Source organism: Dromaius novaehollandiae, chromosome 1 (genome assembly GCF_036370855.1).
Source record: "Dromaius novaehollandiae isolate bDroNov1 chromosome 1, bDroNov1.hap1, whole genome shotgun sequence".
Classification (NCBI taxonomy): Eukaryota; Metazoa; Chordata; class Aves; order Casuariiformes; family Dromaiidae; genus Dromaius; species Dromaius novaehollandiae.
The window spans coordinates 50313976-50381014 of NC_088098.1; the positions used below are offsets into that span (position 1 = coordinate 50313976).

General features: G+C 47.6%; 15 protein-coding genes and 1 long non-coding RNA gene across 16 annotated transcripts in view; 10 read left to right on the plus strand and 6 right to left on the minus strand.

The window, feature by feature from the left end:
- Positions 1–6599: 6599 nt before the first annotated feature.
- On the plus strand, positions 6600–8211 carry LOC135323541 (histone H1.01). The gene has a single exon (XM_064511050.1). It carries the CDS (start codon positions 6662–6664, stop codon positions 7319–7321), a length of 660 nt encoding a protein of 219 aa, XP_064367120.1. The 5' UTR covers positions 6600–6661; the 3' UTR covers positions 7322–8211.
- Positions 8149–8900, minus strand: LOC135328247 (histone H2A-like). Its single transcript, XM_064511025.1, has one exon. The coding sequence runs from the start codon at positions 8874–8876 to the stop codon at positions 8352–8354; it is 525 nt and encodes a 174-aa protein (XP_064367095.1). The 5' UTR covers positions 8877–8900; the 3' UTR covers positions 8149–8351.
- Positions 8901–9032: 132 nt separating this feature from the next.
- On the plus strand, positions 9033–14433 carry LOC135328250 (histone H2B 1/2/3/4/6-like). Its single transcript, XM_064511064.1, has one exon. It carries the CDS (start codon positions 9034–9036, stop codon positions 9505–9507), a length of 474 nt encoding a protein of 157 aa, XP_064367134.1. The 5' UTR covers position 9033; the 3' UTR covers positions 9508–14433.
- Positions 14434–17843: 3410 nt separating this feature from the next.
- On the plus strand, positions 17844–18575 carry LOC112996067 (histone H1.01-like). Its single transcript, XM_064499894.1, has one exon. The coding sequence runs from the start codon at positions 17844–17846 to the stop codon at positions 18573–18575; it is 732 nt and encodes a 243-aa protein (XP_064355964.1).
- Positions 18576–19214: 639 nt separating this feature from the next.
- Positions 19215–20127, minus strand: LOC112996069 (histone H2A-IV-like). Its single transcript, XM_026121373.2, has one exon. The coding sequence runs from the start codon at positions 20101–20103 to the stop codon at positions 19579–19581; it is 525 nt and encodes a 174-aa protein (XP_025977158.2). The 5' UTR covers positions 20104–20127; the 3' UTR covers positions 19215–19578.
- Positions 20128–20261: 134 nt separating this feature from the next.
- LOC112996070 (histone H2B 1/2/3/4/6) lies at positions 20262–20937 on the plus strand. The gene has a single exon (XM_026121375.2). It carries the CDS (start codon positions 20354–20356, stop codon positions 20732–20734), a length of 381 nt encoding a protein of 126 aa, XP_025977160.1. The 5' UTR covers positions 20262–20353; the 3' UTR covers positions 20735–20937.
- Positions 20938–21870: 933 nt separating this feature from the next.
- On the plus strand, positions 21871–24254 carry LOC135328277 (uncharacterized). Its single transcript, XR_010389088.1, has 2 exons — positions 21871–22109; positions 22390–24254. It is a non-coding gene; the product is annotated as an uncharacterized LOC135328277 (long non-coding RNA).
- Positions 24255–29728: 5474 nt separating this feature from the next.
- On the plus strand, positions 29729–30581 carry LOC112996068 (histone H1.01-like). The gene has a single exon (XM_026121372.2). It carries the CDS (start codon positions 29759–29761, stop codon positions 30434–30436), a length of 678 nt encoding a protein of 225 aa, XP_025977157.2. The 5' UTR covers positions 29729–29758; the 3' UTR covers positions 30437–30581.
- Positions 30582–31012: 431 nt separating this feature from the next.
- Positions 31013–31549, minus strand: LOC112996074 (histone H2A-IV). Its single transcript, XM_026121378.2, has one exon. The coding sequence runs from the start codon at positions 31521–31523 to the stop codon at positions 31134–31136; it is 390 nt and encodes a 129-aa protein (XP_025977163.2). The 5' UTR covers positions 31524–31549; the 3' UTR covers positions 31013–31133.
- Positions 31550–31744: 195 nt separating this feature from the next.
- Positions 31745–32330, plus strand: LOC112983611 (histone H2B 5). Its single transcript, XM_026100854.2, has one exon. It carries the CDS (start codon positions 31864–31866, stop codon positions 32242–32244), a length of 381 nt encoding a protein of 126 aa, XP_025956639.1. The 5' UTR covers positions 31745–31863; the 3' UTR covers positions 32245–32330.
- Positions 32331–33798: 1468 nt separating this feature from the next.
- Positions 33799–34458, plus strand: LOC135328256 (histone H3). The gene has a single exon (XM_064511101.1). It carries the CDS (start codon positions 33859–33861, stop codon positions 34267–34269), a length of 411 nt encoding a protein of 136 aa, XP_064367171.1. The 5' UTR covers positions 33799–33858; the 3' UTR covers positions 34270–34458.
- A 207-nt stretch (positions 34459–34665) lies between these two features.
- Positions 34666–35209, minus strand: LOC112984556 (histone H3). The gene has a single exon (XM_026102506.2). It carries the CDS (start codon positions 35147–35149, stop codon positions 34739–34741), a length of 411 nt encoding a protein of 136 aa, XP_025958291.2. The 5' UTR covers positions 35150–35209; the 3' UTR covers positions 34666–34738.
- A 1472-nt stretch (positions 35210–36681) lies between these two features.
- LOC135328267 (histone H2B 5) lies at positions 36682–37268 on the minus strand. Its single transcript, XM_064511170.1, has one exon. It carries the CDS (start codon positions 37143–37145, stop codon positions 36765–36767), a length of 381 nt encoding a protein of 126 aa, XP_064367240.1. The 5' UTR covers positions 37146–37268; the 3' UTR covers positions 36682–36764.
- Positions 37269–37416: 148 nt separating this feature from the next.
- On the plus strand, positions 37417–38045 carry LOC112983593 (histone H2A-IV). The gene has a single exon (XM_026100818.2). The coding sequence runs from the start codon at positions 37486–37488 to the stop codon at positions 37873–37875; it is 390 nt and encodes a 129-aa protein (XP_025956603.1). The 5' UTR covers positions 37417–37485; the 3' UTR covers positions 37876–38045.
- A 349-nt stretch (positions 38046–38394) lies between these two features.
- On the minus strand, positions 38395–39156 carry LOC112983568 (histone H1.01-like). The gene has a single exon (XM_026100768.2). The coding sequence runs from the start codon at positions 39126–39128 to the stop codon at positions 38460–38462; it is 669 nt and encodes a 222-aa protein (XP_025956553.2). The 5' UTR covers positions 39129–39156; the 3' UTR covers positions 38395–38459.
- Positions 39157–63977: 24821 nt separating this feature from the next.
- Positions 63978–67039, plus strand: part of APOLD1 (apolipoprotein L domain containing 1) — a 4997-nt gene continuing 1935 nt past the window's right edge. The window contains exons 1-2 of the mRNA XM_026100686.2: positions 63978–64164; positions 66341–67039. The exon at positions 66341–67039 is cut by the window's right edge and continues 1935 nt beyond it. Coding sequence (XP_025956471.1) covers positions 66346–67039 — 694 coding nt within the window. The 5' untranslated portion in view covers positions 63978–64164; positions 66341–66345. The remainder of the gene's footprint in view (positions 64165–66340) is intronic.

Consider the following 67039-nt stretch of genomic DNA (forward strand, 5'->3'; position numbering starts at 1 on the left):
ACTGAGGATGTTCTTACTGTGTTATGATCTTAAGTCTCTAAGAATCTGGTATAAGGGGCAGCACAATCTCAAGGTCTCCCCAGATCGTATTGGCCTTTCGCTTCTCCGCCCTCTGGATCTTTGCTGATGTCCCTGAATTCAGGACAGAGATGCCCTGACACCTCCCAGACTTGTGGTTTGTGTGTGCCTTCTTTCCCCTGGTATTAACCTAATCCAGCATGAGCAAGTGTCTCCTTCAACACTGAAAAGGATATAACCAGGTGGCAGAGGCAACCTAAGGAGAAGAAGGTGAAAAAACAAGAGTTAAGACCACTCTCAAGAATCACCAGATTAAGAAAATAATCACATTATAAAATGAAACAACCCCCCCCCAAACTAATTGTTTTAAAGTGTGAGAACCTACATTTTCCCCCTTACTATCAGGTGCAAGCAAATATTGCTGTCTTTATCCAGTGATGTAGTTGACAGAGGTAACCCCTGAAAGCCTTTCTTTGCATCCAACCATGCTAAGGACTCTTTTCTTCTAAGTAATTAATAAAGCAAGCAAAAGGAGATTACACCTTTAACCTCCAGTTAGGAGTTTTGGTACAACCTTTTATCAGAAGCCTTTTTTCTTTTTTTGTTCAAGGAAGATGTTTATTTAAATGAACATGCATTTAGATCTGGACAATTAATACCAGAATTGCTTAAAAGATTACCTTATTGATCAGCAGTCTCTTTCCTCAACAGCCTTTTTGCCCTTGGGCATTTCAGACTGGTAAAGTTTCCTTTCTCACAGGTGCCTCCTATTGCAGTTCAGATGAATTCAAAAGTCTAACTGGATTCTCTTTACTTTCCACCTTTGTACAGCTGGACACATTCTTATCCCCTCCACTAGCTATTCAATGTTGGCCTTGTGTTTTAATCTTACTAACCAAACAAGTAAATGTAAGAAGTTACAAACGACTGACCTCAAACAGCACACGCAAGTAAAGCTTGTTATTCTACTCCTTATTTCACATACCCATCAACAAAACTTCATTGCTTTTTCAGTGTCAAAACCAGAAACATTTATGTTAGGAAGACCAAGGTTTAGACTTCATATACTTACATGGAAGCCAATCCTTCTTTCTGGGACCAGCTCAGATGAGTCAGGTTGCAGGTAAAATGCATGAAATAATAAAAGGTCAGGCCTTCCTCCTGAATGTTCCCACACTCTATGGACATATCATCATCATGATGATATGAAGGCCTGTGAAGCCAAATTCCCGACTTTCTGCACTGTCTGGTCACAAGAGTTCTGGGTGACAGGCCTTATTTATATCTTATGGGGAAACTCAGGCACCCACCAGCCCTTCCAGCGTCCCTGGCAGGCTGGATTACCTCCTGACGAGGGGTGGTGCTGCCCCAGCACCAGCACATAGCTTGCACAGCTGTGAGGCAGAGCCTGAGCTATGAAAAACACAAACTATGGCTCAGCACCCTTACACACTGAATGCCTCTTCAAAAGCTTTTTGGTTTCTTCTATGGGAAGACAGGCAGGCAATAGTGCTGGTGTCTGTACTACCTTGTGATGCTCCTGCTCTGGAAGGGTGGTGCAAACAGCTTTATTTAGAGCTAGTGCCTGCTTCATCCCCACAGCAATGAGGAAAACAGGCAAGGAAGCATCATTCAGCAAGAACACCCTCACATGGTGCCTGACAGAACATTATGGCTCACAGAGATGGCAGATGTCCAGCCTTCATGGTGCTTAGCTGCCATCATCACTGGCTCCATGGCAAGAAGTGGGTCACTTGGCAACACAAATATACCTGGTGGTCAGTCACATCAGTGTCTGGGACCAGTCAGATAGTGGACCAGCTCTACATGCACCTATATGCCTGAGGCCACCTTGTGCCCCCACAGTGCCAAATGTTGCTCTGGCTGGGGGGCCCATGTAGGTCCATCAGGCTGCTATCTCCCAAGACCAGTGTTGCACTTGCCAGAGTTAACTGAGAGCACCAGCACACAACTGGGGAAGGGTGGAGGGCAGGAAGTATGCAGGAGTAACTGGACGCAGAGCGAGTTTCTCAGCATTGCTCTGTGTGGGCTGTTCACCTGTCTGAGCAGCCAGGCTTCAGTGCTGATGGTGAAGCTGTGGCAGTACCCTTCCTTGGTGATGTTTATTGTTATTAAATGTGAGTGGAACAGAGGCACTGGAGATTTGGGAAAAAATTATTTTGGGGGGAGAACTGCAGCTGAAGAAACTTCTATTAATGTTGCTTACCTTTAAGTGTACAGCTGTCTTAGAGCCCCAAGTCCTTGATGTCTGGTAGGTGACTACATTCAAGACATTCCAGGGTGGTCCAGAAGACTCTCTGTCAAGTGCCTTGGATAAATTTTAGAAGACCAAAGTACCTTAGGACATTAGTAATTCTGTTCTTTGATATCTGACTGACAGTAAGGACCTTTTCTTTGCCTGTGTGTGAAGAAAAGAAAAACATATTAGCCTAGCCCAAAATAGAGGTTCCTGTACTGTATACAAAAAGTGCATCTTTTTTCCTCATTAGCTGCTCTGGAAGGGTTTTTGTTCCTGCATTGCCTTTCCCCATGAAGGACATCCTTCACAATATCTCCTAAATATTGCCACATCCTGGTTTTGGACTATGAGTTTTCAGTTCCCAAATGACACACCACAGTAATGATGGAGGGAGGCTACGGTACATGCCCAAACCCTTAACCAAGAGTACAGGGAGGAGGGTGCAACATTCCAGGAGGCTGAGTCTACAGGGACAGTCATCCATTACCCTCTCCTATTTGTCCTGCACACTACAGATGTTTAGCCACACACGGGCTTAAATCGGCCTTGTGTGGCCTTGTTATGCTTAAGAGTCTTAACAAGAGTGTCAGGAGCAACACTGGTATTATATAGGCAGAGACTTGCTTGCTGAACTGCCATGAGTTTGTAGCTTGGTAGGTACCACTTTAAAATTGTGTAGCTAAGGGTTAAAAGCTGTTGAACTGTGCTGGCTGGTTTGATCACAAAGGTTATTACATTGTAACTTGGATAAAGGCTGAAGTCACTGAGGGCAAATGAGGTATGGGTGTAACATTGTAGTATGAGCGTAATCCCTGTTGCAGGGAGTATTTATACTTTAGTCCTGGGGGAGAGCATATAGGCAGGACAGCAACATTGTAAAAAGATTCACCAAAATCTCTCTGGAAATTGTACCAGGAGGAAAGAGAGGAGTTGTCCTGCACCCATACATCACCTCTACCTCCTCCATCGGTCTCAGAATGACCGACCATTGCACTCAGCTGCAGCAGACAGAGCAGCCCATTAACCATGTTAGTGTGGCTAGCTCTCATGCTAATGACTCCTAACAAAATTGCTTGAAAAGATCAACTGCAATGTTACCTCTCATTATTGCAAACATACCTAAATATAACGTGGAGCTTGTTTTCTGGGGAACAGGTACTGGTAGGTCCTAAGCTGGAGATGGGAATGTTTCATATCTTTCAGATGCAGAGCCAGCCGTTGGCTGTGGTTTGTACGTCTCCTTGCTTTTCCATGAGGTCTTAATGCATAACTGCAGAAGTTGGGTGTCCGGATGGAAGTGGCTTGCAGAGTTTGGATTATGATCTTGTGCAGGTTTGGACATAGTGTGGCCTGCTGGGGTGCCCACAAGGTGAGGAGGCTTGAAGTCATTCAGATATGGCCAATGTTACAATGATGCCTTCTTAAAAGCTCTCTGGAGATCCTAATGTCATTATCCTCCTCTAATGAATGATAAAGTCTGCTTCTCTCCAGCTGCCTTATCAGGAAGGTCAAGCTGCTTGCTACAGTCTATGTGGTCACCTTCTTGTTCAGGTCTTTCTACAATATCATGTACCTAAAACAGGATTGTTCACTTTCCACTTGCTCACCTGGAACTCAAACTGCCATTCTTGCTTTTTTTGTAATCCTCCATCACATTTTGCTCTTTGCCTGACTACATCCCTCATTGCCTTCTAATCCGTCTGCTCTGACTATGCAGTAATCTCTTGGCAAAAGTGCCAAGATGCACCTTAACTTTCCTAAATTTTGGTTCTGCATATATTTCTTCCATGGGGAGAAGAATACATAGGTTTCAAGCAGCAGTTCTGCACTGCCAAAGTTATTTTCTTTCTCTGTTGCAAAGCCATTAGAAAGGACAGAGCTGAGCTTCTGTCCGAGCCAGAGAGCTTTTGCAGTTACTTTAGTTTATTTTAGGATGGCAGGCCATAACTGTGATATAACCACAAGGTTGTGGATTCAAAGTGGCTACATATGCTAGTAGCTGTCCTTGTTGGGAAAGGGGAGAGTGTAGCAGCCTCTGGGAGAAAAGCAAGGCAAACAACTGTGATGGCGACCATTTTAGCCACCTTAATATCAGCCACCAGTAAACATTAATTGACACTTTGTGAAGCCACAACTGAGGGCTAGAGTATTTAAATCTCCCCCAATGAGGTTACTGAAGTAAATATTTTTAAGTTTGAAATAACAAGAGTAGGTAGGAATAATTTTCATGTTGCTGACATGTCACTAATGCTCTATGTCCCCCTTCAACTTGAGGTGCTATGAAGCCTTGGTAGCTGGGTAAATGTCATCTCTTAATGTTACTAGTTCATTTCACTATCTAATGAAATCCCTGGAAAGTTTCATTCATTGATCTGGGAATGAAAATAGCATTCAGGTTAAAAAATATATATTATTACTATTATTATTGTTATTATTTTACTTCCCAGTTTTGCTGACTCATGAAAGTATATCTTCAATCATACATCTAATCTAACTTATTCCAATCCTCTATTCTTATCTTGTGTTATACAATTTTTAAAAACAAGCCCCCAAATGTCCCAATTCAATTAGCTCTTCTCTCAGTCATCTTTCTGTATTGCAGAGCTCAGAAGCACCTTTTCTGCAACCTGCTGTATTACATTTTCCCCCCTAGGTGAAGGTTGCAATTTTTTACTTTATTATTTTCATTCAGCTTCATATCCACTGAAGCCCACTTGCACAGTAACTAAAAAAGATTTTCACATTATATACACATTTAGTACTGATAAAACTAATTTTAAATGAAACAGATAAAAATAAGATTACACTTTCCTAAAACTATGTATTCATACAATCTCAAATTACTATTGCTAATATCTATTTCAATACTGAGTTTGCATTATAATTTATGTATGGTGGTGACAAAGAAAATGGAAGGACAAGGCCAGAGTAGAATAATGTGTGATTCTCAAGTAACTATTAAAGACAATGGAGAATATACTTGGTGATAATTGGGTAAAGATTCATGAAATTTTTATTCCAGGGCTCCATTCTCTTCAGCATATTGCATCATCTTAAACCAGATGTCAATATTGATTGCATTCTTCCTGGTTCTTTAGGAACACACTGTGGCCTACCTAGTTAAACTCAGGTAATCACAAAGAGCTCCAGTTGCTGTCCTGAAAACAGTGCCTCATTTCTGTGATGAGCATAAAATGCTTAAGGAAAAGCTTTTCTTAGTTTTTGTTTGTTTGTTTGTTTGTTCATTTTAAGCAGGAGGATTCAGAATTGGCTTTAGAGAAATCATTGTGTAGATTTATTGTGAGGTGTTATTAAAAATAATGCAGTAATGTGGTTTTAAATTCTGTCACTACTAGAGAAAACATACAAGATAATATGCTCTGGGCAGCAAGAGCATAGCTACATAACTGGTACATTAGGTCCTGCACATCTTAAATTACTAGAAAGACAAAGATATAATTTCAGTAAATATCACCAGTAGTTTATGAGGTTAGTTTCTTTTACGAAGCTGCAGTATTGTAATGTAACTTATCAATTGACAGTTTACTTTAAATTAAAATCCAACGTGAAAAACAAATAGCTTGGTTTACCTAATAACTGGTAAAGAAATACACAGGAAAAACAAACAAAAGGAAAAAAGCACGTAAGGCAGTAAGATAAGCTTGCCTCCCTTCTTCTGAAATTCCAGGAAGACAAAATAAAACAATCACATCTTAATGAAATCCCAGACATTAACAAATTGTTTATGGCTCTATAGTAGGAGTAATAGGAGGCTGTATGAGACACTATTTCAATAGACTTTAGTGTTTTAGGAGGAAAAACACATGGTCAAAGGAACCGGTTCTTAATCCATATTCAGAGCCGAAAGAGGAGTTTGTGTTACTTCCTCCTCTTCAAAATCAATTTAAACTGTCAAAATAAGTTGAAATTACCAGATTTCAACTTTGATTCCAAGAAAACCCTCTAAAGAATGAGATTTAATCGCTGCTGCAACGTTTTAGTCTAAAGGAAATTTTTAATTTGCGAGGAAAAACAAAAGTTTCTCTCCTCAGAGCTCTCTCCAGCAGCAGCACACGGGATTTATCGCTTCTCCTTTAACCCAGCTCGCGTGTCTGCCGCTAGAAAGTCTACCGATCGCAAGTACCTGGTGTTCTCTTCCCTCACCGGGGAAACGGAGCGATTTGGTGGCAGGAATTATGAGGAAAATACACTTTTGTGAGTCCAAAGAAACACAAATCGAGCACACCGAAGGGCTCCCCGGCCGTGCCGCGGGGCGGGCTCTGCAACGCACCAATCACCGCGCGGCTCCTCGCTAAAAATACGAGCATCTGACCCGCGCCAGCCCAATTGTGTTCGCCTGCTCCGCAGAGGACGCCTGCCGCGATGTCCGAGACCGCTCCCGCCGCCGCGCCCGATGCGCCCGCGCCCGGCGCCAAGGCCGCCGCCAAGAAGCCGAAGAAGGCGGCGGGCGGCTCCAAAGCCCGCAAGCCCTCGGGCCCCAGCGTCACCGAGCTGATCACCAAGGCCGTGTCCGCCTCCAAGGAGCGCAAGGGGCTCTCCCTGGCTGCGCTCAAGAAGGCGCTGGCGGCCGGCGGCTACGACGTGGAGAAGAACAACAGCCGCATCAAGCTGGGGCTCAAGAGCCTCGTCAACAAGGGCACCCTGGTGCAGACCAAGGGCACCGGCGCCTCCGGCTCTTTTCGGCTGAACAAGAAGCCCGGAGAAACGAAGGAAAAAGCGCCGAAGAAGCGGGCAGTGGCGGCCAAGCCCAAGAAGCCGGCGGCCAAGAAGCCCGCGAGCGCCGCCAAGAAGCCCAAGAAGGCGGCGGCGGTGAAGAAGAGCCCCAAGAAGGCAAAGAAGCCGGCGGCCGCCGCGGCCAAGAAAGCGGCCAAGAGCCCCAAGAAGGCTGCCAAGGCTGGCCGCCCCAAAAAAGCGTCGAAGAGCCCGGCCAAGGCGAAAGCGGTGAAGCCCAAGCCAGCGAAGGCCAAGGCGACGAAGCCCAAAGCGGCCAAGGCGAAGAAGGCGGCGCCCAAAAAGAAGTAAATGATACTGGAAGGAAGAGTCCTGCTCTACATATTTTGTTACCAAACGGCTCTTTTAAGAGCCACCCACACTATCCCTAAAGGAGCTGAGGCACCAACGTCATCAGTAACCTGCAGCAAGGATCCACTAATTCGTAAGTCGTCCGAGGTTAAACGTATCTCTTTTTTTTTTCTTTTTTTTTTCCCCTACGAGTACCGAAACAAACTAATATGCACGGTATAGCGCGGCGGCTTTAGGGAAGTGCAGATATTTGCATCTTTTTGTGGAGTAATTGGTTTGACTTTTAACAGGAAGAAATGTTTTATAATAATGATTTGATAAAGATCGGATGTAACTTTTTTAATATATTTTGTAACAAAAGTAATTGTCAGGCACGCTACTACTGAGCCATGTATAATCCATTGTATTTCTAAGGTGTTGCCTTTAAATGCTTTTGTCTATTCGCGTGGGGGGAAGGAGGGGGAGAGGCGCCTTATTGACCAGGAAACGTCCCTGAGCTCTCCTATCCTTTTGTTCCTGTTGAAAAAGAAAGAGGTATTGGAAAAGCCCGCCCTGACCAAGGATTGGCCAGAGGAGAGCCCAGGCCGCTGCCCCTTCCCCCCTCACCCTCCCTCCCCGAAGAAGATCACGCCTTGCATCTCCGAGCTGATTCAGCCAGTCGTACGGACGGGAAAGGCGGAAGCGGAGGGGAGGGAAGGGAAAGGGGGGGAGCTCTCACCGAAACGCATTGTTCTAGTGTTCTCTGGTTTAAGAACTGAGTGTCACACCGCATACCGGAAGGAACTTTCTTTGGCTGGACATTCTGGCACCGTTTTGTTTTAAGGATAAGGTTGAAAACATTGTTACTTTCCCAAGTCAAAAATTCTGATAATAAACGTATAAAAAAACCAGCACGGGTTGAGTAATTAATATGGAACTGCGTAAATATACTGTAGATAACTGAACTCTTTTATGAACATTGTGGCTGGCTCTGAAAAGAGCCTTTAGATTATACTCGTCAGAAGAGACAACGTGCTGTATACGGTTGTATTCACTTGGTTTTAGCCTTGTGGCTGTCGGTCTTCTTGGGCAGCAGCACCGCCTGGATGTTGGGCAGCACGCCGCCCTGCGCGATGGTCACCTTGCCCAGCAGCTTGTTGAGCTCCTCGTCGTTGCGGATGGCCAGCTGCAGGTGGCGCGGGATGATGCGCGTCTTCTTGTTGTCGCGCGCCGCGTTGCCCGCCAGCTCCAGGATCTCGGCCGTCAGGTACTCCAGCACGGCCGCCAGGTACACCGGCGCGCCGGCGCCCACCCGCTCCGCGTAGTTGCCTTTGCGCAGCAGCCGGTGCACGCGGCCCACGGGGAACTGCAGCCCGGCCCGCGACGAGCGAGACTTGGCCTTGGCCCGCGCCTTCCCGCCCTGCTTCCCGCGCCCCGACATCCTCCGGCGGATGCTGTTGCTGTCGATGCTGCTGCCCGGCTCCCTGTCAGCACCGAGCGAGCGCCCGCGGAGCCGAGCCAGCAGCCTGCGCCGCCCGCCTCTAGCCGCGCCGCGGCCAGCGGCGCCGCTCGCCATAGGCTGGGAGGGAGGTTTTGGCCGGGCAGCCAATGGGAAGGCGGATCGTCCGCCGACCAGTGCGGAGCGCCGAGAGGGCCGTTGTGACGCCCCGTCCTCCGCTGACCAATGGCAGCCTGCGGGAGGAATGCAGCTGATTTGCATAGGGGAGCTATAAATGCAGGAGGGCGGCGGTATTCCCGCCGCGTTGCTGTGCGTGGTGTGGTGTGTGGTGGCGGTGCTGGGGACGTGGCAGAGGAGACTGGTCGCGATGCCTGAGCCGGCTAAGTCAGCGCCCGCGCCCAAGAAGGGCTCCAAGAAGGCGGTGACCAAGACGCAGAAGAAGGGCGACAAGAAGCGCAAGAAGAGCCGCAAGGAGAGCTACTCGATCTACGTGTACAAGGTGCTGAAGCAGGTGCACCCCGACACGGGCATCTCGTCCAAGGCCATGGGCATCATGAACTCCTTCGTCAACGACATCTTCGAGCGCATCGCGGGCGAGGCGTCGCGCCTGGCGCACTACAACAAGCGCTCCACCATCACGTCGCGGGAGATCCAGACCGCCGTGCGGCTGCTGCTGCCCGGCGAGCTGGCCAAGCACGCCGTCTCCGAGGGCACCAAAGCTGTCACCAAGTACACCAGCTCCAAGTAAGCTGCCTCTGCGCTCTGTGCCAGACCCTCTCAACCCAAAGGCTCTTTTAAGAGCCACCCACTTTTTCACTGAAAGGGCTGTATGATCTCTAAGAGAAGGGAGAAAAAATGATCTGGAATGTTTTCATTGTGTGTATTTGCAGTCTGTTTTCTAAAGTAAATGTGAATTACTAGTAAATAGTAACTTAATTCCTGTAAAAGCGTATCATCCAGTTTTATGGCTTTTTATCTCAGCAACTGATGTCTAAGTGTAACCAAACTAAATATATAACTATACAGATCCTGAATAATACAGTATTATATGTGTGTGTGTGTATATATATATATATATATATATACACTATACACTTCCTGGATGGCACCAATAAGTTCTCTGTTTGTAATTAAATTTCTGTTTTAAGGTTATAGTGTGTATACATACTGTACATCACATCCCAGTCAGTACACTTATGTTTCAGTATTTTTAAGTGTTTAAGTAATATCCATTGTAAGCTGGGAAAAAAAAACAATTTTGCAAGTTTTAGGCCTCTAAGAAAGAATGTGTGTGTATATATAAATATATATAAATAATTTTGTCTATGAAAGTAATAGCTGTAACAATATCTACCACTTGAGGGTCCTCTAATTTTTCCCTATTTTCTTTAGCAGAGGGAAAGCAAGGGACCACAAATGCTCTGTACTGTAAAACAATTTCTAAACTGTAAGAATTTGTTTTTCTCAGTAATGTACTACTAGAGATAAGATTGGAATGACATTTGTTTTCAGAAAGAATATGATGCAACCCTCAATATTTGACAAGCATGTAGTAATCAATACAACACAGAAGTCCTTATTAAAAGTGGTTTCTTGTCTTTAGCAATTTTCTTGATAATTCTAATTATGTGGGTTTTAAAGTAATTTGTGCAATGAGCACAGCTCCTCTTTTAAAGGACCCCAAAAGCTGAGGTAGTGAATGCCTTTACCTTACTCTGTACTGCTAAGACCAGCCCTAAGAGACCGGAGAGAAAGTCTGGAAAAAGGAAGACTTTCCCTTGGTGAAGGAGGATCAGGTTAGGGATCACAGCAAACTGGACATACGCAAGTCCATAGGCCCTTTTAGGGCATGAGATACACCCACAAGTGCTGAGGTAGCTGGCTGATGTTACTACAAGGCACACTCAGTCATCTTTGAAAGGTCACAGCAATCAGGAGAGGTGCCTGAGGACTGGAAGAAAGCAAATGTCATTCCAATCTTCAAGAAGAGCAGGAAGAAGAACCTAGGGAACTACAGGTGATGGAGTGACTAATCCTGTGTATCATTTCCAACCCCAGCAAGGGCAAGAAGGTGATTAAGAGTAGTCAGCATAGATTCACAAAGCAGAAATCATGCTTAACCAACCTGACAACTTTCTATGATGGAATGACTGGCTGGGTCAATGAGGGAGAGCAGTGGGTGTTGTCCACCTTCACTTCAGTAAGGCTTTTGACATTGCCCCCCATAACATCCTCATAGGCAAGTTGATGAAATATGGGCTAGGTGAGCAGACAGTGAGGTGGATTGAAAACTGGCTGAAAGGCTGAGCTCAGAGGGTTGTGGTCAGTGACACCAAGTTCAGTTGGATGCCAGTAACTTGCGATGTATTCCAGGGCGTCAATACTGGGTCCAGTCCTGTTCAATTTATTCACCAGTGACCTGGATGAAGGGGCAGAGTTGACCCTCAGCAAGTTTGCTGATGATACAGAACTGGGAGGAGTGGCTGATAAAACAGAGGGCTGTGCTGCCATCAGTATGGATGGAAACTGGAATATGGAAGTGTGGAAACTATGCTTTAGAGTTTGCATTCTGAGCCTCTGCATATGTCCAGCATATAAGAATGTGAACAAAACGTGATTTATTCCATTCTCCATGTTTTTGTATAATGGGGTGTGCAGGTGGCCAGAAATTGAATCTAGAAAATATCATAAAATCACATGACAGAATATTCTTCTATCTTTCATGCCATTAATGGCCTTTACAATTCAGTTTAGTTTTCTTTGTCGTCTTCAAGCCACTCCACACAGACTGCATCATTCAGCAGCAGGAAGATGGCACAGTGTTCAGAAACATAATCTTGGGAAGTGCTGCAATGCATTATCTTTAAACAGGCCTTTTATACTGTATTTTATCAACTGACTATGCCTATCTATTTTAAATCATGGGTACTGAAATATAGGGTATATTTATTAGCTGTTATACCAATCTTTTTTTTTCTTTCTTTTTTTTTTTTTTTAAGACCGGTACCATTTTGTGTATCATATGCTCAGGGTTATATTACAGTTTATTCCTGCACTGCATTACCAACCATAAAGAATACTGGAAAACAGCCCAAACCACTGCAAAAATGCTGTTAGTTCATTAAACAGAAAAAATATTTAACAGACTTACTACAGCATTTTTGAAGACTTTCTTTTATAGATTGGAATATCTGCAGTGTGATTTACATCTATCAGTCATGCTGTTTAACAACAAAAATCATGCCTTTATTTCAAAAAAAAGAAAAGAAAAAAGAAATACAACAGCAGGGCAGTAAATCAGTGTAGGATTCAAAAAGAAACAGAATCATCAATGTCAAACACCTGACCCAAAAACAGAACAAAACACTCACTGGCCAGAATGATTTTATACTTCTTCCTGCCTTTTCTGAGTAAACCAAAATCTGTTCACCTACCCATCAACTCAAAGTACCTTTCCTAAAGTCCAGGGAATATTTGTTACTTAACGCACAGTTCAAATTACTGCTATGTCTCAGTTTAGATGCTTTCCCAGAGTCTTCTTTTTTTTCAATTTTATTAGAAAAGAGCACATTTAAAAATAATTAACATTACGAGTAAGAAGTATTAACTGTGACTATAGAAAAGGATTCACTTTACTTATTTGATCTTATTTACAGTCTGACTAAATGCCTTCAGCCAATAATGAAAGTGTGACTAGTCTGGATTTCAAAGTGAAAATGGAGTGCTCAGCACCAGAAAACTGGTCCCCAGGTTGTGCTGTAGCAGAACACAGAGCAGTTCAAGACATGGCACAAATCTCTGTATGAGAGGGCTAGAGGCAGAGGGGGCTGGAGCTGGGAACACCCCTCCTCCTGTCCCAGCACACATATGTATGAGGATGGAAACAGACCTGTACTGCGCAGGGGCAGCTCCATCCCTGGGGTTGTAGAGCCAGAGATTTGCATCAGTTGGAGGGCATCTCTGGAAAACAGATGGTATGTCCTCCTCTTTGTGTGTGTGTGTGTGTGTGTGTGTGTGTGCGCGCTCACGCAATTTTTTTAAGGGAAAAGACTAAATCAATGATTTACATAAAGATTAATAGTGATATTTCCAACAGGTCAGTCAAATAAATAAATGAGTACATACACAAAGGTTTTAAAGACTTGAAATAGCTTTGACTTGACAGAGTGCCTCCAGTCACCTACATCAAATTCAGTTGCTACCAAACCAAAATTAGCCATTACTGGATTTAACAATAGCACAGTTCTCCCACACTGTAACAAGGACCTGTTCAAAAGGGGAAATAGGAACTTCAGAAACATTCTTCTGCTGTCATTAGAAAATCCAAACTGTTAAATTTTGAAAAGTCTCAAGAGGTCTACTGATATTAAGCCCTTATGCAGTTTAGTTTCAAATATGTGGTATGCCCTTCTCATGGAAAAACTTATTTTTGAACAAATGCATGAGATGTAGCAGACAGGAATACTTACTTACTAGCAAGGCAGTGAGGTTTGATCATGCTAATAGTTTCCTTTCTGCAGAACTGTAAAGGATGGAAATGAGTATTATTCCAGACAAGCTTCATGATAAGGTAGAGGAGACCATTTTGTAAAATCATTAAGAACAATTTGTGTGAATGACTAAAAGCTACAACAGAGCTTTGCAATTATATAATTTTGCAATTTTTCATGCAAGTCAGCAAGTGTGTTTCAGATTTCCATCTAATGCCTTTGCACTGTTTCATACAGACTCAGAATGTTACCTGTCTAAAGAATTATATATGTTGCTACAGTGACAAGAATTACTCCAACCCCACTTTCATATGAATAACAAGGAAATGCTTACTTCAAGTATCTTTAAAATGGATCAGACAGAGTGAGAACCACAGTTTTCCACAGTGTTTTTCAGCTAAGTAGCATGACATCAGCCTGATCAGAAGACATCCAATTTTGTCAAAACTTACCTTTTACAATACTACATGGCTACTGTACCTGTTTCTCAGTGGCTTAGTCAGTACACCTTGTCAGTTAATCCCAAACTAGTAGAAGCATATGCATTTAATTATAGGTTTTTTTCAGTGAAGTTTGAATTCTTACTAAATGCTGCGGACACAGCAGGTTCTGGATCTACTGACGGAAGAAAGTAACAACAGGGAAAAGCCTGACAATTCACGTTGCTTGGTTTCCTGGGGTTTTTGGTTTGTTGCTTGCTTTTAATGCACCTAACTCTAACCTGGTCTCTGAAGAGCTCAAAAAACTTGCAAGGAAAACTATTCATTCAAAAAAAAAAGTTTAACAGCTCTGCCTCCATATATGGGGCTCTCTTAATGTGTGTAAGTTTCTCCTCTGTGACCTCTTCTCTCCATCACCTGATTTGCTGTTACAAGGAACAACTTTTAATATGTAATAGCTTGTTGCAATATGTAGCAAGTTACCTTCTTTACTTTTTTACTTGTTTGTTACTAGTGCTTACAGGAGTTGGGTGCCTGCGCAGTAGCCCTCAGGGGGATTTTGCTGGCTTTCCCCAGGTTCGCCCAGAAAGGCCTGTGACAATCTGGACTGAGTGCAAAAAGGGGAACACAGATTAAATTTACAAGGTCCTTTTCAAGGTGACAGACATATTTTTCCTCTGTTTGCAACATATACTAAATAAATATTCTTCTCTTGTTGGTAGTGTTTTGGTAAGGAAAAACCTATACTGTTCCTGTTCTGTGCAATACTGCTTGCTTTCTTGTTTTGTTGCGCACATACAGAGATGTGCACAAGTTTTCTACAAAATTTTCTATTGAGATCCCAGCAACTGAAAAGCATTAGCGCCATCACTGATACTGAGCTCACGGAATCACAGTTTCATTAAAAAAATGAAGTTGGAAGGGGCCGTCTTTCCAGTCCAGCCCCCTGCTCAAACCAGGACCAACTTGAGAGCTAGATCAGGTTGCTCAAGGCCTTGTCCAGTCATGTTTTGAATATCTCCATCGGTGGAAATGCCACATCATCTCTGGGCCCCTTTCTCAGGGCTTAACCATTGTCATGCGGAAATATTTTCTCCCTTGTATCTAGTCAGAATTTCCCTCACTTTAATTTGTGTCTTTTGCCTCTCATCCTCTGACTGTGCACCTCCAAGAGGAGTCTGGCTCCATCTTCTCCATAATCCCCTTTCAGTAGTTGAACACACTAGTGGGATTCCCCCCACTCTGCACAGCCCTCTTCTCCAAGCTGAAGGGACCCATCTCCCCCAGCCACTCCTACGTCAGGTGCTTCAGCTACCTGTACATCTTAGTGATCCCAGACGGATTTGCTCCAGGTTGTCAAAATCTTTCTTGTACTGCAGGACCCAAAATTGGACATAACATTCCACATGTGGCCTTACGAGTGCTAAATAGATAGGAATAACATTTCCCTCAACTTGCTAGCTACACTTTTGTTAACACAGCCTGAAATGTGGTTGACCTGAACCACCAGAACCCTTTCTGCAAAGCTGTTTTTTTTGTCCAGTTGGCCCAGCCTGTCCTCTTGCATAGGTTTCTCTATCTAAGGGGCAATGTCTCTTTCATGCTGTAGTGTTTGCAGAAACGTAACTTTATTTTTCCCTTGTTTCCCTGCTTTGTGGTTTGTTGAATCCGCAGCTCTGGAAGGTGGCAAAGCTCTTGTGATCAATCTTAGATCCATTTTAATTATGCTTCTGAGCAGAAAGCTACCTTAATTTATGAAATTATGTTAAATTATGTTGATAAGAGGAGAAGGAAATAGAAGATATACAGCCACTGTCATCCATCTATCACATGCACCCTCATATTTTTTCTTGACAGTGGAAAAGACAAAATAGGCCTAGTATCTATAGACAGAAGTTACCCCATTAAGGAAAATTTCTCTGCTTTGGAGACTTACCAGAAATTTGAGTATTTGACTGCCCATCATGATGGAGGTGCTTTTCCCAAAGAGTTCCTTATCAAAAATAATACTTAATAACAGAATCTATTCCATTCATTTCTAACACAAAAACTCTAGAAAACAATTCTGCACACACTTGCATTTTAAAACTGGGTCAGCTGTAAGAAATTTGTGTGTGACAGGAATAGCAGAGCAGCTTTGAACTTTTAGCACAAATATAATCCACAAAATATTTGTACAGCTAGATGCATTCCTTCACTGATCGAAGTTCCACTTGCCTCTCATGTAGATTTTATTCCTGAAAGAGTCACAGGGAAAAAAAATAAAAAAATGCCTCCCTTCCCCCCAAAAAAGGCACAGATGGAGACTTCTAGCTGAAATCTGGACTTTCCATAGGGGAAGGGACCCTGCACTACCATTGTACAGCATCAGAGATGTGAAAAAGACATGCATGCCTCTCTTGTATGCACCTCCTTTTCCTTTCGCAGCAGGTAGCAGCCAGTGCAATGCCAAACAATCTGTTCTCTGCACCACGTGCTAGTGCTTTGTTTTATGCCCTTGGGACACAGGGACATTAGCTTCTTTAGTTATGTTAGTAGTAGTTTAGTTACAGCAAAGAGGACAGGAATTACCATAGGAATGCTATAGCACCAATATTTTTTCACACTGAAATACTTCTTCAAATAGGGCTGCCTACTCCTATGTCCCAAGCACCAAAAGACCTGGCTGACTGCCATGGGCAAGCCTGAGTGCCTGGGCTCAGGCTGAGCAGAGCTGGCTCAAGAAGTGCCAAGACAACTTATCTGAATCAATCCTACTCCCCACATGGATGTGGTTTTAAACTCTGTCGTCTGAAATCACTGATACAAATCACATGGAAGAAGTGAAACAGTCACTACTCTGGGTGTAATGCACATCTAGTTTCTGCAAGAAAGTCAGTATCACTTAAGACAGTTGCGGCAGTTTAGTCTTACACTGATCTATAAGGTTAAGGCAAAACTTTATGGAATAATAGTACATCATCTACTTCAGACTACCAGTTGTTTTTAAAACAACTTCTAACTGCACATTTATTGATAGGGAAAAAAAACATAAACATAACCACTGAGAGCTTTAAAACACTGATAAAGACAATCAGAGCCATTAGTCCTTTATCCCACACCAAGAATGTGTGTCATTCTTTCACATTTCTTTTGACATTATTTTCCACTGGGAGACATTTGCAGGAAAGAACACTTTTTTTTGCTCAGCAGATGGTACTGGGCATAAAAAAAGAGGGAATATAAGTCTCAGAAGAGCTGAGGTTCATTTAGAGCACTGATCTGAATTGAACTATAAGGTGCAAAGTTCTGCTTTTGCTACAGGTTTATTTCTTAAAACTAAAGTGGGGTTTAACTTCAGTGGGTGAAAAAGTGAAAAAGAAATAGAGTGTTTCTAAACTGGAGAATCCTGGGCCCAGCTCTGCCCTGCCCAGAGAAATCCAGCCCTTGTTTGCTCTTCTGCTGCCTGCTATTTCCAGGCACCTCTGATAATTCAGGGATCACTGGGCCATCTGCACCAAAGCAAGCCTGAGGGGCTGGAGCAGGACCCCCAGCTGGGCCTATTCCCAGGAGAAGTGCAGAGGCCCTTTACCAAAGTGCCTGCAGCACAGGCATTTCAGAATTGCTACGTGGTCTCCATTCACATGGATTTGAGGAGGCAGATTTCTTTTGTCTCTTGATGTCAGGCAATTTCTCCTTCCTTCCTTATCGTGCTGTTGCAAAGGCAAGTTAATGCTGGAGGAATATCTGGGAATCGGTCTGGTCAGCTTGCATGAGATGGTAGGTGCTCGTATTCACCTCATTAAGAAATGCAGATATTTAAAAACAAACTTAAAAAAATGTTTTTAAGAGTAGAGAAAATCTGTCCGCCTACTGCATTTTTGGTAGGACACCAAGTGCCTTCTCCATAGAAATATATGGCTGTGCAAAAAGACCTCAAGGCCTTACTGTCCTTCACAGTTTTCGACCTCACATAATTCTACAGGATTCTTTGACATTTTTGAACCATCATTTTATAGACAGTGGAGTTGAAGCAGGATACAGAATGCATGAAGTCATTCTGCAAGAGGGACTGCAAGAGTTTATAAAACTTGATAAATGCTAGGCGAGCAGGTATATTAGCTGATGTCTCTGTTTTCCCTGCACTGCTGGAGGGAGAAGGGAAATCTGAGGTCATGTTGGAAAATGTTGATGTTGCTGCCTTAGCAGCCAAAGCCGCCGCCAAGAAGCCGAAGAAGGCGGCGGGCGGCTCCAAAGCCCGCAAGCCCTCGGGCCCCAGCGTCACCGAGCTGATCACCAAGGCCGTGTCCGCCTCCAAGGAGCGCAAGGGGCTCTCCCTGGCTGCGCTCAAGAAGGCGCTGGCGGCCGGCGGCTACGACGTGGAGAAGAACAACAGCCGCATCAAGCTGGGGCTCAAGAGCCTCGTCAACAAGGGCACCCTAGTGCAAACCAAAGGTATTGGTGCTTCCGGCTCTTTCCTGTACAGTAAGAAAGTGCACCTTCCTGTGCAGCAGAAGGTGCTCGAGAAAAAGCTGGAGGCCAAGAAGCCCGCGAGCGTCCCCGAGAGGTTGCCAGAGGCAACACCACCCCCCACCCCCACAATTAATGGAAGGTGCCCCAAGGGAGCCAAAAAGCCGACAACTGCCGCGGCCAAGAGCCCCAAGAAGGTGGCCAGGCCCCGCAAAGAAGCGCAGAATTCAGCCAAGCCCAAGAGAACTAAAGCAAAGGCGAAGCACACAGCACCTAAGGAAAAGGTGAAACAGCTTGAAAGCAATATTGTGCCAGGCAAGAATCCCAGAGGCCCTTTTAGAGCCACTTGCCTTAACCATAAAGGAGTTGTGAGCAACAGTCACCCCATATTCATAGAGAAGAGGCACCCCATCTGGCCAGAAATGCTAGAAAAGTGAAATTAAAAGCAATAAGGCTCATTACTGTGTAAGACAGCAGGCATCGCCACCATTCTGCATTACATCAGGCAGCTAACTAAAACCACTGGCAACCCTTTCCTCTCTGAAACCTTTCCTTATTTCTTCACATGGTTAATTCAGCCTGGGGAAGTGGTAGGGACTCACTCACATGACACCATTACGCTGTGATACAGGGAAAGCAGTAAGGGGCTTGTGGCAGGGCAGGTCCCTTCCATTGCACCAGAAGGAATTCAGAGTCGCTGCTGGGAGGGTGGGGAATTTCCTGGGGTTTGAAACTCTGGTGTCGTGCCTGAGAGGCTTCACATATCCAGGGCGCACTGGCCCCGGGTGCATCAGGGCCCTGCTACCACGCATGAGGCACTGCCAAAATCCCTCAGAAAACTTGCACAGCAGCCAAACTGAACTCCTCCACTACCAACTACTGCTGATAGCTCACAGCAGAGTAAAAAAATATCTAGACTGAGGTGTTAACTTCATTTTCTATTCCCATTTAATAAATGCTGCAGTAAACCCTTTGCAGGAAAGCTGGAGTTCTCTTCTTATGAGGCACCACATTTATTCTCTAATCCTATTTAAAAAAAAATCTCCAGTTTATTCATTAGGAACGACAAGACTGTGTCAAAGCATAACATCTTTTATTAATGAGGAAAGTGGAGAAAAAGAGCAATCGGAGTGATTCAAAAAGAACAAAAAGTAACGTGATTGAGTCTCACAAAAAAGCACGTTTTGAATAAAAATCGGTAACAAAACGCCTTCTACCCCTCCCAAAAAAACCCCACATTTTGCCTATGTACTGGGCTATGCACTTTCTCCATGTCGAAGGAGGCAAAACATTTTCACTACCATTAAAAGGAAAGAAACTACTTACATGGATAGGTCCGCATTAACTGAAAGAAGCACATTCATTCGGAATGACTCAACCTTTTGTGAACACTGTGGGTGGCCTTTTAGAGTTTTGTTTCCTAAACAGTTCGAAAGGACTTTACTTGGCTTTAGCCTTGTGGCTGTCGGTCTTCTTGGGCAGCAGCACCGCCTGGATGTTGGGCAGCACGCCGCCCTGCGCGATGGTCACCTTGCCCAGCAGCTTGTTGAGCTCCTCGTCGTTGCGGATGGCCAGCTGCAGGTGGCGCGGGATGATGCGCGTCTTCTTGTTGTCGCGCGCCGCGTTGCCCGCCAGCTCCAGGATCTCGGCCGTCAGGTACTCCAGCACGGCCGCCAGGTACACCGGCGCGCCGGCGCCCACCCGCTCCGCGTAGTTGCCTTTGCGCAGCAGCCGGTGCACGCGGCCCACGGGGAACTGCAGCCCGGCCCGCGACGAGCGAGACTTGGCCTTGGCCCGCGCCTTCCCGCCCTGCTTCCCGCGCCCCGACATCCTCCGGCGGATGCTGTTGCTGTCGATGCTGCTGCCCGGCTCCCTGTCAGCACCGAGCGAGCGCCCGCGGAGCCGAGCCAGCAGCCTGCGCCGCCCGCCTCTAGCCGCGCCGCGGCCAGCGGCGCCGCTCGCCATAGGCTGGGAGGGAGGTTTTGGCCGGGCAGCCAATGGGAAGGCGGATCGTCCGCCGACCAGTGCGGAGCGCCGAGAGGGCCGTTGTGACGCCCCGTCCTCCGCTGACCAATGGCAGCCTGCGGGAGGAATGCAGCTGATTTGCATAGGGGAGCTATAAATGCAGGAGGGCGGCGGTATTCCCGCCGCGTTGCTGTGCGTGGTGTGGTGTGTGGTGGCGGTGCTGGGGACGTGGCAGAGGAGACTGGTCGCGATGCCTGAGCCGGCTAAGTCAGCGCCCGCGCCCAAGAAGGGCTCCAAGAAGGCGGTGACCAAGACGCAGAAGAAGGGCGACAAGAAGCGCAAGAAGAGCCGCAAGGAGAGCTACTCGATCTACGTGTACAAGGTGCTGAAGCAGGTGCACCCCGACACGGGCATCTCGTCCAAGGCCATGGGCATCATGAACTCCTTCGTCAACGACATCTTCGAGCGCATCGCCGGCGAGGCGTCGCGCCTGGCGCACTACAACAAGCGCTCCACCATCACGTCGCGGGAGATCCAGACCGCCGTGCGGCTGCTGCTGCCCGGCGAGCTGGCCAAGCACGCCGTCTCCGAGGGCACCAAAGCTGTCACCAAGTACACCAGCTCCAAGTAAGCTGCCTCTGTGCTCTGTGCCAGACCCTCTCAACCCAAAGGCTCTTTTAAGAGCCACCCACCCTGTCGGTAAAAGAGCTTTGATTTCTGTGATTTGCTGTAGTTTTGTCTACCAAGCTGTCTCCTAAAAAAAGCCTTTCTTGTCTGAATGTGTCTAGAAACCTGTTTTCATTCAATAACTAATATAATTTTTTTTCTCTCGGGTCTTTTTTTCCGGTTTGTACCTTTTTATTTTTTAGTTCTTGATTATGGTTTTCTATTAAGCGTTCCCCGGGGCTGGGCTGGCAGCGGTGGTTTGGCTTACTGACACCCTTCGTGGCCAGCGCACTCATGTTGGTGGCTAGCTGCTTGGAGGGTGCTTTTCTGCCCGTCTTCTGCTCCGCCAGCGGTTCGGGGAGAGACCCACAGCCACTGGGTACCTTTGCCAGTGGTGTGGGCTGCTCTAGCACAGAGCTATGCAGCGCCTGCTGTATCCCTACTGCTGCATGCCATTGGCGATTATGGTATAGACCTTACATCTATATGCACGCTTACTTAAACATCGCCTTCTAGGTGTCGCTGTTGTTTTGCTTTAATTATCCAGCAGGTCATTCTGTTATTCAGTGCTTCATTTGGTCCTAGCTGGAAAAGAAATTTATTGAAATATTCCTGACTAAACGATTAGACTTACTGATATACCAACTATTCCATCCTAAGTTTTTATTCTAAAGTTGCCAAGTGGAGATGAATAAATGGTTACTAGTCGCTTAATAATAATTTAAGTGTGGGCCAGCTTTTACAGAGACGAGGTTAAACCCGCAGTGCGCCTGTGATTTCTTATCCCCTGCTGCCCTCTGATGGGCACTAACGAAAGTTTCTGAAGCACATAGTACCATGCTCCCCTGAAAGCACTGCTGCAGACTCGGCAGCCCCGGGCATGGCAGTGACAAGTGCTCACACTCAGGCAGCGCAGAGCTGTGCCACGGGGAGCCGGGCGCGAACTTGCCTTGATGCGGCGCGGAACGCCGGGGTAACGTTATCTCGCTCGCTATTGGCTGGTATGAAGCCACTGCGAATATGATCGGGCGGAGTCTCCGCTCCCATTGGCCGGGACGGAAATCCGCCCCGCCCCATACTGTGACCCAAGGACCCGCGTCAGGCAGCGGGCAGGGTCGGTGAGCGCCGCTCCCGGCGCGACGGCGGCGCGCTGCGTGTGTCGGTCGGTAGGGACCGACGTGTGCGCGCCTCCGATACCGGTGCAGTGTGCGCCCCTGCGACGGCGGCGCGATGTCGTGTCGGTGGGCGCGATGGAAATGTGTGTGTCGGCGGGCACGGGGCGCCCCGGCCGCGGACTCCCCGCTGCGCCAGCGAAGCCGCCGGCCGCACCGCCACCGCAGGTACGCGGCACTCCGGGGGCTGGCTTTCTCCGGCGGAGAAACGCCCTCAACCGGCTCCTCCCTGGGGGAGACAACGGGAGAGCGGAGGGGACAGCGGCGGGGTTGGCCTCTGCGGTTCCCCCACCCGAGGGAAACTGTCACGGATGCATTAGGAAACCGCGTCCTGAGGGTCGCAGAGCCAGATTCTTTTCTTGCTGATCTTTCCGAGGGTACAGGCACAGCCGGCATTAGGAGGAAGGAAGGGCAGCAGTAATATTACCTGCCTTTTCTGCTTTGCCAGGGCTTCACAACGTCTCCCGGCAAGTACAGGGTGCCCAGTAGCTTCCCCACTCACCGCCTGATGGGGAACCCTCTGTCCAGAAGAGCCAAAGGGAACTCCAGCATCGTCGCTGGCACAGGGATCATCCTGCGGTGCCACTTCCCTCCCGGCCTTGCTCTCCTGCAGGCAGCTCAGCCCACGCGCAGATAAGGGGAGTCTCAACGGTGCTTCACAGAGGCACAGCAAGCTGCTCCGCAGCCAAAGAGAAAGCCGGAGAGTGACGGCATGCCAGTGCACCCGTGCTTGTCTCCCCTGGGTGTCCATTGGGCTTTCTATGTGATGACAGGATCAGATAGCATCGCTAACCCAGAGCCTCAGGGTCACCCGCTGCCCTGCCACAACGCTCCCTCGTGAATTAGACACCAGGCAACTGCTTGTTTTCTCCGATGTGCGCAGTATGCGGGCACCGAGATACTTCCTGCCTCCTACTCCACTCCGAGTCCCTGTTGCTCGTTGCCTTCCTCGTTTCGGCAGGGTGGTTGAGGCTGGGGGAAAAGGAGGCTCAGCAACACTGTCATCGTGCTACCCTGCTTTTCAGGAGTGTGAAGTGCATTTTCCAGCTTTGTAGAGGCAAAGGAATGAAAGGCTGCAGAGTAAAGTCACGTATCAGGTGTGGGGCCCTCTGGAAACCGATTTGCTCAGACCTGTAGCTTTTTGTAAGAACTGCATTTGGTCAAAATTCCTTTCCCACTGTTATCAGTCGACACAGAGAGATCCCCTCCCCCCCGCGCCCCTCCTTGTCTTTAGTTGATCTATGATCAGCTAAAGTACAGGGATAGGTTAATACACGGATCTGGTTTCAGTAGTTCTCGACATCTTCCTGCTGCTCTTCGGCAGAGGCACAGATGCCGTTCAGACCTTGGGGGGGGGGGCGGGGGGCAGAGTTTTCACCGTGACACTCTCGTTTATTTTGGCTTCCCTGCACGCTCACGGCACGCGCTGCCTCCCTGCAACAACAAAGTGACGCTCGACGAGACCCGTCTCCGTGTCACAAGACCGTCTGACTTCCCTCCTGGGATGTTGCCCCTGCCAGGCGCTGAAGACAGCGGGAGGGTGAGCTTTCCAGGGCAAAGAGTGAAAAAGATTAAACGCGAAGACGTTGTGGCAACTGGGCCACAGGCTTGACGCCTGGGCCACTGAAGTCGCCGTCGTGCTAAACAGGGAGCCCCCAGCATCAAAACTCCCTAAATGTAGTTCTTGACAATAACACCTGGATTCGGGAGCCGAGATTGTTCCCTGAATAACAGCGCCGTGGCTGAAACACGCAGCGATCCGCGGTGACAGCGAAGGGCTGGAGAGGTGGCTGCTGTTTTCGGCAGTGCGGCAGATCCGCCCTCAGTCACCGTCTCACCGCCAACAACGGGGCTCGGAGCAATAGGCAAACCGAGAAAATCAACCTGGACATCTCTCGGGAGAAAAGTACCACCAGCATGTGCCTACTGCCTTCCCCGGGGAGAGGCGGTGCCTCCTGCCCACCCCCCCCTCCCCCAACCAGAGCCTTGCGGCCGTCACGGAGTCACACACACACACACACACACACACACCCGTGCCACCAGCGGGTGCGGCAGCCGGTGTCTCCGGCGGTTTAGGTTGCTCGGGAGCCTCAGAGAGGGCCAGGGGCCACGAGGCAGCATCGCGGTGGGGGCAGAGGCAGCGGGGCCTCCGGCTGCAGTGGTTTCGTGGCAGTTTTCTTGCAGAGACTGGCAAGGTGCGGATTAGCTTTTGCACTCTTTCGCAGGGCGGCGACACTCGAGCGTGGGAAATCTAGGCGGGATGGAAAGCGGAGTGGGGTGGGGGGAGAAGAAACCCTGCAGGGAAATATCAAATTATATGAAACCTGTTCTTTTACTGATGTCTCAGATTAAGGAACCAGTTGCAGAGACTTATGTGATTAGTTGTAACTAACTTGACACACAGCCACTTCGGTTATTTCCTTCCACAAACGGAGGACATAGGCACTTCAGACCTTCTTTATCACCATCGCTCTTCTTGGCCCCAGTGCACGTCGTGAAGTTCCCTCTGGGGTTGCCTCGGTAGAGACACTACAGGACAGAGCCGCTGCTCCCTGACGTCCTTCGGTTTGCTCTTCATGTTGTTCATGGAGCAACGGCGTCTGTGACGGACACTTGGCTCTGCAAAACACACCTTTGGCTGTCTGGGATTTTTTTTTGGGGGGGGGGGAGGAGGGGTGCAAGTAGATGGGGGCATTTCATCTTGTCCTTTCCATTTACTTTCCGCTTTCTTGTACAAGATTTTGCTTGGATTTCTTTAACTTCCTTGGCCTTTGACTTTTTTCCCCCTTGTGACCGAGGCGTTAGTCACACACACTCACATTTTTTTTTTTTTTTAACGAGCATATAACCACACCCAGGTGGCTATTCCTTCCCGGAGCGGAGCAGCCCTGCGGCGCCGCCGGCTGCTTTCACCGAGCCTCCGCCCCGGCAGGGCGCTGTGGGGAGCGTGTTTGTCCCACGGAGCCTTCTGCGTGCGGGCGCTGTTCAGGAAACCCCGCGTAAACGCCAGGTTTTCTCGCGTGTGGATGTCCCGGACTCACTCCGTGGCCCGCTCCTGGGCTCCTCCGGCCGCAGAGCCGCGGCCGCTGCCCTGGGCCGGCCCCGGGGTGCGGACACGCACCGGCACGGGGAGTCGGCGCGGAGCACCGCGGAAGCGAAAGCCGCCTTCACGCAGGCAGGACCGGCACAGGCGGCCCGTTTTTCCGCCTGTTTCAGCTGGCCAGGCCGGAGCTCGCGGTGCGTTTCCCACACGCCCTCCTCCCTGCAGCGGCTGCCCTGGACACCGGCTCCCAGGTCCCGCGACCTCCCGCTGCTGCTGCCCGGTCCTACGCGCCCTGCGACCCGCGTCCCACCCCACAATGCTCCTCCCCGACTCACCTTCACGTCTCCCTTTCCTTTCCCCACCTTCGCCCTTCTCCTAGACACCCCGTCCGAAGTTTCACACAGTCTCGCAATCCCTCCCAAACACCTTACATGAGAAGTTTCACACAATCCCCCTCAAACATGCTATAACGAGTCTGGGCTTTCCCTTGAGAGACCCTGCCAATCTTCTTCCGCCTTCTTATCAGCCACGAAATTGTGCTTCAGCCTCTCCCGGGCTGGGCTTGACTGCTTCCTCTAATGGCCCATCAGTTAGTGACCTGGGAGCTCTGATCTTTCTTTTTGTCTCCGTTATCTCCTGCTCCTTCTGGGCTGTGTATCTGGATGCTTAATTGATTCCTTTCCTCGGTTCCTGTCTTTATTTTTAAGTCGAATAGCCGGCTAACCAGGTATCCTCACAAAACAGATGTTCTTACTTCCCATACCCGTGTATAATTCCCATCTACCTTTACGTGCTCCAGGACTCTCGACTGCACGGTGTGTGCAGGGCTTGCACCCGGCGCTTTTGGGGAAACTGCTGTCTTCCCTCGAGCGTCAGCCTTACACGCTCCACCGCCATCCTACCACTGCTCCAAGCGCAGCTTCAGATCCTCTACGGACCTACAGAAGTAAGGGGCTGTTCGGGCTGGGCAGGAGGGAGAGGCCCATACAGAGGGCACAGCGAGGGGCCGCCGCGGGCTCCGAGGCGCCCCGTTGCTCCGAGCCGCACAGGAGAGGTGGCACCGGCAGGTCTCGGGGCAAGCGGCCGCCCGAGCTTCAGCCGTTGAAACTCTCCTCCCGGCCCACACAAGGGACCCAGGAGCACCCCAGGGCGCCCTAGGCCCTCCCAGTAGCACATACTGACGTGGCACGGGTTTGGCAGGGAGGCCACCCTTGGCCTAATTAAGAGCAACAGCTTAATTACCACGAATATAACTGATTTTCGGTGCTACGCGAAACTGTCCTAGAACCGCTTCACGCGGGCGGAATGAAGAGGTAACAACAACGGCTTCTTTTAATAAGTGTTCTGTTTGCTTGCTGTCTTTGAGGGAAGGACAGAAGGCAGAAGTCACCCTGTCTTTTAAAGAATATGTCATTTTTCAAAGCTTCATATCAAGACAAAAATAATTTAGTGTCTTCATTTTCTTTTCTGGAAGATACATATGTGAAATCAGACTTTACATATATATATATATATATACATATATGTATAGCCTTGCAACATTACATTAAAGGAACTAAAAGGCACATTAAAAATATTTCTTCCTTCCTCTACTCTACCTGATAATATTTGCAAGATCTCTTTGCATTTCCTCCTTTTCTGAGCCTAAATCGAACTGTCTACAATCGCAAAAGATAAAACTAAAATATCTACGTATGTGATCAAAATATTGGAGGACGACAGAAAAAGAAAATTTTTGGAAGAGCCCGTGGTCTGCTCCAGGACTGTGCTGCTACTTCAGGTGTATAGAAGGTGTCTATTGGCCGAATGAAAACACCATGGAGAGAACATTTGCAGATGATCAAAAGAAGAATTCAGCAACAGAGTTACTAGTAAGCTGCCTCTGATATGACTGAGTCAAAGAGAAGAGAGTGAGAGACAGAATTTTAAGGAAATACATTTGCCCCAGCAATTTCTCCTGTCTATCCCTCAACGTTGTGACCTTCCCAACAGCTTCACACCACTGATAAGACTGTATACAACCAACAAACCACAATCAACAGTGCGGCCAGTGAGGGAAACCACCACGAAATATAGCATCAGTACAAAATCTGGCTTCAAATCCACACAATCACCCTCTGTTCTTGTTGTTATGCTCTTGCATGTGGTTCCATTCTGCTGTTCATGTCTTCTCTAGACAAAAGCTCCTCTCAAATGCTGCTACATTTCTTGGCAACTCCTCATACATTATGTGCACGCTTAGCTGAGGTAAACCTTCCCAATCGAGTTTCATAAAATTTCCCTCTCTGCCAAAAGGCTACAAGATGTTGTGTAATAATTACACTATTGAAAGAAAAGGTGCGGGAATCCAAACTTATTTTCAATAATCCAAAATAATCTCCAGGGTCTCCTATTGTGACTCACATTATACTACATATTTGTGGGCATACAGCTCTTCTGTCAAAACCATCCCAAGAGACTCAGTTTGCGCATACTCAGTTTATCCCAGATCATAAACTCATGGCGGGGGGGGGGGGGGGGGCAGGGAGCGAAGCAGCCCCGGCCCTTCCTTGCCCTCCCCAGTAGAAATTGTTCTCACCTGCCAATAACAGCTCAAAATATGAGCTGATATATATAAAAATAAAATATGAACATGCATATATAAGTATGTGCCTATATGTATGTATATGTGTGTACACCTATATACATGGACACACACACACACCTATATGGAAGGCTCAGACTTCCTAACAAGAAAAGGGAAATTCATGTCAATGGGAATGAGCAAAGCTCTGTCTCAGCAATCAGAACAGGCCATCAGAAGTGTTTTCCAAAAGCTTCTAGGGCTTCATTTGTTTCTTTAAGGAGTTTCTTCAGCAACCTTCACAGAGAAATTAAGCCTGCTGGGAGCAGAAAGAGCAGGATCAGGGCTGAGGGAGAGGAGCAGAATCTTTGCTGCACTTACAGGGCTTTCCCTCTCCCATGAAGCCCCTGTGCAACATACAAGGCGACAGCCAAATCCTGTCTTCTCACCTTGCACAGACCTTGGTCATGTTTCTGGCCTCCTCTGTAGTAGCATTCAAGAAATTTGAAGGTGAAGTTGGATTTACATTGTATTTTCACAAGGGTCCATCCAGTAGTCTCTTCCCAGCTGCACTTTTATCCTGCTGCTCTACTGCTCACCCACTGATGTAAATTTACAGCCAGTTTCAGGTTGACACCAGGCATCTTGCTCCTTGTTTTCATGTTTATAAACAATGGAAACAAAAATATTTGCTGGAAGATGGAAGACTTGCTGCTTTGCTTTACATTGTGAATGTTGCATTTCACATTTTCATGGAAGCTTGAAACAGAGAACCCTCACAATATCTTATATATCAAAATGAGTATGAGATATATGTAGCAAGCCTGTAGAAACACACATCACCTCTCAATGTCCTCAGCTGGGTGTTATTAAGATCCAGCTACTCATATTAGTAGTTATGACTTTAGAGACCTAGATGTCATCTTGCAGACTATAGGAGTGTTGTAGGGCAGAAAAGCAGGCATATATATGCAAATAATACATAATACATGCAAAAGTGAAACTGCATGACTGCCTTTACAGAGCTTACAAATACTATGCCAGGCTGACATGAAATTTAGCACAGCGCACTTCAGTGCTAAACCCTGTTTCCCCGAGTTGATTTACAAGCAATATTAAACAACTGTTGTAGTATTTCTTCAGCTGTGGCCTTGTCTCAGCAGTGCTAAAGAGAGAACTGTTTGACCAGGACACTTTGTTAGTCTCGCTTTATTTACAGAAAGACCTACAGCCTAACCTGGCATTTATCACAGGGAAAGCATACACTTCATGTATTGAGATTTTCACTCAGCTGCCACTTTTGACTGACAACATATCTTGAAGTGCAGAATAAAATTAGAGCACAAACAAAACCCTTTATTTTAAACATAAACATAAGAATGAATGTGTTCACCTATTGTTCTTATTGAAAAGAAGGATCTTGGAGAAAGACTATGATATAATTCATTAGAATACGAAAAAGAAAGAAAAAAAACTGTAAAAACACAGGAAAAACTTTTGTGCATCCTTTAAAGATGTTGAATGTACCAGCTAATTTAAGAGTGTTATTTTTCACATGTATCTTCCTGGAGATTATTTTTCCATTAGCTTTTATTAGCCCCATGTAAAGCTAAACAGGGCACTATTTCCAAAGGCTTCATTACTTTTAAGAGATGAAGTGGTGGTATGGGAAACAATTTATAACCCCTATACAGAGGTCAGCGTCTACCTGTGTTACTTGGTCCTTTTCAAAGCCAATTTACCTTAACAAAACGTCTTTATATTAGCCCCATTCTACACCGTCTCGATCAAAAACCCTCTCAGGAACGTGAACCGGTTGTCACTTTGACACTGTTCTCAGCAGTATAGTTTTAATTTAAAAGGAAAAATAAAAAATCTGACTTTCTCAGCTCTCTGCAACCCCAAAACTCACGGATTACAGACTTGCCTAGGACTCGTTGAAATTGCCAGCAAACAGAAACGCCGCAAGGCGAAAATACCTTCCCTCCCCAGCAACCCTATGAGAAATGGGGTGTCCTGATCGCAGGTTTTGCACCAAAAACACACTTTATTCAGCAGGAAGAAACACAAGCCGAGCGGCGGAGAGCGCCCGGGCGCCGGCGGCGGGCAGGGCTCGGCAGAGAACCAATCAGCGCGCGCCTCGCCTCTATAAATAGGGGCCGCCGCCGCCACTGCCCCAGCTGCTGCGCTCGGGTCCGCGGAAGCTGAGCTATGTCGGAGACCGCGCCCGCTCCTGCCGCTGAGGCGGCCCCCGTCGCCGCCGCTCCGGCCCCGGCGGCCAAAGCTGCCGCCAAGAAGTCGAAGAAGGCGGCGGGCGGCTCCAAAGCCCGCAAGCCCTCGGGCCCCAGCGTCACCGAGCTGATCACCAAAGCCGTGTCCGCCTCCAAGGAGCGCAAGGGGCTCTCCCTGGCCGCGCTCAAGAAGGCGCTGGCGGCCGGCGGCTACGACGTGGAGAAGAACAACAGCCGCATCAAGCTGGGGCTCAAGAGTCTCGTCAGCAAGGGCACCCTAGTGCAAACCAAAGGTATTGGTGCTTCCGGCTCTTTCAAGCTCAGTAAGAAGCCCGGAGAAACGAAGGAAAAAGCGCCGAAGAAGCGGGCAGCGGCGGCCAAGCCCAAGAAGCCGGCAGCCAAGAAGCCCGCGAGTGCTGCCAAGAAGCCCAAGAAGGCGGCGGCGGTGAAGAAGAGCCCCAAGAAGGCGAAGAAGCCGGCGGCCGCCGCGACCAAGAAAGCGGCCAAGAGCCCCAAGAAGGCTGCCAAGGCTGCGAAGCCCAAGAAGGCAGCAAAGAGCCCAGCTAAGGCGAGAAAGGTTGCTCCCAAGCCAGCGAAGGCCAAGGCGACGAAGCCCAAAGCGGCCAAGGCGAAGAAGGTGGCACCCAAGAAGAAGTAAGGTCCCCGTGGAAGAAAGCTTTTGGTCCGCTTTTGAAAACAAACGGCTCTTTTAAGAGCCACCCAAGCTTTCCCAAAAGGAGCGGAAATATCTTTTATATTACTTTTTTTAGGCACTATTAAAACATACGTGAAGTTTTTCTATAGAGCGTTTTCTTCACTTTCAAAACGCAATTTTTGCAGCTCTATTTAGCGTCATCCTACTAGAAAAAAAAGAGGACGACCACAGTACGTTTTAACAAATCAGGTTACGTTCCTATCTCCCTCCGCCCCTCCACCGTACTCTCGTAACCGGCTCTTGAATTAACACTTTGTTTACCGCATTGATTTATGTGACGGTGCGAGATACTTATAGCCGGACCGGCTGTTCATTTGCTATTAGGATCATTCACCTCTGTGAGGAGTAGTGGAACATGGCAGGAGGAATTGAATACCTGGAAGTAGTTTTGGGGATCTCAAAGTCTTAAAACTCCATGAAAAGAGCCAGCAACTGTTCTCGCTTGCCTTACAACTTTTATAATCAACTTATTAAAAAAAAAAATCCCACTATTCACTATTAATTCCTACGTTAATCTTGAAGGCTGCTAAGCACTCATATTGACACAAAGCAATCTAGCTCTTTGGTGATATAGTTGGTGGCTCTGAAAAGAGCCTTTGGGTTTCTCTAGGGAAGATTTCCCGGTGTCTTTTGTCTGCGTTCACTTGGCTTTAGCCTTGTGGCTGTCGGTCTTCTTGGGCAGCAGCACCGCCTGGATGTTGGGCAGCACGCCGCCCTGCGCGATGGTCACCTTGCCCAGCAGCTTGTTGAGCTCCTCGTCGTTGCGGATGGCCAGCTGCAGGTGGCGCGGGATGATGCGCGTCTTCTTGTTGTCGCGCGCCGCGTTGCCCGCCAGCTCCAGGATCTCGGCCGTCAGGTACTCCAGCACGGCCGCCAGGTACACCGGCGCGCCGGCGCCCACCCGCTCCGCGTAGTTGCCTTTGCGCAGCAGCCGGTGCACGCGGCCCACGGGGAACTGCAGCCCGGCCCGCGACGAGCGAGACTTGGCCTTGGCCCGCGCCTTCCCGCCCTGCTTCCCACGGCCTGACATCGCAGCGACGTTATTGTAGCAGCAAACTCACACGAACGATAAAACTTTTCAAGGCGCTCTGCCCGTATATATGTGGTTCGGGCAGACAACCGGTGTCTTCTGTGATAGGCTGGGAGGGAGGTTTTGGCCGGGCAGCCAATGGGAAGGCGGATCGAATGCCAACCAATAGAAAAGCACAATGGGTAGTGACGACACTGCCTAAAACTTTCGACCATTGATAATGCGAGAATAAAGAGCTGCTAGTTTGCATAGCCTGACTATAAAAAGGTCCCCATCAAACGCTGTCTTTATTTCGTGAGTGTTAAGTGGTACTCGTGTATCGTCTTAACATTTTTTAGTAATGCCTGAGCCGGCCAAGTCAGCGCCCGCGCCCAAGAAGGGCTCCAAGAAGGCGGTGACCAAGACGCAGAAGAAGGGCGACAAGAAACGGCGTAAGAGCCGCAAGGAGAGCTACTCGATCTACGTGTACAAGGTGCTGAAGCAGGTGCACCCCGACACGGGCATCTCGTCCAAGGCTATGGGCATCATGAACTCCTTCGTCAACGACATCTTCGAGCGCATCGCCGGCGAGGCGTCGCGCCTGGCGCACTACAACAAGCGCTCCACCATCACGTCGCGGGAGATCCAGACCGCCGTGCGGCTGCTGCTGCCCGGCGAGCTGGCCAAGCACGCCGTCTCCGAGGGCACCAAAGCTGTCACCAAGTACACCAGCTCCAAGTAAGCTGCCTCTGCGCTCTGTGCCAGACCCTCTCAACCCAAAGGCTCTTTTAAGAGCCACCCACCCTCTCAGTAAAAGAGCTGGTCGCAGCAGCAATTGTTCTAAGTACTTTCAAGCAAAAGAAAATACTTCTATATATAAAATAATGCTGTAGCAGCACTCGCATTTCAAGCACTCAGGTGTGCCAGCTTATACTGAAGAGTAAGATGCATACTGTGAGGGAGACTGCTTACCATCTTAGTTGCCAGTAATGGCTTGCAACGTCTACCTACGCTTAACAGGAGATTTTGGGCGGGGGGGTGGTGGGGGGGAGATGAGTGCTCTCTTTTAGGCACGCGCAGGGCTTCTATGCTAATACGCTGCTGCCTCTTGCCTAAACCTGACCCGCAGCTTGCTCGCTGAAGGGAAGGGAACGTCCGAGCGTTTCATGAGGAAAGAAGGGGAAAATGTTATCACGGGAGCCCAGTTCTGTTTTGGGTAACTCCCGGCTGTTCAGGTAAAAACCCAGGGCAATGCGCGTGTTCTGCGAAGGAGGGGTTTTCTCCCTCCCGAGAAGACCTGAGCGCGAGGAGTGCGAGTCGCGAACATCTACAGCAAGAACGGTTCGGGACGACCGTGCGCATCTGCACAACAGAAAAATCGCACGGTGCACACGCCTCCGAGCGCGGGCGACCCCACGGGCCCTTCCCCGACCCTCCCGCCCCGCGCTGGAAGTGCCGCAGCGGAACCGTGCGGAGGGCAGAGGCGACCACGGCGCCGGGAGCCCCGCGGCGCGGCGCGGTCCGACCTGAATGAGGACTGCGCGGAGCTCGCTTGCGGGCGGGAGGGCGGGCGAGAGATGGCGCGGCGCGAGCAGGCGGCGGTGATTGGTCGCCGCGGCGTTCGGCAGCTCACGGCTCGGAGCGCGTCTCCGATTCAGCCGCACGCGTTCCTCTGAGCACAGCAGGGCGCGAACCCGGGGCGGGGGAGCAGGGAGCCTTGGCGGTACGCGACGGGCCGGCTGCGAACAGCGCCTCCAGCGCTGCTGCTACTCCCCTGAACCGAAAGCGATTATTGAGGGGGAGGAAATGCCGAGCGCTCGCGGGAGAGACAGAGATACAGAGAGGCGGCCGAGCGAAGGAGCTTTCGCTAGCAGCCCAGAGGCAGAGGCGGGAGTGGGGAGCTCGGGGGACGGGGGACGGCGAGGCGGAGCCGCCAGCAGCGAGATCGCGCTACACCGGTCAGAAAGCAGCCTCCGCTTCCGCCCCGCCTCCTTCGCCGCCCCCCCCCCCCCCCCCCCGGGCTCTGCTGTTCGTGGGGGTGGTTCACATACACTTTCCTACACTGCGAGTCAGCACCGAAGGGCTCGGGAGACAGGGAAGGCCCCGCCCCGGGTGGGGGGGCCGGGAGGGGGGTTCGGGAAACCAAGGGGGCGGGGCGGGGCGGACGGCTTTCCCACCGGCGGGGCGCGGGCTTTTCGAATGCTGTCCTCGGCCAATGGCAGCTGGCCTCGCGCGGACGTCCAATCGGTGAAGGGCTGCGGCTATAAATACCGCCGCCTCGGCGCCGCCGCTACGGTTCAGCCTTTACAGCGTAAGGCAGGGGAGGGTAGCAGAGTGTTTGGCTGTGTCTTGAGTGATGGCGCGCACGAAGCAGACAGCGCGGAAGTCGACAGGCGGGAAGGCGCCGCGCAAGCAGCTGGCCACCAAGGCGGCCCGCAAGAGCGCGCCGGCCACGGGCGGCGTGAAGAAGCCGCACCGCTACCGGCCCGGCACGGTGGCGCTGCGCGAGATCCGACGTTACCAGAAGTCGACGGAGCTGCTGATCCGCAAGCTGCCCTTCCAGCGCCTGGTGCGCGAGATCGCGCAGGACTTCAAGACGGACCTGCGCTTCCAGAGCTCGGCCGTCATGGCGCTGCAGGAGGCGAGCGAGGCCTACCTGGTGGGGCTCTTCGAGGACACCAACCTGTGCGCCATCCACGCCAAGCGCGTCACCATCATGCCCAAGGACATCCAGCTCGCCCGGCGCATCCGCGGTGAGCGTGCCTGAGGCTCCTGCTGGAGCCGGTGCCTCTTCGCCACCACCAAACCCAAAGGCTCTTTTAAGAGCCACTCTCATGTACAATGGAAAGAGCTGTTGACACGATGACAGTGTTACAATAATTGTGTGATTATTAATCTCCCCTTTTTGCAATTCTTATGTATATTCATGTAGAATCTGGGTGTTTCTTAAATCATGCATGCTCTGAAATAGCTGTTCTTCCCATTATGGACAGATTTGAGTATGGTAGCTTTTTATGAAGTCATTGTTAGAAAATGAGACATGGATTACGCACATACTGCAACAAACACTACACGCTTTCGCAAATGACCGGTTCTAACTAAGGACAATTACAGTAATTACTGGGAGTGTCAACAGCTCCTTCTATTGTTCATGGAGTGGCTCTTAAAAGAGCCTTTGGGTCTGTGTAGGCTGTCCGTTAGGCAGTCGCGAAGAGGCACCGGCTCCAGCAGGAGCCTCAGGCACGCTCACCGCGGATGCGCCGGGCGAGCTGGATGTCCTTGGGCATGATGGTGACGCGCTTGGCATGGATGGCGCACAGGTTGGTGTCCTCGAAGAGCCCCACCAGGTAGGCCTCGCTCGCCTCCTGCAGCGCCATGACGGCCGAGCTCTGGAAGCGCAGGTCCGTCTTGAAGTCCTGCGCGATCTCGCGCACCAGGCGCTGGAAGGGCAGCTTGCGGATCAGCAGCTCCGTCGACTTCTGGTAACGCCGGATCTCGCGCAGCGCCACCGTGCCGGGCCGGTAGCGGTGCGGCTTCTTCACGCCGCCCGTGGCCGGCGCGCTCTTGCGGGCCGCCTTGGTGGCCAGCTGCTTGCGCGGCGCCTTCCCGCCTGTCGACTTCCGCGCTGTCTGCTTCGTGCGCGCCATCACTCAAGACACAGCCAAACACTCTGCTACCCTCCCCTGCCTTACGCTGTAAAGGCTGAACCGTAGCGGCGGCGCCGAGGCGGCGGTATTTATAGCCGCAGCCCTTCACCGATTGGACGTCCGCGCGAGGCCAGCTGCCATTGGCCGAGGACAGCATTCGAAAAGCCCGCGCCCCGCCGGTGGGAAAGCCGTCCGCCCCGCCCCGCCCCCTTGGTTTCCCGAACCCCCCTCCCGGCCCCCCCACCCGGGGCGGGGCCTTCCCTGTCTCCCGAGCCCTTCGGTGCTGACTCGCAGTGTAGGAAAGTGTATGTGAACCACCCCCACGAACAGCAGAGCCCGGGGGGGGGGGGGGGGGGGGCGGCGAAGGAGGCGGGGCGGAAGCGGAGGCTGCTTTCTGACCGGTGTAGCGCGATCTCGCTGCTGGCGGCTCCGCCTCGCCGTCCCCCGTCCCCCGAGCTCCCCACTCCCGCCTCTGCCTCTGGGCTGCTAGCGAAAGCTCCTTCGCTCGGCCGCCTCTCTGTATCTCTGTCTCTCCCGCGAGCGCTCGGCATTTCCTCCCCCTCAATAATCGCTTTCGGTTCAGGGGAGTAGCAGCAGCGCTGGAGGCGCTGTTCGCAGCCGGCCCGTCGCGTACCGCCAAGGCTCCCTGCTCCCCCGCCCCGGGTTCGCGCCCTGCTGTGCTCAGAGGAACGCGTGCGGCTGAATCGGAGACGCGCTCCGAGCCGTGAGCTGCCGAACGCCGCGGCGACCAATCACCGCCGCCTGCTCGCGCCGCGCCATCTCTCGCCCGCCCTCCCGCCCGCAAGCGAGCTCCGCGCAGTCCTCATTCAGGTCGGACCGCGCCGCGCCGCGGGGCTCCCGGCGCCGTGGTCGCCTCTGCCCTCCGCACGGTTCCGCTGCGGCACTTCCAGCGCGGGGCGGGAGGGTCGGGGAAGGGCCCGTGGGGTCGCCCGCGCTCGGAGGCGTGTGCACCGTGCGATTTTTCTGTTGTGCAGATGCGCACGGTCGTCCCGAACCGTTCTTGCTGTAGATGTTCGCGACTCGCACTCCTCGCGCTCAGGTCTTCTCGGGAGGGAGAAAACCCCTCCTTCGCAGAACACGCGCATTGCCCTGGGTTTTTACCTGAACAGCCGGGAGTTACCCAAAACAGAACTGGGCTCCCGTGATAACATTTTCCCCTTCTTTCCTCATGAAACGCTCGGACGTTCCCTTCCCTTCAGCGAGCAAGCTGCGGGTCAGGTTTAGGCAAGAGGCAGCAGCGTATTAGCATAGAAGCCCTGCGCGTGCCTAAAAGAGAGCACTCATCTCCCCCCCACCACCCCCCCGCCCAAAATCTCCTGTTAAGCGTAGGTAGACGTTGCAAGCCATTACTGGCAACTAAGATGGTAAGCAGTCTCCCTCACAGTATGCATCTTACTCTTCAGTATAAGCTGGCACACCTGAGTGCTTGAAATGCGAGTGCTGCTACAGCATTATTTTATATATAGAAGTATTTTCTTTTGCTTGAAAGTACTTAGAACAATTGCTGCTGCGACCAGCTCTTTTACTGAGAGGGTGGGTGGCTCTTAAAAGAGCCTTTGGGTTGAGAGGGTCTGGCACAGAGCGCAGAGGCAGCTTACTTGGAGCTGGTGTACTTGGTGACAGCTTTGGTGCCCTCGGAGACGGCGTGCTTGGCCAGCTCGCCGGGCAGCAGCAGCCGCACGGCGGTCTGGATCTCCCGCGACGTGATGGTGGAGCGCTTGTTGTAGTGCGCCAGGCGCGACGCCTCGCCGGCGATGCGCTCGAAGATGTCGTTGACGAAGGAGTTCATGATGCCCATAGCCTTGGACGAGATGCCCGTGTCGGGGTGCACCTGCTTCAGCACCTTGTACACGTAGATCGAGTAGCTCTCCTTGCGGCTCTTACGCCGTTTCTTGTCGCCCTTCTTCTGCGTCTTGGTCACCGCCTTCTTGGAGCCCTTCTTGGGCGCGGGCGCTGACTTGGCCGGCTCAGGCATTACTAAAAAATGTTAAGACGATACACGAGTACCACTTAACACTCACGAAATAAAGACAGCGTTTGATGGGGACCTTTTTATAGTCAGGCTATGCAAACTAGCAGCTCTTTATTCTCGCATTATCAATGGTCGAAAGTTTTAGGCAGTGTCGTCACTACCCATTGTGCTTTTCTATTGGTTGGCATTCGATCCGCCTTCCCATTGGCTGCCCGGCCAAAACCTCCCTCCCAGCCTATCACAGAAGACACCGGTTGTCTGCCCGAACCACATATATACGGGCAGAGCGCCTTGAAAAGTTTTATCGTTCGTGTGAGTTTGCTGCTACAATAACGTCGCTGCGATGTCAGGCCGTGGGAAGCAGGGCGGGAAGGCGCGGGCCAAGGCCAAGTCTCGCTCGTCGCGGGCCGGGCTGCAGTTCCCCGTGGGCCGCGTGCACCGGCTGCTGCGCAAAGGCAACTACGCGGAGCGGGTGGGCGCCGGCGCGCCGGTGTACCTGGCGGCCGTGCTGGAGTACCTGACGGCCGAGATCCTGGAGCTGGCGGGCAACGCGGCGCGCGACAACAAGAAGACGCGCATCATCCCGCGCCACCTGCAGCTGGCCATCCGCAACGACGAGGAGCTCAACAAGCTGCTGGGCAAGGTGACCATCGCGCAGGGCGGCGTGCTGCCCAACATCCAGGCGGTGCTGCTGCCCAAGAAGACCGACAGCCACAAGGCTAAAGCCAAGTGAACGCAGACAAAAGACACCGGGAAATCTTCCCTAGAGAAACCCAAAGGCTCTTTTCAGAGCCACCAACAGAATTCAGAAAATGAGCTTGAAATTCTTTGATTTGGTGTCATAAGTCATAGTACATTTGCAAATGGTAGTTAAAGCCAGGCAATTAAACACTTGTAATCAGTCTGCTGCTCTCCCCTTCGTATAACTTTTCTCACTCCCCCCGCATTACTTTCGCCACCTCCCACTCAAGAGGCGGGGCTGTGTATTACTAATAGGGCTCCTGTGTAGGAATTTGCCAGTTCCGTATATGCAGCCAATCCTTGCACGGTGCGGGCTTTTTTCAAAGCAACCACTCCGCTTAACTTCACGCTGCTCCTGATCTAGTGAAAAATATAAAACCGTAGTTCTAAAACCGTTTTTCTAACCCATCTTTCTGCCCCTTAGCTACAAGCTAAAACCCTTGACTTTCTCTCCTTCCCTGCAATAAACAAGTCTGAGCAAGTACAGCGTTTCAGCTCCTTTTGGGAAAGCTTGGGTGGCTCTTAAAAGAGCCGTTGTTTTCAAGAGCAGACCAAGAGTTTCCTTCCACGTGAGGCTTACTTCTTCTTGGGCGCCGCCTTCTTCGCCTTGGCCGCTTTGGGCTTCGTCGCCTTGGCCTTCGCTGGCTTGGGCTTCACTGCCTTCGCCTTAGCTGGACTCTTTGCTGCCTTCTTGGGCTTTGCAGCCTTGGCAGCCTTCTTGGGGCTCTTGGCCGCTTTCTTGGTCGCGGCGGCCGCCGGCTTCTTCGCCTTCTTGGGGCTCTTCTTCACCGCCGCCGCCTTCTTGGGCTTCTTGGCGGCGCTCGCGGGCTTCTTGGCCGCCGGCTTCTTGGGCTTGGCCGCCGCTGCCCGCTTCTTCGGCGCTTTTTCCTTCGTTTCTCCGGGCTTCTTGTTCAGCCGAAAAGAGCCGGAAGCACCAATACCTTTGGTTTGCACTAGGGTGCCCTTGTTGACGAGGCTCTTGAGCCCCAACTTGATGCGGCTGTTGTTCTTCTCCACATCGTAGCCGCCGGCCGCCAGCGCCTTCTTGAGCGCGGCCAGGGAGAGCCCCTTGCGCTCCTTGGAGGCGGACACGGCCTTGGTGATCAGCTCGGTGACGCTGGGGCCCGAGGGCTTGCGGGCTTTGGAGCTGCCCGCCGCCTTCTTCGGCTTCTTGGCGGCAGCTTTGGCCGCCGGGGCCGGAGCTGCGACAGCGGCGGCCGCGGCGGCGGGGACAGTCTCAGACATGTCGAGCAGGCACCGGGCGCGGATACCACTGAAGAGCAGCGGCGGCGGCGGCCCCTATTTATAGAGGCGAGGCGCGCGCTGATTGGTTCTCTGCCGAGCCCTGCCCGCCGCCGGCGCCCGGGCGCTCTCCGCCGCTCGGCTTGTGTTTCTTCGGAGATAAAAAAATGTTTTTTTAGGACTGTATCTGCCACGAAATCGCTTCTTTTCTTCATCTGAGATATCGCGAAAGGACCTATTTTCGCCCAGGGGTGTATTGTCTCGAAAGCAGTTCGGTTTGGTTAGAGAGGGTGCCATAAACCCTGTGTCCTGGAACAAAACAGACCTTGAGAGAGCGAAAGTTTTGTTTTTCTTTGTAAATTAGAAGTTCTCCTTTAACGTTTATGTCAGTTAGGGAACTTAGTGTTAATCTTCAGAGGGTCTTCTTCACATCAGAGAAGAAAGCGAGCATTTAGAAAGTAACCGTTTAAAATAAATTGATTTCAAAGAGATTGAGGTAGCACAAACTCCCACAAACCGTGCCTCAGCTTTTCTTGCCGAGGTTTGTACCTCTGTCTACAGCGAGATACTGAATTAGTGAATTTCTCCATAGTTCCAAGGCTAAAGTTTCCAGAGAGTCTATGTAAAATGGTGGGTACCATATACTTTATTCGTATTAGAATGAACTACTTTATGTGCAGTTCTTTGCTGCTGTTAAAATAGCAACTTTTTAAATGTTTATATGATGACCAGAGACATCATGACCAAATATGAAAAAAATTAGTGTCAGATCACTGAGCTTCATGTAAATTTCTTTCATGCAGAAATAAACCACGTACATATGTACATAATGTTAGTTCTGTAAAATCTGTAGGAAGGATTCAGTAACATGGAAAAATGCAGGAATGTCTGTAAGAAATTTGAAAACCATTATATTCATATTTTGATGCAAAACTAGGAAGAAAATCATGATTTTTGCTTTCTGCTCCTTTGCCAGGTTACAGATCAAATCACAGCAGCTTCTGTACATAAAAGTTTGTCTACAGCACGAAGTACTAAGTGGTCAAAAACTGTTTATCCAAACTGTCATGAGTACACTACTAACATATATCTTATTAGTTAAAACTTTGTATTCATTTTTGTGTAGCTGAATGGAGTTCCTAATTTATTTAACTTGAAGTTTGCCCATTAACAGCAAAGGCCCTGTTTAGTACCATCATATTTCTGCATTCGTACCTAATATATACATACTGAACTTGTACAGTTTAGAGATAATGCTGACCAGACAGTCAACTTCACTCTTTTAACAAAATGCAAGATCTCTGAGTGAAAACAAATCACCTCATTCTGCTCTCATTTCACTACCGGGAAGGCAAATGAACCTTTTGAAGATTTGAGTGACTCTTCATCTTCCATTAATTCAAAATACTCCATGATTACAAACATTACATATATGGGTTAACCTTTTCTTCTATTCTTAGGGTATAAAGGACCTAAGGAAAAATATTCTTCTCTCACACTTCGGTTTTCTTTCTCACTCTTCCTCATCATTGAAGTCCTCCAGGTGAGGAGCTATTCTTCAGGCAAGGAAGCCAATTAAGGTGGCAATTGGAGCATATCTGGACCTGGGTAGCCAAGCCATGCAGGAAGCAGGATGGCTTATAGAGCAATATTCACTAAGAATTTTATAAAGGTGAGAGTACTTGATTGTAAGACTATTTTTACTTCACATAGTAATAGGCAGCATAGAGAGTTTAATAGCAATAGTATTAACACATTTCCTAAAGTCTCCTGAAATCAGGTGGATCTATTTGTATGTCTGCTCCACCCCAGCCGGATGTGGTAAAACCCTTAGAGTATCCTATAAATACTAAACTTGAAACAGCATTTGTAAGCTGAATCTCATTAGCCCCAATAACTCTTTTCACCATTGCTGGTGCTAATGACGGGGTTTGGGACAGAAGGCTTTTTACTCCACAGAATAACTATTTCCCACAAAAGAACTATTTTCCTCATTCTCTGCAACTCTTATTTTGAAAGTGATAATACAGCACAATAGCACACATCTTCCCCAGTGTGTAATTTGATACTCTCAAGATTGTTTTCATCTGAACATTAAATATGTTTCACAGACATAATCAGATGGAATACATCTGTATGTCTAAATCATATATAGCACTACACCACCAACCCTCTCCAGGGGAAAAGCCTCTCAACATATGCAACACTGAAGCTCATTGTTTTACTCTTTTCCTACTGTGCTTTTGAGATTATTGATCTCTATCAGATTTTAAATAGCCATTTTGCAGCTTGAAGCTTTTTTGCAATTATATTAAATGTCTCGTTATTTGTGTTTGTTTTTTTTCCCCACTTACGTATTTACTCCATTGTACCTTTCCCCTATTGTTAATGAGACAGTATGTTCTCACAACCACCTCACAAGTAAGCAGTCAAGTGGTATTAGAGGGAGGGTGCATAAGCACCAGAGAAAAATCAAGGCATACAAGGAGAGCTGAATATAGTGTCGCCTTCTTCAGTACTGCATACACAAGGACAGCAGTCTCTTCCCCCCCACCCCCAGTACAGCTATACCTTACCGTGTGATTAGCAACTTGGTAAGCCTGAAGTTATACACCAGAGGTTACTACTCTAGTCATGATCAAGCCTAATTAGGATACACAGAAGTAGTATGCATTTCCCTGCAATGCAGACATAAAAAAGTAGCAGACATGGAGGACAGCTGCTAAGAGAGATTCTCTCTCCCTTTTATATATTTGTAATCACAATTACAACAAGCTTTGCTACCTCACACTAGAGGAGGTGACCATCAAAAAGTAACAGGACCCCAATGGTACTCAATGCTGTCCATCTCTGGATCATGTGTCGATGTGGACAGAGACATCTGGAATAGTAACAACAAACTTCTGGCAAATCACACAGAACATTGTTGCCAATGCTGTCAACATGAGCCAGCTCAAACTGCAGACCCAGATCAGAAAGCCTCTTTACTTCATTTCCTGGCCATCATGAAAAATAGAGATTGTTGTGACCATAACATGACTTTTCATAAAAAAATGCAGACTTAATGCCTGTAAGACAATAGGTCATTGTTGTAGGAATAAGGTAATTTTCCATTTTTTGCATGTCCTTTTTATAACACTTAACCTTGCGCTAGATGCTAAAGCATTCTGCCCACTGTCAATGACAGGACAAGTCCTAGTAAATATCACTTTAAGGAGGTCCAGTGTTTAATTGTGCGTTGTTTGCTCCTCTTCCTCCCCTTCCCTATGACTTTTTCACAGGCCATTAGTATTTAAGTGCATTGCATTTATTCATTTCACGTTACCACTCCTCTCCAGAACAAGTAAAGGCTAACCCCACTTTAGAGCTGGAAGAACTGAGAGTCACTTGTCAACATTTCTTTAAAATGCAGTTACTTGGATCCTCCTATTTTTGTCTAGTTCAGATTTTCCACCCTCCTCTTGCTGAGGCCCAGCTATACATGTTAACACTCACCATTTCCTGTCAGGAGAAAAACAGTTCAGAGATGAATCATTTAATTTTATAAGGAAAAAAAATTGTCAGTATGCAAAGAGTTTGTCTGTTGATTTTAACTTCTGATTTGTCACAAACCTCAGCTCCTTCCTCACACATACACACCATTAAGAGGGGATATAGAATAAAGGACTAATCTTACTTTAGCAGCTCATCTGTCTATTAAGATAAAAGGAGCATGGCAAAGAGGAGGATTCTGCAAAAAGAATTTCTGTGGCACTTCCAATCTGCAGTGCTAACTTCCATTTTGTTTCTTAGCATGCATAACACTTTTGTATGTCGGTAGAACATATATTTGCAACCTCACCCCATTGCTGCTGATGCAAAAGAGGAGAGACTTTATTAAACATGCTAATAGAAAACAATTATGGCAAGTACAGGAGGTGAAAAATAAAAAATACAGACAACCATAAAAGCCATTGTGTCAATAGGGAGGTTTTAAGCTCAAAATGACACAAGGTGCTAATGAATCTTTTCTTACTGTTACAGTGTTAGAAGTGCTTATATCTGGTCTGAGGTGTCAAGTTATTATAAAAAGAGTAGAGAAGTAACAAACATCTCATTAAAAGCCTGTTTTTATGTGCCTTGAGTTAAAAATAAAAGGAAAAATAAAAAAATAGAATACAGCAGTAAATTGAATGAGGAAGGAAAAGGGTAAAATGAAGACATCAAATTCCAGATACAGGCCTTCTTTTAATGGGAAAATACTCCAGGATAGTTACAGGGAAGTAGTATACTAGCATCAGGTGAAAAACCTTATTCACTATTGAGGGACCTTTTGTGAAACTCAGTTTAGTCCTCTTTGGAACTTGGTTCAAATAAACATCTAGACTTATTCTAGTGTGGAAAAAATGTTCTTATGTACCCTTACCACAGAAGAGCTGTTGTGTTTTAAATTCATACCAGAGTATGTTTTGCCATCCTGTTTCCATACAGACAAGTCACCATGAAAACTGTGGAAACAGAGGGCACTAAACAATGGCCACATTTCTGGTCAAATGTTTGATTTCAGTCCTAGTAGACAGAGAAATAGACTTTAGTTACAAGACCCAACAGCTACTTGCACTTATCATTGACACTGGATGTAACCACCACTTTTAGGATCAACACAGGTGAGATCAACAGTACCTGCACCTCAGTTTAGTGATTCCCAACTATTTTGTCATCAGATTTCTTTGAAGAACATGCTAGTAACCCACACCCTATGCAGCGCAGTCTCTCATCTCCATAACATACCTTCCTCACCCACCTGAGCACCCCTTCTGGTGTCTCACTCGTCCAGCACCAATCCACTGTCCCTCTGCATGCATTCCCTCCCTGCACTGTCCCAGACCTGCCGCTGACTCCCAGCCATCCTCCTTCTCACCAGTCCCTGACTCTGCTGCCAGCCCCACCAGCACATACCCTGCGATGGAGCCAATGATGTGGGAGTGATGGGAAGGTGATGGAAATACCTTCATTTCACTGCTTCTCATGGTGAAACACCTCAAGACTATGTGGGCTAGCAGTAGCCAGCTTCAATTGCAAAACTGCCCTTCTAGATAATAGCATTCCATCCCCTCCAGTAGTCATAAAAACCCTAAAGGGCCAGAAGAAAGAGACATTTTTTCCACCTTTTAGCTGCTGTCTAGAGAAAATGCTGACCCGTGGTTGTGGCATAGGTGACATTGTACAAGTCTCCCCTCAAACTGCAGGTGGGGAACTCCTGTCCTTCCCTCCCTGTCCTGCTGTGAACCATAACCCTCTGTCACAGGGGAACCTCAGCAGGTTCCTCTGAGGCAGTCATTCTCAAACACCTTGCTTTCACACACCCTCCAGGGCTCACCTGTCTTTGGCCTCCCCTACCACCAGCTCATTTACTCCAGCACAGAAGGGCCAAAGGCAATGGTGATAACTACCTGCTTTGGCCAGGGAGAGGATAACTGCCTTTAACTGCTAGCAGCAGCTAACTAGTAAGCTGTCCCCTGATGAATGCAGACACTTCAGAGCTGTTTTTTCAACCTCCCCCAGCTTTCTTCGGTGTTGTGACCTGCAGTTTGAGAACTGCTTGCAAAAGAGCACTCACTGCATTTGGGCACTTCTGTAGCCTCCACAGAATGGTCCTTTGTTACTTCGTTCTGAACTTTGTTCCCTCGTTACCAACCAATAGCTCTGACCTCTCTCACTTCCCTTCTTCCTCCAGTCAATGACCCACCATACCCAGATACAACCTGCAACCCCTCCACTTTTTGCAAAAACATCAACTAAGTCAGGGAGAAAGGCTGCCTCCTCTCAAAGATAAGCCTTCGGCCCGGCAGATCAGTGCTGTGATGAGTCTCCAGCCTCTCAAGTCAGAAGGGAGAAGAATTTGGCCCTCTTCCTGTGTTGCCCAAGGGCAGGTATTGAAGGTGATGCTCCCTGCACTTTTTCAGGAGGCCGCTGGGATGCAGAGTCTGCAAAGGAAAGGAGTAGTTTGGCACAGATGTTCAGCAGCTGAAGTGCTGCCCTGAGCTAAGTGCAAAAATAGCTGCTGACATCACTGCACCTGCAAAAACAGGGGAGCTGTGTGGAACTGCATAGGCAGATGTCTTCAGATGAGAGCTGGAGGAGGAGGGATACTTCCAGTAGGCTGTTTTGCCACCTTCTCTTTGAACATGTATAAAGTGTGTTATGTCAAAGTGCTCAGATTTGGGACCCTGATTACATCAGTGTCTCTTGTTCCTTTTCCACTAGACTCATCTGGTAGATTTGAACTAATGAACATTTTCTAAGAGGTTTTAAAAAATGACCTGCATGAGCAATATTCTTTTCTTATTGCTGGCACATATTCAAATGAGAAATGCCTGTAACAGCTGTCCCACCACCTGCACATTCAGAAAAAAGTACAAGTTCTGCTCAGGGGCCTTACACAAGAAAGATTCCTGCTGACGCCTTTCTTTTCCAAGAAATATAAAGAAAAGAATGTTGTGGCTTTGACGTCCGGATCAGTATTCCTCGCATCCTGCTATCAAGAATTAGAAGCATGATATACATTTAGAAGTGGGAAAGTCTCACCCTCCAATCTTGAAGAGGCCCAGAACAAGGGAATTTAAAATCATGGCCTGATTAGTGCTACAAAAGCTGTGCTAGGTCACAGGGTAGCCTGAGGGAGCAAACGCTCATCTGAAACTGAGGCCACCTAGATTCACCATTTTGTTCTGCCCACAAGGAAATGAGCAAACCAGTATCTTCCTTTCTACCTTCATTTCCCTGCGAGGCAGGTGGGCTAGTGTTAACAGGCACCTCTGAGAAGTGCTTTGAACTCTCTCTTGAAGATTTCTGTAGATGAGCTGGAAAATGTGGGTTATCTGTAGCTTCATGTCGGTAATCTCAGGTCCTCGATTCAAACTCATGTGATTTTCAAGTACACATCAGGAAATACATCAACCACCATATGCTTCCTGAAATATAAAAGGAGGTGAGAAGTAGGCAGCCCTATTACCAACGCCCTTCCTTACAGCTTACTGTGCTAAGGAAGAAAAGATTCCTACTGAGGAGGAGATTTTAGGGAAAGGGACTGCTTTTTGCTAGGCTCCTCTTAACCACCCACACTGTGGAGACTTTCCTATAGAAAGACTAAGGAAGAAAAAGTGTTCAGGCAAATACTTGGTCTGTACTAAAGCTGAAGGAAGAAGGATGCTCATGTTTGGACACTCCTCTTAGGGGACACAAAATGGAGCAAAATATTAGCTTTCTGAGACCTGATCCAACTCCCTCACTGTTGTCCCTCCTTGCACCCAGGCAAGAGCCAGCAATAAGAGGCTATATCCATTTTCTCTGCCAAGTTCCAGCTCTTCTTCAAGACTGTGGAGCTGCTTCAGGTGTTAAAATATTTTGCTAGGGCTCTAGCAGTTGTTACAAAATGTTGCCATCAGATCTATAGTCATTCAATCACTTCTGTGCTGGAAATATAAAATAATACCCAACCTAGAGGAAAGCCCTAGGATACTCCAAGAGATGTCAGCATGAATAATTTTAGACTCATAGATTTGAATGAAAATCTGATCTAAATGTCAAGAATTTGTTCTTAAAGGCAAAGTCCACAGCCAGTCTCTAAAGCAGCTTTGTCAAATTCAGCATCTCAGCTCAAGGGAGTTCACTGGCACCAAACTGAAAATTGGCCCTCTGGGGAAAGTCAGTGGGAATATCTTTGCTCCCAGAGATGCGTAAATTCAGTTGCATGATGTTTAACCTATCTCAGTGGTCTTTGGCACACCTTTCTAGCACATCTGGCATAAAGCACTAGTGACAGACACCTTCACCTGAAGTTCTCCGCAGGTAACATGCAGCACAAATCACATCCTGGTTCCTAGACAAGCTGTACTCAGTTGATCCTTATCTTCCCACACTTCCTAAATTGCCCACCTTACCAGCCCACATGGGAAGTAAGAAGAAAGCTGGACTCTTCCCTTCTTGCACCTCATCAGCATAAATACACATTCAGCTAGATAACTACCTCACTTACTAAATCCATACAACAATCTGCAATCCTTTAAAAACAAATATGAATGTCCATTGCAGCCAGCAGCATTTGGTCTCTAAAAAGTGAGGAGAAGAAGGAACAGTTAATAAAACAAAACATAAACTTCGCCTCATTGTTAAAGTGATCAGATATGTGTTTGTTCACAAAGGAGAACACCGCTGAGCAAGAACATGCTGCGGTTACACCTCAGCTTCCCAAGCAGTCATGCTGGGAAGCCGATGGCACAGCTCTGCAGCTGGGAGCAGGGCTTAGCTGTTGGCTGCAGCCAGCAGCAGACAGGAGGCAGGTGCCTATCTTGAGAGGGAAGATGGATCTGGGCTACAACACTGGATTGCTAACAAAAAGCCTTCATGTGTAAATTTTGCCCTGCTGCTTGGCATTCCTGCACCAGGCTTTTCCCTGCGTCTTATCTCACATCTGAAACAATCTGCTCAGGAACAAGCACAGCCTGCACAGTCCTTGTGCCCAGTGGCACAAGGATAGTAAGATAGTGTTGTTTTAGTCACCCCATGGTGCTGCCAACGTGTGAGCTTTATCAGATAACCCATGACACTTTCAAAGTTCCTTTATCCTAAACAGCCCCTCTCACCATAGGGGCTTCGGGATGCAAGGTCTCTCTCTCCACAGCTGTCAGGGCACAGGGGGGCCAGCAAGGGGACAAAATGGTGGTTCCAGCAGCTGAATGCCTCCTGCCACACACACAGTTCAGCACAGATGCCAGCAGCAGTACCTGTATGAGTAATATTTGGGAGATGCAGAAGGAAACCTGCCCTAATACCACAGCCACCTGATGCTACCATGTGAGTCAGACCACCGTGCACCGCACAGCACCAGACCAGGGAGACCTGTGGTTCCCGGAGTTGTGGCTGCTCCAAGTGAACCCTAACCCTGCTCCCAGCAAAGACGGCACACAACAGTGCAGTGACTCTGCCCTCTCAGCTGCAGCACTGCTGCCTATCCTGTTACCTTATCCCAAAGCTTTTCAGCTTGAACGAGGCCTGAGACAACTTCTAACAACTACAAGGTTCTAGGCTGATATATATGATTTCTGAATCAAGCCTCCAAATTACTACTACTACTTCTCCCCCCCCCCCCCCCCCCCGAGCTGTAAGAGCAAACATGGATTAAGATGACATCTCTTGCAGGTTAACCTCATTTTGCATTTGTGTCTGTATTCATCAACTGCACCAGTGCTTTGGCCAGCTGTATTGTCAGCAAACCTCATCACTGCTCATCCCTTTTCCCAGATCATTTAGGAACTCATTAAAGAGCACAGATCCTAGTGCAGACCCCTGCAAAACTTCCCTGGTGACCTCCTTCTATCTATTCCTATGCTTTCTCAATTTTTTATCAAATTTTTATCCATGTTAGATTTTCCTTTTTATCCTACTGCTGTTGATTATCTTCTTTAAGCCTTTTCAGAGAGGAAATCCAAGTAGATTGCATCAGCCAGGTCAGCCTTCTCCACACGCTTGCTGACCTCATCAAAAAGTCTAAGAGATTTGTAAGGCAAGACCTCTCTTTACAGAAACCACGATGACTTTACCCAAAAGGTATTTATCCAGGATGCCACTAGTTCTGGCCCTTGTTAAAGCTTCACTTGTGTCTGCCACATCCAGTAGGTTGACAAGCCTAGAGTCCTGTGGCCTGACAGATACTCAGGCAGGAATTTTGCTGCTGCTGTGATAGATGGAGGATTTAGTGCTAGTTTTGATTTTTTGTTAACTAGTTGCTCCTCTAACCACTTTTTGGCCAGCTCAGTTCTATCTATATTTAATCTGCTGGAGTTTATGATCCTTTCTATGTTCTTTATTCAGACACACCTACAGCTTTTTGAATTATGCCTTTTTAACATCCCCACACACACACGTTTATGCCAGCATCTTCCTGCACTTTTTCAAGCCCTCCTGGTTGTGTGGTAGTCCTGCCTCTGTGCCCCCAGCACAGTCACTTCAGCGAGCTCCATCCACTTGTGAGGATTTCTAGCTGTTCCTTTGAGCTTCTTTATAGTGAAGTAAAGGTTTCCAATATGCCTATTGTATTAGCATCTTCATTTAGAGCCAAATATTCCTGTCCTCCCATCTTGTTTCTTAGGCTTCAAACATTCATGCTGAGACAATCACAGCACTGATGTGATTTCTTCTTGGCATTATTTTTGAATAGCAACTCTCTTTTTTTCCACTCCTCCTCTGATTATTTTCATCCTCTGCTTCCCTAGAGGCTGCAGAACTGTCTGTGTCTTCATCCTTCGAACAATCATCCTGAAGCATGTTCCCTGCACTGGTTGACTTTCCCTCACTCCTCAGTTAAAAAGCTCGCTCACGACCTCTTGCACTCTCAGAACCAGTATTCTGGTTCCTTTTTGGCCTCAGTGAGGCCTGTCCCTTCTGTGCAGATACTTCATAGTACAGATGTGTTCCCAGTTCCTGCTGAATCTGAAACCTTCTTCTCAGCCAGGCTGTGAAACCACCATCCATGTCTGCTTTGCATCCACAATGCAAAACCCTTTTTCCTCTTCTTCACTCTGATTATGATGGTGTCAATTCTGCACTTAAAAAGACACATAGACATACATCTCACTATAGGGTGCATCAATCAGGCAAAACGACAGGAGAGGGTCTGAGAAGTGCCTGCTGTTCACCCATGGACGGATGGAACAGGTTCCCCAAACCCTGTGCCCAGTATGAAACCTGTATGCGTGCAGAATTACAACTCCCTCTCAGCTACGTCTTGGAGTTGGAATTACTTCCTGGGACTCCAACTGGGGTGATGCAGCTTAGGGTTTTGCCTTCTCCAGAGCTCCAAGTCTCATATCAGCTTAAAGGAAATACTGTTGTTCAGATGTTTTTTACAGTACATCCCTTCAAAAGGCTTTGTTGCATATTTCACAGAGGGACCTACTCATCTCACCCCAGCAACTTCCAGCTTCCAGCATTTTGCAGCAATGGGCAGCAAAGGATACTAGAACCTCTTCCGGGTTCATCTCTGTGACAACAGGGATTTGCTTGGCTCTTTCCAACCTGGGGAGATGGAAACAGCTTTGTGGTCTTGTGCAAAGTCTTGTCCTGAGCCTAGCTCAGCCAGACACATGAATCAGGGCACTATTTACAGTGGGTATCTGGAGTGGGTTAGACAAAATCAAGAATAGCTTAGACAACTTGGGTTTTTTGTTTGTTTGCTTGCTTGCTTGCTTTTGGGGGTTTGTTTATTTGTTTTTCTGGGCTGGTCACTGATTAGAGACTAGAATTGTGTGCTACAGAGAACTTGGGAATTTGTGGAAGAAACTCATTTAGTGAAACCTTTGAAACACATGAGCTGGTCCATTCCAGCACCGTACTCCCAGCCCTTTTCTGAAAAAATAGATAGATTTATTGTTTTCTTTTGGCAAAACACCAGTGCATAAGCAGAAGCGCTCTGCTTCCTCAAGGAACCCCAGCAGACTGACATTTCTCCCAGGCTGCTCCCCACTAGATCTGTTGCAGGAGCTGTAAATATCTGTTTTGTCAAACAAGCTCCAAGAGTCACTATATGATGGTTTTCCAAACTGTATTTGATCAGATATTACAAGAGAGGTTTGCTAATCCCTCCAGTCCTTTGTACCGCCTAGAATGATCCTATTTTTAGAAAGTGTTTTTTTAACACTGTATGTGTTTGCAAACCAAGAGGTCACTCAACCATGCCCTATGCTTACGACTTCTGCTAATTTTGCAGGGTGAATCTGCAGATGCAGGAAAGTGCATTCTCTCCTAGGTTTCCTTTTCTTCCTCCCATGTCTTCATCATTTGTTCAGGAGGATGCCAGGAGGCAGGCCAAATCCACCAGGGCTCAAAGCATCTGGTGAAGATCGTTGAGCTTTAATGGATTTGCTTCAGGGAAACTGGACAGCAGAGCGCTTTGGCACAGCACACATCGGAACCAGGAGCCTGGGAGAAATGTCAAGTGCCAATCCCCATCACATCCTGGCTGTGTAGCAGGCCAACTTCCCCATTCTCAGAAAAGCAGGCTCACAGACCTTATGGGAGTGCTAACATACTTTTGCCATATCTGCCATTAACAGATTTGGTCCTGTGCTTGAGAGATGCCCTCAGCTCCTTCATGAGAGTACCAGGATGTCCTCCAGGCTGTCCCAAACACCCACTCTTCATAAATATTTCTCTTCAGAGGCTTATATTACTCACACCTATTCTTTCTGATTAGATCTAGGGAATGTGCAATAAGTAGTATCTGAGTCTCTCACACCAGGTTATCTCTTAATGTTAATGCCAACACAAAGGTAACAGAAAGATTTATCTGGCCTTCAGCAAGGAAGTATCTTCCCTTCTCCCTCCCTTTAAGCACACTGGCAGTAGACAAAATGTTTCTGATTACCACTTCCAGTTCCCAGCATGTCACCAAGGGGAATTGCTTCCAGGACTCTTCCAATCCTTCCACCCTTCCTCGGATGGATTCAAAGATTCTGGAAATGCTGTTTGTGGGCCTCCTCCAGCCATAGCCAGCATGGGGGATGCACACATATGGACTGGCTGGGACTCCATGGTGGACCCAGGATTTCAAAGCTGGGATTCAGGTATCTGCCAAGCAGTATATGAAAACAGGAAGAAACAGTTAACAAATATTGTGACTGGCAGGAGAGCTACTACCACTGGGACCAGAGCTCCTGGCCCAGCTGCAGGACAGCAGTGATCCAAACAGGCAGGGGCTGCCGTGCATCTGGTGCAGCTCCTTCCTCAGAACTGCTTTTTCCTGTGATCATGCACAGTTCTGGTTTTATAAAATCTATGCACTGGATTCAGTTACCTGAATAAAAGCACCTGGTATGGTTTGAGACACCCCATGATATCTTAACAAGCAACACAGGGCTGGCAGGTCTGACACAGGGCCTACAGGAGACTGGCAGCAGCTGGAGGCCTAGCAGGGTGCCCTGGGGCATCTCAAACAGTTCTTAGGCACCTACATGTGGGCAAGCAGATCCATCCCTGCATGCTCAGCACAGATTGGGACAAGACCCTGCCCACCCAGGCCACATCCCCTGGCAATGGCTTTGGGAGGAGGTAAGGCTGCCCTGGGGCACTCAGCCCCCTCCTGCCCATGCAGCCCCCTGCTCCCATGCCACGTGCCTCTCAAACTGCATAGGCCATGCCTGCTTCCCCACATTTGTCTGAAGGAGCCTTCTACATGATGTGCCCCAGGGCAAGGTGTCCTGTTCCTAGCACCCACAGCTGCTGCTGCAAGCCACTACCACAGCAGGAATGGCTGAGCCCAGCCCAACCCAGGACTTCTGCGATGTCTGCAGCCATCCCTGCTTGCATGCTCTGTCTTCTTCCACCTCTGAGAACTGAGTGTGGGGTGTGCAGTATAAGCAATGGTATCAGAACATGGCTGTACCTTCCCATCCACAAAGCACACTCGCAAATCAGCCTTGTCCCTAACACTAGCGTAACCACAACAGGCTAAGTGTTTGGTTCATACTCTTCAGCCTATATCGCATTGTTCACTTAATGAGTAGTCAGGAAGGAGAGGACAACAGCATTCATTTACTGCAAATTGGAACAACTCATAACCTTGAATTTATTTTTGGCCCCCTGTGGGCTGTTCTTGTTGCAGATGAGGAAAAACAGTGACCATTCATTTGTCTAATTTTGAAACAGGCCAGGAGCATCTTCATAAAATGTGGAGAGCACTCTCATTTCACTGTCACAGAAGGGCAAACTGTATGCACAGGCTTTAGGGTGTCCACATTCAGCACCCATGCTGCATAGACATGTACCACCACTGCCTTCTGACCTACAGAACCACACAGGCACAACTGTATGTGGCTACTCAAGAACTGGCCAAATTTTTCACACTGTGAAAGAATTTCAGATACTTGGTGCTTCATTGCTTTAAATCATTTATAGTGTAGATTGTAGAACTGTGAACTGAACTGTGACACTAGTCTTTGGCTCTGATCTGTCCAACGGAGACAAAGGCCCACTTAGCCCAATCTCCCATTTCTGGCAGGGACCAACAAAGGCTGTCCAGAGAAAAGTACAAGAAGCACATAACAATACTTCCCTTAAGCACTTTCCTGAAGTCCAGTATCAGAGTATTCCTGGCCCGGACAGGATGTTCCTATATTTCATAGCCCTCCATGTCTTTTCCTAACTTGCCCAATAAATTTTTAAGTGCAAGTAAGCCTCTAGCATCCACAATGTTCTATGACATGAAATTTCATAGCTTAACTGACCTGCATTTATCCTACTAGTCCAAATTTCTGCTTCTCGTTACTCTGTAAGACAACACATCAAAATGGGTCCATCTCACTGATCTCTTTAGAGCTTTGGAGATGACTGGGGAACTAGAAGTTTAACTAATTTCTGAAATGCTTTAAAAGAACTTTTAGAAATAGTTATTGTCCGCACAGGTCCTTCACTCTTTTCAACAGTTTCCTCTAGCTCCAAGTGTAACAGCTTTACTGGAGTCCATGTACACTATATGGCTAAGTAAGGACAAAAATGTTCCAGCCAGAGAGCAAATGACAGATTCAGAAGAAATACTGGGATGAAGTGCAGCCTTGGGCTGACAAGACAGAAACATCACTAAATCATTTTAGTCTTGCAGATGGAGCAATGACTCAGTGCAAGATGAATGAAACAGCTGCTGAATAAGACATGAGCAGAGAAAGGAAGGACAGCAGAATGGACATGTGACCATCATATTAAGTTATGAGACAACACAGCAAAAACATGTGACAAGTGCAGAAAATTAAATATCTCTCAGAAAACATGTTGTTCTGTTACCCATGAAGTAATATTTTAAATGTTCAAATCTCTCTACTAAAATGCAGTGTATTTCAGAGTCACTGTTTTTTGCACTAGGCAATAATTAGGAAGTTAGCCTCTGTGCCCAGGAGCAGCAATACTTTAACAGTTTGATTTCTTTAAGCCTATTGCAGGAGAAATGCTGTATGTATGGAAGACTTCATAAGCAGTAAGTGCTGCCAATTTGATGTGTTCGAGGGGCTATATCCAGGCAGCCTCGAGTCCAGGTTTATCCAGCAGAGGCTGCCTGTGCCCACAGTGCAGCCATACAGTTTTACAGCACCAATGACATGAACCTGGCTCTTCCAGAAAACAGCTGCCAGCAGCCCACAGTGCACAGCCCAACACACATACTTGTCACATTTGCCTAAAAATAATGCTGCTGGGCCCAGCATGTGCCATAACACTTTGCAGTTTACACCAGATGCCTCAGCAGGGGATCTCTGTGTGCTTCCAAGATGCAGCTATTGCATTTCAAGAAGGAAAAACTGAAGACTACAGACATTTCACTAGTTCAGTGTATCATCACAAGTTAGCAAGCCTGCACAGGTAGCGTAGCTGGCTGCCACTCTCACAGCTTCACCTCTTGACAACACACACCTAGGGCAGGCCCTGCTACATGCAGCCTGCAAAAGGGAGAGGAGATCCCATAATAGCAGGTTCGACACATCTTTGCAGGATGCACATCCAAATGTTCACTGGGTGCTATACAAGCCACCTGGAGACTGTTTCTCAGTAGGAGTCTATCCCTATCACTCTGGGTGAAACTCAAGCCCTAAGCAAAGCAGCAGGGGGAATCCTCCCTGTTTGTGATAGGGATCAGACTTCTACCTTCATTTCTAGCCACTCTCAACTGTTTTGCTCTCCAGTTTATCTGTTTGCAGAGTCAAGGGTGGGCTAGTAACCGGACAGCATGCTTGGCTTTGATTTGCTGCCCATCTCACTGAGAGACGTTTGGCTACAGTAGGAACATGGCTGTGGCAGAGGACTGCCTGGGAAAAAAAGCACTGTTGCCTGCACATTGATTTAAACATAGATCTGTGAAATATAGAGCTGCTGGTGCTCACAGGCAGGAATGCAAAAACTCATGCCTGTCTAGACTCTCTGTACCTGTGTTTCCCAAAGCTTTAGTTATTTGCATCCCCACCAGTTTTTTCCAACAAGATGCATGCTGCCATCAGCCTCCAGCTAGCATTAGACAGTAGTACTCAGCAGAGGTTCTTGATTAAACATGGGCCCAGAAGTGCAAGCAAGCAGCTACTGCAACTGCCAGAGAACAAAACACATAGTTCTAAGTCCTCGTTCAGGAAAGCGCTCCAGACAGCATTTCCCCAGGCCTGGGCTTCGCTCTGCTGAGTGGGCGGCAAGATGCTCAGGTGCAGCCTGACAGCTCGCCCTGTGGCCAACACCACGCTGTGAAAGCTGCAAAGGTGCCAAACCCCAGGGGCTTGCCCCATAGCAGGGAGCCAGGTAGGCTCAGCTGCACAAGCTGCTGCAGCAGCCAGAGAGCCTGCTGGGGGATGACAAACCGGCAGGGTAGCGTGCAGCACAGATGAGCTTCAGAACACACACCAAACGCTGGTGGTGTCTGAGAGAAAAGAGACACTTCAAGTTATGATTCAGCCTGAGAAAATGTAGTTTCCTGGCCCAGAGACAAAGCCAGCTGGTCAAAAATCCAAGATAGAATTAAAAAGCACTAAATCCAGGGGGGAAACTCACCCACTAAGCAGAAGTTCTTCTTTTGAGAAGAGCGGGGATGTGAGTGGCCAATCTTCCCTGTAGGCTAGTGGCTGCTCATCAGGAAAGAACAGGGAGTGTTTAGTAAAAGACTTTTATAACTGATCACAAGGCATGTGGAGACTAAGCAGGGGAAGCTGAAAATCCCCAAATGCAGGAGAGTCCAGACTGGATGGAGGAGAGTTTTGCTCTCTGAGCCATGCCATTTGCTGCCCATTTCTAGGAGGCCAAATGGGTACACACAGGAGGTACTGCAGCTGTTGATTTAGTGAGGCTTTGGTAATTTCCTTCAATATTGTGTCTATACTGCAAATTGTTTCCTAATGCTGCAGTGAAGAACTTGTGTTTTGTACCTTTTAGCAAGAAGTCAAGCCCATCTGTTTCTTAGTGCAGTTCCAACCCAAATCCAACCTTGGCTGACACTATTTTATTTCTGTTCCTATTCAACTACAACAGAACTTGCAAATAAAGGTACTGGCTTGAGAAAAATTTGAGAAAAAAGATTTGAATTGTTTTTTGAGTTCAGATTCAGCCTTTTAACACTCAACCTCAGTCTCTCTAGACTGATTATGTAGAAGAAACTATTAGGATTGTATGGATTGTAGGATGTAATGATGTTATATATCACAAATTTTTTTTGCATTCCTAAATACAGATCTGCAAAACATTGTGCTCTTTTGTACATGTCTAGCTTGTACAGGTCCTGTGCTAATTCTGAGAACATGACTGACAGCTTCTCCCTCATGAGGATGAGGAGGGACCACATGCCACATACTGCACCATTCAGAAACACCAAGGCAGTGGACAGGGGAAATGCAGAACTCTTATTTTCCAAATCCCACACTATTAGAACAAGGGTCACTGTATGAAACTAGTAGGTTGGTTTAAAACAGACAAAAGAGAGTCTTTTTTTACACTGTGGGTACCTGGGAACTTCTGGATTTTGCTGTCCTAGGAGGTGGTGGCGGCAGCTGGTGGCAGCAGGTTGAAAAGACAGTGAAAACTAAAGTCAGGTGAAATGAATCCTGCCTTTACGAGTAAAGGCCCAAACGGCATCTCTTCCATCCACAGCAGGCTGTATAAATGTTGGATCGACCACATAACTCTATCATAGATAAAAGACCACTGTAAGAGTGGGAAGAGCTATTGACTTCCCTAATCCTACCTTTTCTCAAGTAGAAAACAGAAAGTACTGTGAATATGTACGGGTATATATTTTTGCATAAGAGTGCTCATTGACAAGGAAGTAGTTAGAGATAAATTCATTCTGGATTTAACCAAAATAATGAATTTAATTGTTTTTGTTCTCAGCACAGTGCATTTTTCATATTGAATGTTTTCTGTTTGACCTTAATCCCAGTAGTAAAAGCTTAAAAATAAGAAATTAATCAAAAACAAAAATAGGTCTTGCAAGCATTTCAGGCACATGCTTTTCCAAAATGCAACTCAAAACTTTAAAAAACTAAAAAACTTAGAGGAGTCCTTAAAATTTATAGGAGTCCAAGATTTTTTCTTCCATCACAGTGCAGCTCATTCAATCTTTGGTTCACCCTTTTCTTCAAATGTAGTACCAGTTTCTGTGTCGACTATGGGAAAACTTTCTCATTTGATGATGAAAGAAATGCAACTGTTACCATCCCAGAACAAGTCCAATCTACCTCTATGAAATTTTTTTGAGCTGAATGATTCCAGCACATGCGTGATAGAAAGTCAGCCTCTGTCAGCATCATTGATAAAATGGAAATGGAATTAACATTCCATAGTTTTGCAACACGAACTCCATCTGTCCAAATCTTTCCGTCTCCAAGAATTAATTTGATAACAAGTTCTCTTATCTATGTTATTTCTCAATGAAGACCCCATGTACTATTATGAATATGAAATACTTCTCTAGACTAGCTGCAAATTATGTAAAACACAAGTTTGTTAATTTGAAGGAAGCAAGATTATAAGAGTTAAAATAAAATAAAAGCACATATTCTAAAAACAGTCTCCTTTTGCATTTTTAAAAAGAAATACTAGAATTCATTAAAATAGTAAAAAAATATAAAGCTTTCTTTACAAAATTTAAGTCAGACCATGCCAGGATACTGAGGCCCAATATTATCCTATGATTTTTTTTTCTACACATTCTTGGTTCAATACCAGAGCATATACCTTTTTAGCACATTTGAAATGGCATTGCCAAACTGCTGCCCAGGTAGCTGGTAAGGAAGCACACAGGGATGCACGGTGAACTCAGTTCCTGCAGCTTTCTGGCCTTGCCAATGACAAATACAGGGACAGTCCTAGGAATTTTACATTGTGCAAACATGGAACAATACCAAATCCAATTTGCCCAGCAGAGGTAAGTTTTCCTAGCCTTTCCCTCCACCATGAACAATTAGTGAACTGTTACATAGTGCTCTCACACCTCTGGGTTTAGAGTTTTTCTAGGTACACTCACAGCAGAGTTGTTACCTCACCAACATTCGTATCAGAGCAATATGTCAAGAAGTGAGGAACAAAAGATAGTGAGAGTGTCTCAGAAATCATTCACTCAGAGAAATCTGTACTGGCAGGAGGCAAATACGGGAGTTAGATAAGGGGTCTGTCCCATACTGTCTGATGAAAACATGGACAAACTCATTTCCTAGCTAACAAATGCTGCATCTTCCTGGGAATCACCCAAGGCCAGTTTGGGGGATTTACACCTGAGTCTTTTCAGCCCATTTGTTGTCTTGGTAAAGAGGTTTTGTTGGTGTGACATTTCCCACCCGAGCTGCCTTTCTTTCCCATTGAAAACCTACTCCCGGGGACACCGCCACTCTAGCCAGCTGCGTGCAGTACAGAAGTGCCACCCCAGGCTCCTGCGACAGGGTTCCTCCTTGAGCCCTGTGGGTTCATGAACCAGGAACATCCCCAGTGTTTGAGGTAGACCACAGAGCAGTACCTGAAATTTTCTCTGTCACACCAACAAACCAAGCAAACTATAGCAAAGATTGGCTCAACAGTGCCATGGTTCATACAGGCAAGGAAGAATAATGAATCTCAAGCCTCTGTGGTTTGTGCTTCAGTCGCAGGACACTGAGATTTCTTCTGTCCTGGCTTCCTACAGAAACAAGGGCTGTGGAGCAATGCTGCTGGCAGTGTTGCCAATCAATAGATTTTGAGCTTCCTGGGCAATCCCAGTCAGAATTTGACAAAGCAGTCAAGGTCTCAAAGACATTGACTTCTTACAAGTTTTGTGAAAATAAGTAGGTTGGTAAGGTCAAACAGATCCTGCTGGCAGTGTTTTGACAAGGCAGTTAGGAAGGTGCTTTTGCAACATGAATGCTTATTCACAAAGCAGAAACAGGCACTATCAATGCACTGGGCTAATATCCTGCTTAACTGGAACTAACAAGAGGTATTTCCATTTCACAGGCTGTCCCGTTTGCCTGCTCTGCTCTACTCTTTCTAGTTTTCTACAAAAACAGTATTTTCTTTCAGCTGAAGTTCCCTCCTGTGACCCACAGCCCAAAGTAGGCTGCCTCACTGTGGAATGTTTTGAAAAAAAAATTTATATATACTAGTAAGATTACTAAAATCCAATCCAGACCTTTTTGATCTAATTTGCATTATTTGTTTTAATTTTGGCCTGTGTCAAGTTCTAGTTGAATGTGAATGAATGTCTTGCTGTGAAGAGTTAAAATGTGTCATTAACTTGATCTATCACAAAGATAAAAAAGACAACTTTTAGCCCCAGGATCCAGCAGTGAAGGTTGAAAGTATCAAGTGTAACAGAACATCCCCTGTTAAAAAGACATATTTGAATGTAAATTTACTCTTGATCAAAATAACATTGATAAAGTGAATGTACCTTTGAAAGTGCAGCTTCAAATATTACATTGCAGTAGCTTCAAACAGCATCAGAACAAACACTTCTGTTATAATCCCCTTTGCTGGAGAGAGCAAGAGCAGAAAGCCCACTGTGCCAAAGCCCACTGGAAGGAAGAGAGCTGAGGCAATAAAACATCCTTCCTTCCCCTCGCTTGTCATCTGTTCCCACAAAATGCCTTCAGGGCAGATTTTGCATGGGTCTGGCTCCTGCCCATTTCAAGAGGATGTGGCTAGATGGGAAAGGGTGGAGTTGAGGGACAGCTTTTGGCCATGGTAGTTGTGAAACACCTGCTCTGCCACCACGCCAACTCTCAACCCCCAGCTCTTATGGGCTGAGACCAAAGAGCCACAGCAGCACAGGGGTCAGGATGCAAACAGCAAGCAAAATGGTTAGACCTCTGCTAGCCTGCAGGACCACCCTGCAATGGTCAGACCTACACCACAAGCCCCAGGACCACTGTTAGTTCAGATTCACTCAGAGCCCCTGCCACCTTCCCAATAACTCAGCAGAAGTGTGCCAAGCTGGACAGATGTGCGCCAAGCTGGACAGATGTGCTCACAGTGCTGAAAACCTGTGAGTGCCTGGGAGGTGCTCAGCAAGGATGATGCCAGTCCTGCTCCCCTTCCTGCCTGCTTCTATTTGCTGGAGGGATCCCTATAATTACCAGTGGGAGAGAAGACAAAAACTCTCACCAAAGGGATGCTTATGAGTGTGAACAAGGACAAAAACAGACCACAGCATACTGTTGTAGGGTGATTCCCTGGAAGAAAAGAAAATGTATTTCTTATTCTAATACACACTTTTTTTAAAAGTCAAGTTGATACTGTATCTGTAGCTACTCCTGGGAAACCCTTACTTTCCAGGCATCTACCTCATTATCGGGGTGGACTGTGGGGAAACATCCTCCTTTGACTGTGAAGGAACCCAGGGGTGATCCCTGACTGGAACCATCCCAGGGTGAGACAAACATCTCATCCCATGTGAAGTGCAGGGAACTCTCTGAATAAATACCAGAAAAAACAAATACCAAAAATGTCCCTCTCTTCTGCACTCTAATCATGTCCTCTCCCACACACTGAGCATTGCAGGGGTTTCTGACATTTTGCAGCTGAGTAAATTGAAATAAGGCATGGCACTGGGAACAGGAAGGGAGCAATCGAAACAGTGTCATCTTCTCAGGCTTATTCTGACTTTTTTTTTTTTTTAACCAAAACTCTCTATCCTAACAGGGACATCTATGCCAGCACAAGTCCTAATGCAGATGCAGTTACATCCAAAAAAAAGGGATTTGTTTGTTTATTTGTTTTTGATAGAAAAGCTTATCCTATTTGGAGAATGTGCAAAAGTACTCCTGTGTCTATAAACTGCTCTCCCTTATAGGTGCATTGCTAGTATATTCTTGTCTATAAACTTACAAACTTTTGCCAAGGCAGATGACTCTGATTCAAGCATATATTTGCTAAAACAAAAGGAAGAGCTAAAACACAGTTTCCTTCAGTGTCAAAACTCACCTTCCTGTTAATACGTAATATGTGCAAAGTATAACAGAACAAGATTGCTTATTTAAGCATCTTCAATGTTTTCTCTTTTCAAGTCTGTAGTAATTTGAAGTTACTCTTCAGTGCTACTGATTTGTTGGGTTATGTCCAACCTCAAGCAGGCCCACCCTGACAAAGCATTTGAAGTACTGTTTCACAGTCAGTTTAAACTGATCTAAAAACAACCTGCCACTGAACTGAACAATCACAGCCTTCTCCTCTCCCTTCCTGCTGCTTCACAGCCCTTGTCCCTCCCTTGGGTCAGCACTGGCAAACATGTGGCTACACAGCTCACGCATACACCAGTAAAGCATTCTTTACTTTTTTTTGGCTGGTTAGTTTTCATTTGTATCAGCAAGTCAGTCTCACTCCTGTTTAGACCCATACTTGTGAGAGCTGACAGAAAAGAGGAGGAGATATAGAGAAAGGAAGGCATCTGAGGAGGTCAAATCCACTTTTGGGACAGCCTATACTTACATTAAATTAGGCCAGTCATGGAATCTCAGCCACAAACCTATTGCTAACTACTATGGATATTTAGCCCTTCAGAAAAATGAAGACCGTTTTAGGTTCAGTCTCTTGAATATGCTTAAAGGCTTTGCTAGATCAAAGCTTTATTAAAAGTTCTTATGAAGAGAGAATATTGCCAATCATGGCAGTTTTGCTTTTAATGGTGTCTTTTTTTTTTTTTTTTTTTTTAAGATTGAACAACTTAGCTGGACACGAACAGCTGAATTTGTTAGTGACCCAAAGAAGGAACCATGTGAGCTGGAATACTTAATCCACACTGAGAAGCATCTCTTGAAGTCCCACATGTTCATCTGGTATTTGGTATCTGCTATATCTAACAAAGGAATGAAAATCCTTCTGAAGCAATAGGGTAGGGAACAAGCTTTTACCTCAACAGCCTGGAGTTGTTCCACATGGCAAGAGGAAGTGACCCACAATGTTCAAAGTAGTTCACAGTAACTTGTGTGATTAGCCAAGCTGGAGGACACCGAGGAAACATCAGAGGTTCCTAGTGGCATAGACAGCCCCAAAGAGAAAGAATCTACTAAGCAAGAGAGAAGATCTGGTGTCTTCAAACACACCTGCTCCAAATGGAAGCCCACATTTAAGAAAAATATATGTCAGCACAGCACTGAGGCTTTTAGAAAAGTTCATGGCAGAAACCAGTTAGGCCCAGGATAACATCAAGTTACAGTGAGGAAGATATGACTTCCCACCTGTAATTCCATGTCAACCCTCACAGAGTTGTGACATTTTCTACTTTATATACTCCTTTCACCCCTGTGTTTCAAGCTCTTGCCACACTTCACACTGTGATGAGAAATCACAGACCACCATGTGTCACCCTCTAAGGTGTAACATTCCTCGAATTAGCTCACATACACTACAAGGCAAGACCATGCACATGTGCAGCCAGGTGAGATATTACCCCAGGTCAACTGTTCCCCAAATAAATGTTTTTAGCTCATGATAAGTTTCGGGCATTGAAGTTAGTTCACCCTTTGCCGGAAGAAGGGTAAGCCACCTTTTATCCTTACAGGGAAAAAGTCTGCAGGGACAGGCACCGCACAGCAGTGGAGGTGAGAATCAGCTTGTCAAGTGAGATATCTGAATGGCAGTGTCTACATATAAGCTGGATGTCCCACCTCCCAATATAGTCATTGGAGATCTAGGCCTCAGTTGGGATACCCACACATAAGTATCCAGTGTTATTTACAATGTTGTAGGGCATCCGAAACATCCACATGGGGCTTTCAGAGACGACACCCCTTTGGAAAGGTAGCTGGAGGCCAGCTGTAGCTTTCCACAGAGCCTAATATGTCACTAGACATCTGTGCTCAGACAACTAAATTCCCCCTTATATCTCTATTGACATCAATGGGAGACAAGACATCCCACTCACTTCAGGTCCTCAGTGCAGGTGTCTTAATCCACAAGCTGTATCCTCCCCCACCCCATGAGTGCCGCCTTACTCCTGTGTCAGTGTGCCTAGGCATCAGTGAGAGGGAGGCAGGACAGGATGCAGAATCCCTGGCACCATAGGCTCTATGTCAACAGGGACACATACCACCACGGTTGGTCTAGGGTGGACTGCGCTACTTACTGACACCAAAAAAAATCCCTTTTCCTGAACTCATCCAAAGAATCTGTCTTTGATTAAAGCTGGCCCAGGCTCAGTGTGAAAGGCAGCACAAGCAATGTCACTGAGGCTGTTCCCCAGCCTCTCTGACAATCTCCCCCCTCTGGCCACATCTGGATGTTGACACAGCTGCCAGGCAATAGCAGGCAGCGAAGGAGGGCATCCCAGGCACCTTGTGAGAATTCACCACTGTGAATACAGTCCTGGTGTGCCCATGGGTCACAAACAGGGCAAGGAACACAGGGAGATCCCCTCCTTTACAGGTTATGGCATGGTTTTGTCTATGCAGAAGGGGAAGGGATGGAAATCTGAGGCAATCACCTTGTCATTTGCCTTGGACCTGCCTCCCTTTTATGGACCAGAGCACTGCTCTCACATACCACAGCTATGCTCCAGCCAGCCACACACACAATTCTCCCACAGAGCTGAGATTTTAAAAGTACACTGGCCTTGAATGAAGGAGCTGATTGGCTGATGCTCTGCTAGCTCTAGAAATGGAGTAGAGGGGAGCTTCAGTCATCAAGCAATTGGAGGCTCCAGCACAGAGTAAAGTCAACTGCTATTTCAGGGAAAGGAAGGGCAACTATTCCCTGAAGGGGAATGACTGCACTAGCTCAGAGCCAAGAATAGGCTGACTTTTTTTTTTTTTTGATTTTTTTTTCCCCTACACTTCAGGAAAAGCTAACACACAATGTTCATTCGCAGGGATCATTTCCTGAACATGATGTGTGCTCAGTGTCCCTCAGGTCACTTTCCAGTGTGTCACATCCTTCTGCACAAGGGAGAGCAGGAAATGGCAAACTCCCAGTATGAGGCAAAGCATTCCCATCACAGCAATTGGTCCACAGGAGCTATAAATTGCTGTCCTCCAGAAACAGACGAAAATTTGTCTTTGGGGAGGTCGGCTGGAAACTAAAGGTAAGTTGGAACCAGCATTCTTTTGGAGTCCGTCCGAGCACTGAGTTAGGAAAGCGTTTGCAGTTCAGAAACAGGTTTGGGAACTAATGCACACCTTATTACTGGGGAGATTTTTGTCTAAAAGCAGGGGTTGTCTTTGTTTTCCTTTATGCTGGCATAAATCAGTGTATAAGAAGGCTTGCATTGGTGTAAGGCTCATACTACATATTGAATGACTGTTCTGTTAACTGTGCAGTGAGATGGCCACTGTTATTACTGGAAACTATGTTCTCAGCAGGAAAATCAGCAAACACATTGTTGAGAGGCTACAGGAATCAATATATTTAACGATCATCACATTGATCCACTGGTAATGCGCTCACAGTGTCTGTAACTATTTAGGTTAGTGGTAGTCTTGGTATGTTCCGCTTCATATCTGACTACAGTGTCAAAAATAAGATGACACTGCCTCCAACTAAGAAAAGAGCAGTGTACCAAGTGGTTCAAATAGCCAGATAACACTGTGGGCCTCAGAGAGAGTGACATAGTTGTTCTGAAGGGTAAGGGGGGATCATAAAGGGTTCTGTGTGAGACGGATTACGATAAGTAGAAGGGAAAAAATTGCAGCAAGAATTACCTATTTTTGCTTACACACTTCAAGACGGAAAAGTTCTTTATGGTAGGAGGTTTCCTCCTTCTGGAAGACAGTGATTCTGCAGAATGAAAGCCACAAGGATCCTAACCTTTCAGTGTGCCAGTGTAAGGGACCGGGTGCCTCCAGTTCACACGGTAAAGAAGATTTAGAAGACAGAAGCTGTTTGCAGTACTGAATGGCTTTGCCTTGCTGGCTCTGGGACAGGGTCCTACTGCTACATAAACTTCTCTTGGCTATGACAGCATTTAGAACTGCAAAGAACTTCTTAGCTCCAAAGCTAGACCTTGCTAGGTGGATCTTGCAGCATTGCACACAGTGCAGTGGTGTGGAGAACACAAGCTCTGCTCCCATCAGGCAGCTGGTGATGCTACATCACTCCGATTGCCTCCCCATGCTTCAGTTGCCCTATATGTAAAACAGAGCTAATGATGCTGACCTCTTCTGTAAAGCACTTTGCAGCCTGACAGTGACCTGCAAATGCTTGTTAAATCATTTCCTTCTACCCTTGTGACAAAGGAAGGAAAAGAGAGAAAAACAGAGATCACCTAGCACTGAAACCCTGAAGATTCACCCTCTAGAAGGGGAAGACGCTCTTCTACTGCCTTGTCAGGGAGGTTGCCATAGCCAGTAGTTTTCAAACCTTTTCTACTTACAGGCCCCTGTATTTTCCCTCTCAAGGAGTGCACACTGACAGTGAGCTTGCCTCTCTGATATGCCCTTCACGGACCTCTTAAACAGGGTCCAGAGGCCTCCCTGACAGTGCAACTGGGGATCCACAACCGTAGGTTGGACTGAGCACCACAGAACAATGGTTCCCAGCTTTGTCCAAACCCTGACGCCAGGTTACAATAGGAAAAAAAAATGCTGTGGGACCTTGAGTTGCAATCAGGCATAAAGAGAGGAAGGATGTTCACAAGCCTCATCTGAGACATCGACGAGCTTCCCAGCTTCTGAATGGAAAAGATAGATCCTGACTCCTCTCAGCAGCTTCTCCCTGACCTCCTTTAAGGGGGAAGGACCCTCAGATAGCACCCTGGGATGGTTGGCTTTCACCTTCCCAGAACCTGGCCTTTCTGTCAAAGATGCCTTTGAATATTGCAGATCCTCTGAATTCCACTGTAAGGACAACACTAGCTACTCCTGGAAGCATTACTATGCTGGGCACTAGGGCATTTCATCCTAAGGAAGTTTCTGTTCCTAGGGTTAGAAGAGGCATTTTGTGTCTTCATAGAGACGAGAACAATTGTACCTCCGACCTCAGACCTTAAGACACTTTAGTTTTCACAGGGATCAAGAAAACCGTTTAGAAGTTTCTCTGTCTGAAGGTTACAATGGACTATGGTAATTAAATGTGCATATGTGTGTGTGTACGTGAGTATGTGTGTACGTGAGCATGTGTGTGCGTGCAGACAGCAAGCCTTTCATGTAGCTGGGTGAACCAAAAAATTGGCTGAATGCCACCCCCGGAATGGAGGCCCAGGCTGAGCATGTCTCACTTTTTTTTATATAAATTCCAAACCAGCTTTTTCTGTTTCTGGACAGGGGCCATGGAGAGAAACAGCGCTGCCTTTCCCCAAACACGAGACCCCACACGCCACTTCCACACAGTGCTGCTGGATCAGAGACAGAGGCTTCATGGCCAAATTGCACATCTTCATGAAGTGGCTCAGAAAATCAACAAGCTCCGCAAAAGGTCTCTAATTGCCAACATCAGTGGGAGCTCCTTAACAGCTGCAGGAGCAGTCACAGCCATTGTGGGACTGTCCCTGAGCCCAGCCACACTGGGAGTCTCTCTCCTGGCATCAGCTGTGGGTCTGGGTCTAGCCACTGCCGGGGGGGCTGTCAGCATCACCACTGATCTCTCCTTAGTGCTCTGCAACTCCCGGGAGGTGAGGAAGGTGCAGGAAATTGCAATGACTTGTCGGAAACAGATGAGGGAAATCCTCGGCTGCCTGGAATTCCTCCGCCGGGGGCAGGGCCCAGGGGACCCCACGCTGCTCCAGTCAGAGAAGAGGGCCTCCATCTCACTGTACAACTCCGTCTGCTTCATGGTGTTTTATGGCTCCCACAGCTTCCTTGTGCCAGAATACACAAAGGAAGTCACAAAAGTGAGCCAGGCTGTGCTGAAGGCCAAAATCCAGAAGCTGGCTGCTAACCTCGAGACCTGCACTAAGGCAATGGATGAACTCTGTGAACTCCTTGAGTCCAGGACAGAGCTTTCCTCACACAGAGAAAATCTCA

What these genes read in the sequence shown, in the direction of transcription:
- LOC135323541 (XM_064511050.1), top strand. Translation starts at nt 6,662, where the DNA reads ATGTCCGAGACCGCTCCCGCCGCCGCGCCCGATGCGCCCGCGCCCGGC.
- LOC135328247 (XM_064511025.1), bottom strand. Translation starts at nt 8,876, where the DNA reads ATGGCGAGCGGCGCCGCTGGCCGCGGCGCGGCTAGAGGCGGGCGGCGC.
- LOC135328250 (XM_064511064.1), top strand. Translation starts at nt 9,034, where the DNA reads ATGCAGGAGGGCGGCGGTATTCCCGCCGCGTTGCTGTGCGTGGTGTGG.
- LOC112996067 (XM_064499894.1), top strand. Translation starts at nt 17,844, where the DNA reads ATGTTGGAAAATGTTGATGTTGCTGCCTTAGCAGCCAAAGCCGCCGCC.
- LOC112996069 (XM_026121373.2), bottom strand. Translation starts at nt 20,103, where the DNA reads ATGGCGAGCGGCGCCGCTGGCCGCGGCGCGGCTAGAGGCGGGCGGCGC.
- LOC112996070 (XM_026121375.2), top strand. Translation starts at nt 20,354, where the DNA reads ATGCCTGAGCCGGCTAAGTCAGCGCCCGCGCCCAAGAAGGGCTCCAAG.
- LOC112996068 (XM_026121372.2), top strand. Translation starts at nt 29,759, where the DNA reads ATGTCGGAGACCGCGCCCGCTCCTGCCGCTGAGGCGGCCCCCGTCGCC.
- LOC112996074 (XM_026121378.2), bottom strand. Translation starts at nt 31,523, where the DNA reads ATGTCAGGCCGTGGGAAGCAGGGCGGGAAGGCGCGGGCCAAGGCCAAG.
- LOC112983611 (XM_026100854.2), top strand. Translation starts at nt 31,864, where the DNA reads ATGCCTGAGCCGGCCAAGTCAGCGCCCGCGCCCAAGAAGGGCTCCAAG.
- LOC135328256 (XM_064511101.1), top strand. Translation starts at nt 33,859, where the DNA reads ATGGCGCGCACGAAGCAGACAGCGCGGAAGTCGACAGGCGGGAAGGCG.
- LOC112984556 (XM_026102506.2), bottom strand. Translation starts at nt 35,149, where the DNA reads ATGGCGCGCACGAAGCAGACAGCGCGGAAGTCGACAGGCGGGAAGGCG.
- LOC135328267 (XM_064511170.1), bottom strand. Translation starts at nt 37,145, where the DNA reads ATGCCTGAGCCGGCCAAGTCAGCGCCCGCGCCCAAGAAGGGCTCCAAG.
- LOC112983593 (XM_026100818.2), top strand. Translation starts at nt 37,486, where the DNA reads ATGTCAGGCCGTGGGAAGCAGGGCGGGAAGGCGCGGGCCAAGGCCAAG.
- LOC112983568 (XM_026100768.2), bottom strand. Translation starts at nt 39,128, where the DNA reads ATGTCTGAGACTGTCCCCGCCGCCGCGGCCGCCGCTGTCGCAGCTCCG.